Below are 70,198 nucleotides of genomic sequence, written 5' to 3' on the forward strand. Positions count from 1 at the left end.
GCCCCCTTTTCCCTGAGGTCTGGAGGGTGTCCAAAAATTGCTGATAATTATGTAAACAGTGCTGAAATGGCATGGGAACAGCACGAGGAAGACCCCTGAAAGCATCTCTAAAACCCAGGTCGCTGCTGGGAACAATGTTGTCAGAGTATTACGCCACTTTTACGGACTGGCATTAAAACATACATAACCACAATTAAAATGGATTTGACTTGAAAAAATGTAGAGAAACATTCTTTAATGACTTCTATGTATGGCAAAATAAATAAGAGGGGAAAAAATGCTCCTCCACATTTTGGGCTATGTTCATGTGCAGTGTTTTTGCTGCATTTTTCCACGTTTGAATTGCTTTCAATGGTGAAAAAAGCATTTACCAGGTAATGTAATTTTATAATTTTAATATCTTATCTGGCCATGTGGTGTGTGAGGCATGATCAGACACATTGAAAGTCATTTTTTTTAGCAGGGCCATGAGCCGGCCATCACTATTGTAGGGGGTCATCAGGCAGCCCTTACTATTAGAGGGCCAGCATGTGTCCTGTGGACAGATGAGACTAAGACAGAGATGCTACAGCGAAACTGTGAATGGACACATTAAATCATTTAATTTTGCCTGCTTTGATGAATTTCTGAGTAGAGAACACTGTAAAAAAACATGAATCGGTCAATGAGTGCGTGAGAAAAACAACAGTAAGGCATCCAATTTATAAGGCAATAATCCCTGATATATGCTATTCCTACTGCCACACCTCACCCTACACAAATAGCAGATAAGAGTGGTATTATTGTAGAATATAGAAGGAATTTTAATCAGCCCTGAATTTTTTTTTCTTGTACGTGGCAGCAAGAAACTGTGGAGTAACGCAAGTAACACTGCCAGTTTTGATGAATTTCTGAGTACAGATGACCGTAAAAACATGAATTGGTCAATGAGTGCATGAAAAAAAAAAACAGCAGCAAGGAGCCCTGACTAGGTGCCTGTCATATGCTATAACTACTGCCACACCTCACCTTACACAAATTGCAGATAAATGCGGTATTATTATGACAGAATAGAATCTATTTGAATTAGTCCTGAAAAAAGTGATTAGTTTCATGTAGCAGCATCAAGGACTGTTATTTCATCAGCCTTGCTGGGGTATATAGTGGAGCGTTTCGCATCTACTCAGCCTGATATGGAGGACACCAGGATCTTCTATAAATGTACAAACTCTCTTCTCCTGGCTGTGAAAACCTGTATTCAGTGTAAAAACTCCCCATGTGACGACCACCTGATAGCCCACAACAAGGAACTGGATCATATGCTAATGTAACCCATCTGCTCTTTCAAAACATTTTCCCTCAACTAGAAGGTGGATCCAAAGAAAAGTGTTTTTTTCCAATTACAAAGGAGTGAATCTCCTACACTGGTAAAGCATATGCACTAAGTACATGGGATAATATCAATAATTAACCCCCAGATATATGTGAATCAAGATTAAGTGCATGGGATGCCAAAAATTAGAAGGAGGCACCTATATACCCCTTTGTAGAGACGTAGTGGAGGGCCTCAGAAAACATTTTTTTCCATTATTAAGGATTGGGTATCCTAGACTGGTCATGCCCATGCACTAAGTGCATGGGCTGAAAAACACCCCGGGGGGTAAACATATATATATAAAAGCAGCACAACAAAGAATGTCAAGACGGCACTAGAATTATACAAATTCCCCAGCATGTAGCTGATGACGAACCTCTGGCATCGACGGGTCTCACAACAGCTATGGGTATGCGGTGCTCAGCATAGGAAAGAACAACGCTGTGTATCCAAGTGCAGATAGGAAAACAAAGATGCGGCACTCACCCAGTTTTGCTGTGTGGTATGTAGAATTTATTTCTGACAAGCTTTAGAATCCATCAGGACTGCAGGAACATAGTGAGGGTGCGGTATATGGAGTACGGACCCGTCGAAGCACCTGTGTTATGGAAATATTAGGGTTGGATAAATTTATCCCTCTGTGTGTGCTGCGGCCGCTCCCAATTAGACTGAGTATTTTGAGCGCTCATCAAGAATGGACTGTACACAACTGTGACAGAACAACATTCCATCAATACTGAAACTTTATTGTACATACATAGTTTTATATTTTCACATAGAAAGGAGTGGTTAGTGGTTGTCAGGGGTGGTTAGTTAATTACCATATTGTCTAGCTCCTCTGTCATTGGTTATCTAAACATATATGGAATATTGTGACTAATGCTCATATGACTGCTGATTAAGGAACTAAAATGTACCTCTGTATGTAGGACAAAGATGAGACATTTGATCAGCAGTTAATACATCTGACACTGTTGGTCTGCCGTTTCAGCAAGATTCAGCTATATTCTAGGCATTATTTCAGACATCTGACCCGAGTTCCTGTTTTTAAGATGGAAAAACCCCATACAATCTGTCTGGCTTATATCAGTTTGTCAGCCATTTTAAACCATTGATTATAATGTATATATTAGCTGTGAGCATATAAGTATATATTTGATTATAGAGGAGTATACATGCAAGTGAGATCTACATGATATATATATTTCTATCACAAGCCCCCCTTAGATATCACTTGCCCTAATCCTAGCCTCCTGTCCCAAAGCGCTGCAACTCTTTTGTGCTGTCGGCGAACTGACACAAGCCTAACGCCTGTGCCCCACTCCGTACAGACTTTTCGCATATGGGCGGTCAGGAGATCTGTCCCTAACGGGGGTTCGTTGCAATCAGTCTCTTAGTCAATAGCATGTGTAGTGAGCGATGTGTAGTCTTTATCAGGTAGGTCATCTTTTCGGTCAGGCCGCAACATCATTCTGGCTTGGGTGTCATCTTCTGGTAGGGGAGCTTTCTTGCGATGCGATGAGTGGATCCAAGCGGGTCTTCCCTCCAGTTTCGCAGAGTTTGGTGTCATCAGCAGCACTTGAACAGGACCATCAAATCTGGGATCGAGTGGTGTTCTCCTTACAAACTTTTTTCCACCAACTCCCAGTCTCCTGGCTTCTAGGAGTGCATACCGGACACTGAATCTGGATCTGGCAATGAAGAAAAAAACTCGAGAATGGATGTTAGCAAGTTTCTTGGTGAGTTCAATTACATAAGCAGACAAAGTATCATATTACATAGTCAGCTGCTGAGGGAAAAGATACCCCTAACCTGGGACTAGACACAAACAAAATTTCATATAGTAACAGCTTTGCTGGGCCTCTGGGAGTGTGTCTAACATTGAGTAGTGTGATTGGGAGTGTGTAGGCCTAAGTCTGACCCTACTGCTGACTAGATCTCTCGTGTGAGATTTGCTGTGAATGCGGGTCCCTGGCCACTCTCTATCACTTCTGGGACCCCATAGCTGCATATCTCGTCTCTGAGAGTAGCTTCTTTGCAGTAGTCTTTGCTGACTGATTCCTCACTGGGAAAGCTTCTGGCTGTCATCCTGAGAACATGTCCACGACCACAAGGGCATATTCGAATCCTTCACTTGGCGGAATTTGGATGTGGTCTATCTGGATCCTCTGGAAGGGGGTACAGTGGTCTGGCAAGACGATGTGTGGGAACTTTCTTCATTCTTCCAGGGTTGCATTTGCCACAGGTCAGACAGCTGTTTATGAACTTGGCTGTTAGGGTGGAGATTTCTGGAGCGAACCAGTAAGCACCAATCGGAACATTCATCTGTGTCTTTAATCTGTGTGTGGGCCCATGTGCCCACTGGACCACCATAGGGTACATGCTTCGGGGTAAACCGGGTTTGTAGTCCATTTAGTATACCCTTCCTTCTTCATGTGCTGCTCTTTTCTGCATCCAGCATTCCTTCTTGTCCTTTTGGGGCTTGCTCTTGCAGCTTTTTGAGCAGATCACAGGACGTCATTTGGTCAGGTTTCTTGTCTTCAGTCGTCATGTAGTAGCCGTCTGGCTCTACGACCTCTTCCACTTTTCCATATTGTCTTCCCTTGACTGCTTCTTTGGCTGCCATATCCGCCATGTTGTTGCCTTGTGCCTCTACTGTGCTTAGTTTTCCATGCGCTTTGACTTTTAGTACTGCCACCACTTTTGGAAGTTGAAGTGTGTTCAGCAGGTCCTTAATGGCTCCATGATGCTTCAGAGTTGTTCCACTTGCTGTGATGAAGTCCCTTGCAGCCCAGATGGGTCCGAAGTCATGTGCTATGCCATGCGAGTACCTTGAATCGGTATACATTTTCTCAGTCTTGTCTTCTGCCATCTGGTAGGCCTTCATCAGCGCTATCAGTTCTGCTTCCTGGGCTGACAGACTGGGCGGCAGACTTCTGGACCACAGGATCTCTTGATTGCTGGTCACTGCACATCTCGTGTGGAATCTTCCTTCATCATCTGCAAATCTGGAGCCATCCACATAGAGGATCAACTCTGGGTTGGTCAGTGGCTCTTCTGCCACCTTGGGTAGTCCTGCTGTTTCCTGTGGCATGATGCTGAAGCAATCATGGTCATCCGTCCGGAGCAAATTCAGATCCCTGCAGAAGGTGTCATGCAGATTTTGATCAGACTTTTTATCTGAGGGTCCATATCTGTATCCCCCCTTGGGAGTGGGAGTAGAGTGGACTGGTTGAGGACTGTGCATCTGGAGATGGTGACATTGTTGGGCAGGAGTAGAGAGCACTGGAGGCGAAGATGCCTGGCGGTGGAGAAATGTTTTAGCTGGGTTTGGTTGAGGATTGCTGAGATGTCATGCAGAGCCAGGATTTCCAATGGTTTTTCCACTGATGTCAGTAGTCCTGTCCAGGAGGGCGTGTGCTGCAACTGCTGCTCTCATGCGGGAGGAAGAGGATCCCCTTGCAACTGGATCCAGGCAAGCTGAAAAGTAGTCCGAAAGTCTCTGCTTTCCCCCCTGAAGCTGTGTCAGGACTCCAGTAGCAAGGTCTTCTCTTCTCATCAAGTAGAGACGGAATGGCTTCTCGTAGTCAGATAGGCCTAGTGCTAGCGCTGAGACTACAGAGCTTTTTAATTTCTTGAACGAACTGAAGGCCACATCTGTCTGGAGGAACGGGGTCACGCTGACGTATTCACACAGAGGCTGCATTAGGACGGAAGCATCAGGGATCCAGGCTCTGCAATACGAAACTAGACCAAGGAAGGCCTGTAGCACCTTTGGAGTTGTTGGAGGAACCATCTTCTCCACTGTGGTCTTCCGGTCATCTGTCAGGTGTTTCGCCTGGTGAGCAATACAGTGTCTCTGGAACGTAACTTGCTTCAGACACCACTGGACTTTGTTCTTTGAGATCTTGCAGTGCTGCTCCGCCAGGTAGAGTAGGAGATGCAAGGAATGGGCTTTACACGTGTCAAAGTCAACTGCACAAAGGAGTAGATTGTCCATATATTGTAGCAGGGTTACTTCTGCTTGTTCTGTGACCCAGTTGGTGAGGACTGTGGACATTGCTTTGGTGAACTGTGAAGGGCTGTTCTGGGCCCACTGTGGCATCACTGTCCATGCGTGGTGTCCCCCCTGGTGCATTAAGGCAAACAGGAACTGGTCTTCCGGATGAAGGGGAACACTGGAGAAAACATTAGCCAGGTTGTTCACTGTGAACACTTTTGCTGTGGCATGCACATTTGAGAGCAGAGTGTGCGGATTCGGCATAATTGCAGTTTCAAACACCGTGGTGTCATTCACAGCTCTCAGGTCATATACCATTCTGAACTTGGCTGGCTCTCCTTTTACAGTCTTTTTCTTGACGGGGAAAAGCGGGGTATTGCAAGGCGATGTGCGAGGAACAATGATTCCTATTTCCAGGTAGACCTTCAGTTGGTCAGAGGCAGCTTGACTCTAGGCCTGGCCTGGGCCTTACGAGGGTACGGGGTACATGGCTTGAGTGACACCCGTACTGGGGCAACTTGAGGTTTTCTCATGTGCTGGGGACCCTTAGACCATAGACTTTCTGGTACTACATCCAGTACCTCCTTGGGTAGGCCTCATCGGTTACTTAATGTTCTTGTAGGGCCGCCAGCATGACTCTTCTTGGGTCAGGGATGAAGAAAGTGTCACTGTCCCATCTTCGTGGAACACTGTGGTTGCCTTCAGCTTCTGCAGTAGGTTCGCTCCCAGCAGGTTGAGTGGCAGGTCCTTTACACCACAAACTGGGACAGGATAGAGTGTCCTGGCTGAGTGCACACGCTCAGTGGCTTTGTAAGCTGAGAATGTCTGACTTGACCATCAATGCCCATGCGAGACACAGAGGATTCTGATAGGCAGGTGGGATCAGTGAGTTCCACAAGTGTCATCACACTTCTGGCTGCATCACTTTGGATCTGACAACGCCATCCACTTTAAGGGTAATTTGAGGTATTGGTCCTGCAGATGAAGTTTTACATGTCAGGAGCATAGTGTCTTGCGGGCCTGGCTTGCTTGCCCCTGTCCTATGGACGGGGTACTTCACTGCTTTCTGCACTTCCTCCTTGACCTGTTTCTCTGGACCAACTCTTGGGTTGCATGGGTCCAGTCTCTTCGAGGGTGTGGGTGCTTCGCACTGGTTCTGGTAATGGACAAGCTTGCCACAGATGTAACACTTGGCACTTCTTCTGTCTTTGTAGGGTGGTTGCGCTTCCAGGTTAGTAGTCACCATGAAAGGGGCTGTCTTCTGCACCCCTGGTTGGGACTCAATCCCTTTGGCTACTGTGGACAACATGATGGGTACTGCAGCGGCAGCGGGGTCCGGCCTGCTGATTGAAGCTGCGGTGGTAAGACGGGGCCTGCAGGTGCATTCGTGGCGAGGCCCGGGGGTGCCATGAGACCGACGGCTGCATCCAACCCAAGGTCTTGGGGCATTACAGGGGCTGCGGCTGCATCTGCCGTCACTTCTTACCCCTGGTCTGACATAGCTTCTCCCCTTTGCTAACCTTATTGAGGTCGGTGTCTCCTCTCTGGAGTCTGCTCTTCCTGTGTGTTGATCGGCACTTTGCAGCGTCTTCACCTCTGGCTCCCCTTCTGGTGTTCTCAGCAGCACGGCACCCGTTTCCTTCTTCGTGCTCTTTGTGGTGCTATAATGGTGGCAGTTTTGGCAACAATTAGCAATAAACAGTCTCCTAGGCGCACATAAAACATTTTTTCTGGGTCAGTCCACTGCTATTGACCTGTTCCTAGGCCTAGCCACTATCAGTGGTTTCCTGATTGGCTGTCTCAGTCCATGCCCAAAGGCCTGTGTATCTGGTCATGAATGGTGAAGCCCAAGTCTTGGAATACTTGCATTACTCTGCCATGAAACTTCTTTACAGACTCTATCTTATCTTGGCTCATGTCATGGTTCACTCTCTGAGCTGTTCAATTAGCTGTGGCCCTGACTCCCAAGCGTGTATGTCTGATTCTGCTGGAAGTTTGAATTGTTCCTTCATGATTGGCCAGAGTGCATCACCTGCTTCTATTTTCATTCATGGCCCAGAGATCATTCCAGGTGGCTTCATATCAGGTGGCTTCATATGTTTACTGCTTCTGCCACTTTCTTCGGTAAAATGGCATGGGATGCATCCCTGGGTCTGGAAAATTGTCATCTGACTTGAAGTGCAGTGCACATAGTGTAATGGTGGTGCCTCTATCTGCCCTTGCATTCTTGGTGCCTGTGGGTTTCTTTTCTAGTACTGGACAGCATGTGATGTTCCCTCTTCATCTTCATCAGAGGAATAGTTGTGATAGCTTGTACTGGGGTCATACACTGACTGATTTTGGACTTAGAAGTTGCTGTGAGGATGTCTTCCCCCCCTTGCTGAAGCTGTGATGGATTAGGCTTATAGTTTCTATGTTGGTGTGAATGTAGGCAGCTCTGACCGGTGCTGAAGTTGTACATTATCAATACATGGTGATTTCAAAGTTCATGTAAAACCTTAAGGGTTACAATATTGTTGACTGTGAAATGAGGTAACGGAGGATCTGTCAGTGAGCTCGTTCTGATATCATTCCTCCCCCCTCTGCACCCAGGGCTGAGCTGTCTGCTACCTGATGTGTCTGGGGCTGCCCACTGTAGGGGGGGGCTTTCACCTTCTTTCCCCGATATCACAAATGGCAATGTCTGGTTTGTGCCAGGGACATAGAGGGAAACCTTGTGCTGTAAGCACCATATTGTTTGAATTGGGCGTTGGCCCAGCCGGCAAAGAAGAGGAAAAAAGAGGAAGAAGAAGGAGGAGGGGTTGATGAGTGAGACAAAGGAATAGTAGGAGGGGAGAGAGAATGTGGACAAGAGGGAGGAGAAGATGGGAGGTGTGGAAGGGAGGGAGAGGGAGGAGAAGAGAGGAGTGGAGAAGGAGGGGAGGAGAAGATGGAGGGTGTGGAGGAGAGAGATAGAGAGGGGAAGAGAGAGAGAAGAGAAAAAAATGTGGAGGAAGAGGAGAGGAAAGTAGAGAGAGAGAATGCGGAGAGAAAAGGCTGACAGAGGAAAAAAGAGGATAGAGGAGAACAACAAGAATAATAGAGAGGAGCAATTATGCCTTCTCCCTGTAGGGAGAAACGGGGCGCGCCACATACTGTGCAAAAATAACTACCTATACCATGGATTCTGCTAACAGCAGACTGCGCAGATTCTCCTGTCTCATACCCACAAAAATCACTTCCTGGTTTGCTCACATAACTTTCTGTACCACCTAAACGATGTAAGCTCTGCTGCTACTTCATACCATGTATTAGTATTCAGCAATCTAACATCAGCTAACTTCCCTTATTTTCCTTTCTACGTCATGCCATTCTGCAGCTTGAAATCTGCCATTCTAATGAATTTCACGTACTTTATACCTTCCAAAAATCTTCACATACTTAACACCTTCGTGTCCTGCCACTATCTAGGGGCTGTTTTCTCATCAGGAAGTAAAAAGACTTTCCTGTTGCTCGGCCACTTTATTCCCCATGGCAAAAGCAAAAAATGAAAAACACACAAAAATGAAAAAAACAGTACTAAAAAAAACTTCTAAAAATGAGTATATAAAACTAAGAAAAACCCAAAACGATAAGAAAAACCGTCAAAAACTTAGTTCACAACCAAAAACTCAAAACTTTGATACAAGAGGAAAAAAAACCTTTTTTTTTTCAAAAATAAATAAATAAATAAAAAATAAAAAGGTAAAGAGATTGAAGATTGAGGAAAACTTAATTAAAAATTTTAAAATGCCGCAAAAAGAAAAAGACCCTTTAAGAGAGTAAAAAAAATTAAAAATTAAAACGGCTTTTCTCGTCTCCTTTTTTCTTTTAGAATCTCTGCGCTCAAATACAGTCAGAGACACACTTCCTCTTTTATATGCCGTATGCTATTGCAATAATATCAAATGTCACTATAATCACATATCTGAAAACATGTATGTCACATCAAAAATGATAGATACAATTTAAATTTAACTTCTTCACAAAAAGCTACACATAGCCAGCATTGCAGCTGAAAACAGTCAGTAAAAAAAAAACCAGGTGTGACCGTGTGATTTACAATGCATCTCTGCTTCAGCTGAAAAAAGAGGAAGTTCATGAAAGAAGGAAAAAAAAAACAAAACTTTCTTTTCACTATTTCAGGCTTCTTAAAGAAGCAACAGTACATGACACAAACAAAAACAGATAGACAATCCGAGAGATGCCCTTTTAAATTCTGTGACACATGTAGGTTGCGCTGGGAACAGTCTACTGCCAATCGCACTGGCACGCATATGCCGGGTTCTACCACCCTCCGCTCCGGTCGTCCTGACTGGCCGCCGGCTACGGGAATCTGCAGTAGCCCTCTAAGTTATCACTACCCTGCCTGGAACATGGGACTACCTGTCCCGAGACCTCCTGTCTCTCCTATGCACGGGAATCCTGCAATAACTTATCGAGCGATTTGACCTCCTGCGGTCTGTTACCCAGCAACCAAAAGCAAAAGTCACTTTTCCTTCCTTCTCCCGGATCTTACACAAAACACAGAACACATACACGGCCCACAGCAGACACCTCCCAGGGTCTGGATTCGGCTCCGGACTTTTTACACTACCTGGGAATTGATGACCACACCTGACCGGCAAGAGGCATAGACCCGGACTGGGCACAGGGGACTTTCAGGTAAGATGATAACATTTTCTTACCTTACTTATGGAGCTGCGCAGTCTCCATCCACTGTGCCAAGGCCATGGCCAATACCTCCATGTCTCCGGTCAGAAGGATCCCGTGCGTTTTGTCCTTTTGCCCCGCCGTTGGGCGCCATTAATGTTATGGAAATATTAGGGTTGGATAAATTTATCCCTCTGTGTGTGCTGCGGCCGCTCCCAATTAGACTGAGTATTTTGAGCGCTCATCAAGAATGGACTGTACACAACTGTGACAGAACAACATTCCATCAATACTGAAACTTTATTGTACATACATAGTTTTATATTTTCACATAGAAAGGAGTGGTTAGTGGTTGTCAGGGGTGGTTAGTTAATTACCATATTGTCTATATTATTCTATATGGAATATTGTGACTAATGCTCATATGACTGCTGATTAAGGAACTAAAATGTACCTCTGTATGTAGGACAAAGATGAGACATTTGATCAGCAGTTAATACATCTGACACTGTTGGTCTGCCGTTTCAGCAAGATTCAGCTATATTCTAGGCATTATTTCAGACATCTGACCCGAGTTCCTGTTTTTAAGATGGAAAAACCCCATACAATCTGTCTGGCTTATATCAGTTTGTCAGCCATTTTAAACCATTGATTATAATGTATATATTAGCTGTGAGCATATAAGTATATATTTGATTATAGAGGAGTATACATGCAAGTGAGATCTACATGATATATATATTTCTATCACACCTGTAGTGCGAAACGGCCGTCGTCCGTACTCCATATACCGCACCCTCACTATGTTCCTGCAGTCCTGATGGATTTTAAAGCTTGTCAGAAATAAATTCTACATACCACACAGCAAAACTGGGTGAGTGCCGCATCTTTGTTTTCCTATCTGCACTTGGATATATATATAAAAGAATGTTCAGAGAAGGCCTCTAAAAATTGTTAAGGCGTCCATCATAAATACAATTAAAAATCTGATAGCAAAGGTAGCGTGATCACCCTGTAGATATGGTGGTGGAGGAGAAGGAGAGGATGAGACAAAAAAAAAAGACAAAATCATGAATCGTATACCCATGTTTCGGTGGGATGGGGTGCATGCGCACAATCCAGCCTTTGTTCATTTTGATGAGTCAGCAATTTCAGTTGATATGTGGATGAGCTTGCATCGGTTATAATACCCCCGACAGCACTAAAAACTTGCTCTCACAAAACACTGGTGGCAGGGAAGGCTAGGACCTAGAGAGACAGTTCATACCACGTGTCTAGCTTGGATACCCGATAATTGTAGGGCACAGAGGAATCACGGAGGATGCTGGTATGTCGGAAAGTTACTCCTTTGGCATCTTCCAAAACGTTTCCCTCATTGTCAGAGAGCCTGCGCATCAGTGCCTTGGCGATGAGAAGGTCTGAGAAAACTGTCCAATACCTTTGAGAGTGTTCACCTGCCTCTGCTGCATCTGGTGTGTGTCTCCCTAATTTTTACTCCTTGATTGTCCGAGGAACTGTGACCTCTGACACCAGCATTGTCAGATGGGAATTTTTTGTGGGTAGTACCATCTATAGTGCAGGCAACCAGCTCCTGTTCCTCCTCCTCCTCATTATCACCCAATCCGCTTTGAGAAAAAGAAATGAGGCTGGGTTGTTAATTAACAACACCTGACATAGCGGATATACATAAATAACTCAATTGCATTTGCAATAGCATTAAGCAAAATGAGCAGCTTCCAAGAAGCCTATGTCCTACATAAAAAGGAGCTCTATACTCACAAAATAAATCAAGTGAGATCACCTATTTTGAATTAAATCAGAATCTAACTTTTATTAGCCTCACACACATATATAGTACATAGAATTAGATTCAAAGTAGATTATTGGACGAATGTACAAAATGGGAAAAGGAGCAAGGAAAAAGATGAAATACACGGTAATTACTGGAGCATCAACACTGGAGGCAGGTCACGAGGTTGTTGCCTCAATTATAACATGGCTCAGGACCTGCCAGCCAAACCAAAACAGACATCAAAAAATCACAGACCGCCCCGCACTGTGTTATGCATTATGCACAGTGCGGGGCTGGGATTCCTGGGCATGCGCACTGTGCTTGTCAGACGCTCCCCCAGGTCCCCCGCCGTGTGCATTAGCCTTACAACATACAAACTCAGACACCAAGACAAACCACACACCAGCTTGCCGGAATATACAGGTATCCTTGCCGGCGTTTGGAACAGCTGCACAGAACAACTCTGGAAGGCGGGGGCCTGGGGGAGCGTCTGAGCAATTTCTGGAAAACTGGCTAAAGACCACCCTGGGGGACGGATTCTCCTCAATGTTCTCGGTGGAAAGAAGGGCCCATAGGGTTCCAAAGGGAACTCTTCCCTCTGGAACTCCACCTCAACCTTTTCTGGCACGCCTCCTTAATTGCAGAGATAGAGATGCTATTCTTCGTTTGGCGCAGCAGAAGGGCCCCATCAAATTCAACAATGCTATCATATCGATTTTTTCCGGACTTCTCTATGGAACTCCAAAAGCAGCGAGCACGATTTATGGAAGTCAAGAAATTACTCAGAGACAAGAATATCATCTATTCCATGCTCTATCCAGCCCGGCTCCGCATTGTCCATGAAGGATCCTCTTTATTCTTTACAGACCCAGCAGAGGTAGCCGAATGGCTGCGGTCTCACAGGGGGTCCAATGTGGAAGACTCCTAATTTGGGTTCTTTTTTAATATTAATAGAGCTCTTCGCATGGGTACGAAAGATGTCAACAATACCGGACACTGAATTCAGTGAGGGTATCCCCTTTTCTATTTGACTGTAGGAGTATGGAAACATGCTCCTCCATTGTTCAAGTTTTGTTGGGTTTGGTTTTATGCACTAGTTTTGACTGTTTGATGTATACGGTTACCGCCAATACTAATTTTTTGCTCTGTGAGATGTCTCTGAATCACGCCCGAATAACGTTGATATATATTACTTTTCCTTTTATATATAAATATGGGGTCTGAAATTATATGTATGACCTGGAACATATGGGGTATTAAAGCTCCTCGGAAGAAAATCGAGGTATTTTCACAAATCAAAAAACACAATTCTCATGTAGTGGCATTGGTGTAGACACACCTGACTAGAGATACGGTTCGATGTATACAAAAGCCGTGGGTACAGTGGTCTCTCCATGCATTTCATACTACCTACTCGAGAGGGTTGTATGTTGTGAATTCCGTTCTCGGGCTCCCTCCTTTGGTCATGAATGGTACTTTGTTGAGTTCTGTTCGTGGACTCCCTCTGGTGGCTTTGAGTGGTACTGCTGGTCCTTAGCTGGGCTCCCAGCTGCCTCGTTTTCTGCTATGCTGGCTGCCTATTTAACTCCACCTAGATCTTTACTTGTTGCCAGCTGTCAATTATTCAGTATTGGTTCAGATCTCTCTGGGACTTCTCTTGTGACCTGTCTCCTCCAGGAGAAGCTAAGTTCATGCTAGTTCATTTTTGCTCATTGCTTTTAGAAAATGTTTCTCGGGATATGATAAGTTCAGTCCAGCTTGCTTATATGCTATTTTCTTGCTAGCTGGAAGCTCTGGGGTGCAGAGTTGCACCCTCACACCGTGAGTCGGTGTGAGGATCTTTTTGTATTCTCTGCGTGGATATTTTTGTAGTATTTTATACTGACCGCACAGTTCCCTTGCTATCTTCTTACTATTCAGTATTAGTGGGCCTCCTTTGCTAAAACCTGTTTCATTCCTGTGTTTGTATTTTCCTCTTAACTCACCGTCAATATTTTTGGGGGGCTGCCTTTACTTTGGGGAAATTTCTCTGAGGCAAGTGAGGCTTTGTTTCTCTTTAGGGGTAGCTAGCTCTCAGGCTGTGAAGAGGCGTCTAGGAAGAGTTAGGTACGCTCCACGGCTGCCTATAGTGTGTGTGATAGGATCAGGGTTGTGGTCAGTAAAGTTCCCACTTCCCCAGAGCTTGTCCTATATTTCAGGTTTACCTATCAGGTCATTACAAGTGTTCCTAACCACCAGGTCCATAACAGTACAGCTGGCCATAAAGTGTTAATGCATCTCAAAAGAGGGATAAGAGAAGTTCTGAGCTCTTTTTTTTTCTTTGCAGTGTGTTTGCTTTCTCTCCTCCCCTTAATCTCTGGGTGGTTCAGGACTCAGCTGCAGATATGGACATTCAAAGTCTGTCCTCTAGTGTGGATTATCTCACTGCAAGGGTACAAAGCATTCAGGATTATGTAGTTCAGAATCCTATGTTAGAACCTAGAATACCAATTCCTGATTTGTTTTCTGGAGATAGATCTAAGTTTCTGAATTTCAAAAATAATTGTAAATTGTTTCTTGCTCTGAAACCCCGCTCCTCTGGTGACCCTACTCAGCAAGTTAAAATTATTATTTCTTTGTTACGTGGCGACCCTCAAGATTGGGCATTCTCCCTGGCGCCAGGAGATCCTGCATTGCTAAATGTAGATGCGTTTTTTCTGGTGCTTGGATTGCTTTATGAGGAGCCTAATTCTGTAGACCAGGCAGAAAAAATCTTGCTGGCTCTGTCTCAGGGTCAGGATGAAGCGGAGGTTTACTGCCAGAGGTTTAGAAAGTGGTCTGTGCTCACTCAATGGAATGAGTGTGCCCTGGCAGCGATTTTCAGAAAGGGTCTTTCTGAAGCTCTTAAGGATGTTATGGTGGGGTTCCCCATGCCTGCGGGTCTGAATGAATCAATGTCCTTGGCCATTCAGATTGATCGGCGTTTGCGGGAGCGCAAACCTGTGCACCATCTGGCGGTGTTCTCTGAGCAGAAGCCTGAGTCTATGCAATGTGATAGGATTCTGACCAGAATTGAACGGCAAAATCACAGACGTCAGAATGGGTTGTGTTTTTACTGTGGTGACTCCACTCATGCTATCTCTGATTGTCCTAAGCGCACTAAGAGGTTCGCTAAGTCTGTCACCATTGGTACTGTACAGCCTAAATTTATCTTGTCTGTTACTTTGATTTGCTCTCTGTCATCCTACTCTGTTATGGCTTTTGTGGATTCAGGCGCTGCCCTGAATTTGATGGATTTGGAATTTGCCGGGCGCTGTGTTTTTTTCTTGGAGCCTTTGCAGTTCCCTATTCCACTAAGCGGAATTGATGCTACACCATTGGCCAAGAATAAGCCTCAGTACTGGACTCAAGTGACCATGTGCATGACTCCTGCACATCAGGAGGATATTTGCTTTCTGGTGTTACATAATTTGCATGATGTTGTCGTGTTGGGTTTGCCATGGCTGCAGGTTCATAATCCAGTATTGGATTGGAAATCAATGTCTGTGTCTAGTTGGGGTTATCAAGGGGTACATGGTGATGTTCCTTTGGTGTCAATTGCTTCTTCTACTCCTTCTGAAGTTCCTGAATTTTTGTCGGATTACCAGGATGTATTTGATGAGCCCAAATCCAGTGCCCTACCTCCTCATAGGGATTGTGATTGTGCTATAAATTTGATTCCTGGTAGTAAGTTCCCTAAGGGTCGACTTTTCAATTGATCTGTGCCAGAACATGCCGCTATGCGGAGTTATGTAAAGGAGTCCTTGGAGAAAGGGCATATTCGCCCGTCCTCGTCACCGTTGGGAGCAGGGTTCTTTTTTGTGGCCAAGAAGGATGGTTCTCTGAGACCCTGTATAGATTACCGCCTTCTTAATAAAATCACGGTCAAATTTCAGTACCCTTTGCCTCTGCTGTCCGATCTGTTTGCTCGGATTAAGGGGGCTAGTTGGTTCACCAAGATAGATCTTCGAGGAGCGTATAATCTTGTGCGTATAAAACAGGGCAATGAATGGAAAACAGCATTTAATACGCCCGAAGGCCATTTTGAGTACTTGGTGATGCCATTTGGGCTTTCTAATGCCCCTTCTGTGTTTCAGTCCTTTATGCACGACATCTTCCGAGAGTATCTGGATAGATTCATGATTGTATACCTGGATGATATTTTGGTCTTTTCTGATGATTGGGAATCTCATGTGAAGCAGGTCAGGATGGTATTTCAGGTCCTGCGTGCTAATGCCTTGTTTGTGAAGGGCTCTAAATGTCTCTTCGGAGTCCAGAAGGTTTCCTTTTAGGGCTTTATTTTTTCCCCTTCTACTATCGAGATGGATCCAGTTAAAGTCCAGGCAATTTATGATTGGACTCAACCTACATCTGTGAAGAGTCTTCAGAAATTCCTGGGCTTTGCTAATTTTTACCGTCGCTTCATTACTAATTTTTCTACTGTGGTTAAGCCTTTGACTGATCTGACCAAAAAGGGTGCTGATGTGACGAATTGGTCTTCTGCGGCCTTTGAGGCCTTTTAGGAGCTGAAACGTCGGTTTTCTTTGGCTCCTGTCTTGCGTCAGCCGGATGTTTCTCTCCCTTTTCAGGTCGAGGTTGATGCTTCTGAGATTGGAGCAGGGGCTGTTTTGTCTCAGAGAAGCTCTGATGGCTCTGTGATGAAGCCATGTGCTTTCTTTTCTAGAAAGTTTTCGCTTGACGAGCGTAATTATGATGTTGGCAATCGGGAGTTGTTGGCAATGAAATGGGCATTTGAGGAGTGGCGACATTGGCTTAAGGAGCCAAACATCGTGTGGTGGTCTTGACGGATCACAAGAATTTGATTTATCTCGAGTCTGCCAAGCGGTTAAATCCTAGACAGGCTCGATGGTCGCTGTCTTTCCCCCTTTTCGATTTTGTGGTTTCGTACCTTCCGGGCTCTAAGAATGTGAAGGCTGATGCCCTTTCTAGGAGTTTTGTGCCTGACTCTCCGGGAGTTCCTGAACCGGCTGGTATCCTCAGAGAGGGGGTGATTCTGTCTGCCATCTCCCCTGAATTGCGGCGGGTGCTGCAGGAGTTTCAGGCTGATAGACCTGACCGTTGTCCACCGGAGAGACTGTTTGTCCCTGATAGATGGACCAGTAGAGTTATTTCCGAAGTTCATTGTTCAGTGTTGGCGGGTCATCCTGGGATTTTTGGTACCAGAGATTTGGTGGCTAGGTCCTTTTGGTGGCCTTCCTTGTCGCGGGATGTGCATTCTTTTGTGCAGTCCTGTGGGATTTGTGCTCGGGCCAAGCCTTGCTGTTCTCGTGCCAGTGGATTGCTTTTGTCTTTGCCTGACCCAAAGAGGCCCTGGACGCATATTTCCATGGATTTTATTTCAGATTTTCCGGTCTCTCAGAGGATGTCTGTCATCTGGGTGGTTTGTGATCGTTTTTCTAAGATGGTCCATTTGGTGCCCTTGCCTAAATTGCCTTCCTCCTCTGATTTGGTTCCGCTGTTTTTTCAGAATGTGGTTCGTTTGCATGGTATTCCGGAGAACATTGTGTCTGACAGAGTGTCCCAGTTTGTTTCCAGATTTTGGCGGTCCTTTTGTGCTAAGATGGGCATTGATTTGTCTTTTTCTTTGGCTTTCCATCCTGAGACAAATGCCCAAACCGAACGAACTAATCAGACCTTATAAACCTATCTGAGATGTTTTGTTTCTGCTGATCAGGATGATTGGGTGACTTTTTTGCCATTGGCTGAGTTCGCCCTCAATAATCGGGCTAGTTTGGCTACTTTGGTTTTGCCTTTTTTTTGTAATTCTGGTTTTCATCCTCGTTTTTCCTCAGGGCAGGTTGAGCTTTCTGACTGTCCTGGTGTGGATTCTGTGGTGGACAGGTTGCAGCAGATTTGGAACCACGTAGTGGACAATTTGACGTTGTCACAGGAGAAGGCTCAGCGCTTTGCTAACCGCTGTCGCTGTGTTGGTCCCCGACTTCGTGTGGGGGGTTTGGTTGTCTTCTCGTTATGTTCCTATGAAGGTTTCTTTTCCTAAGTTTAAGCCTCGTTTCATCGGTCCTTATAAGATTTCGGAAATCCTCAATCCTGTGTCATTTCGTTTGGACCTCCCAGCATCTTTTACCATCCATAATGTGCTCCATAGGTCATTGTTGCGGAGGTATGTGGTGCCTGTGGTTCCTTCTGTTGATCCTCCTGCTCCGGTGTTGGTCGAGGGAGAATTGGAGTATGTGGTGGAGAAGATCTTGGATTCTCGTATTTCGAGACGGAAGCTTCAGTACTTGGTTAAATGGAAGGGCTATGGTCAGGAGGATAATTCCTGGGTTGTTGCCTCTGATGTCCATGCTGCCGATTTGGTTCGTGCCTTTCATTTGGCTCGTCCTGATCGGCCTGGGGGCTCTGGTGAGGGTTCGGTGACCCCTCCTCAAGATGGGGGGGGGTACTGTTGTAAATTCCGTTTATCGGGCTCCCTCCTGTGGTCATGAATGGTACTTTGTTGAGTTCTGTTCGTGGACTCCCTCTGGTGGCTTTGAGTGGTACTGCTGGTCTTTAGCTGGGCTCCCAGCTGCCTCGTTTTCTGCTATGCTGGCTGCCTATTTAACTCCACCTAGATCTTTACTTGTTGCCAGCTGTCAATGTATTCAGTATTGGTTCAGATCTCTCTGGGACTTCTCTTGTGACCTGTCTCCTCCAGGAAAAGCTAAGTTCATGCTAGTTCATTTTTGCTCATTGCTTTTGGAAAATGTTTCTCGGTATATGATAAGTTCGGTCCAGCTTGCTTATATGCTATTTTCTTGCTAGCTGGAAGCTCTGGGGTGCAGAGGGTACGAAAGATGTCAATAATACCGGACACTGAATTCAGTGAGGGTATCCCCTTTTCTATTTAACTGTAAAAGTATGGAAACATGCTCCTCCATTGTTCAAGTTTTGTTGGGTTTGGTTTTATGCACTAGTTTTGACTGTTTGATGTATACGGTTACCGCCAATACAAATTTTTTGCTCTGTGAGATGTCTCTGAATCACGCCCGAATAACGTTGATATATATTACTTTTCCTTTTATATATAAATATGGGGTCTGAAATTATATGTATGACCTGGAACATACGGGGTATTAAAGCTCCTCGGAAGAAAATCAAGGTATTTTCACAGATCAAAAAACACAATCCTCATGTAGTGGCATTGGTGGAGACACACCTGACTAGAGATGCGGTTCGATGTATACAAAAGCCGTGGTACAGTGGTCTCTCCATGCATTTCATACTACCTACTCGAGAGGGTTGTATGTTGTGAATTCCGTTCTCGGGCTCCCTCCTGTGGTCATGAATGGTACTTTGTTGAGTTCTGCTCGTGGACTCCCCCTGGTGGCTTTGAGTGGTACTGCTGGTCTTTAGCTGGGCTCCCAGCTGCCTCGTTTTCTGCTATGCTGGCTGCCTATTTAACTCCACCTAGATCTTTACTTGTTGCCAGCTGTCAATTATTCAGTATTGGTTCAGATCTCTCTGGGACTTCTCTTGTGACCTGTCTCCTCCAGGAGAAGCTAAGTTCATGCTAGTTCATTTTTGCTCATTGCTTTTGGAAAATGTTTCTCGGTATATGATAAGTTCATTCCAGCTTGCTTATATGCTATTTTCTTGCTAGCTGGAAGCTCTGGGGTGCAGAGTTGCACCCTCACACCGTGAGTCGGTGTGAGGATCTTTTTGTATTCTCTGCGTGGATATTTTTGTAGTATTTTATACTGACCGCACAGTTCCCTTGCTATCTTCTTACTATTCATTATTAGTGGGCCTCTGTTGTGAATTTACCTTTTGGCTCCCTCTAGTGGCTACTAGTGATTTGACTCTGGGTATGTCTGTCATTCCTTGTATGCTCACCTGGGTCGTTAGGTCAGGGGTGTTGCTATATAAGCTCCCTGGACCTTCAGTTCAATGCCTGGCAACATTGATATCTGAGCTAATCTGTAGTGCTCTAGTCTACTGATCCTGGTTCCTGCTTGATTAAGCTAAGTCTGCTTTCTTGCTTTTTGCTATTGGTTTTTGTTTGCATTTTTGTCCAGCTTGTATATAATCTGTATCCTGAACTTGCTGGAAGCTCTAGGGTGGCTGGTGTTCTCCCCCCGGGCCGTTAGACGGTTCGGGGGTTCTTGAATCTCCAGCGTGGATTTTTGATAGGGTTTTTGTTGACCATATAAGTTATCTTACTACATTCTGCTATTAGTAAGTGGGCCTCTCTTTGCTAAACCTAGTTCATCTCTGTGTTTGTCATTTCCTCTTACCTCACCGTTATTATTTGTGGGGGGCTTGTATCCTCCTTTTGGGGTCCTTTCTCTGGAGGCAAGAGAGGTCTTTGTTTTCCTCTTCTAGGGGTAGTTAGCTCTCCGGCTGGCGCGAGACATCTAGCGACCAACGTAGGCATGTTCCCCGGCTACTTCTAGTGTTGGCGTTAGGAGTAGATATATGGTCAACCCAGTTACCACTGCCCTATGAGCTGGATTTTTGTACTTCGCAGACTCGCTGATATCTCTGAGACCCTCGCCATTGGGGTCATAACAGTTTGCCAGGCCAGTATTAAATGTTAAATGCATTGCAGAAGCGGGATTATAAGAAAGAAAGTTCTGAGTTTTTTTTTTTCTCTCTCTCATTTTTTTTTCTTTTCCCCTTTACCTCTGAGTGGCTTGTGATTGCTGCCTTGCTGGCTATGTCTCAGGGCCAGGACGAGGCTGAAGTGTATTGCCAAAAATTTCGGAAATGGTCCGTGCTGACCCAGTGGAACGAGTGTGCATTGGCTGCAAATTTTAGAAATGGCCTTTCTGAAGCCATTAAGAATGTGATGGTGGGTTTTCCCATTCCCACAGGTCTGAATGATTCCATGGCCCTGGCAATTCAAATTGACCGGCGGTTGCGGGAGCGCAAAACCGCAAATTCCCTCATGGTGTTATCTGAACAGGCACCTGATTTAATGCAATGTGATAGAATCCTGACTAGAAATGAGCGGAAAATTCATAGACGCCAGAATGGCTTGTGTTACTACTGTGGTGATTCTACACATGTTATCTCAGCATGCTCTAAGCGTCTTACTAAGGTTGTTAGTCCTGTCGCCATTGGTAATTTGCAACCTAAGTTTATTCTATCTGTAACTTTGATTTGCTCACTGTCATCGTATCCTGTCATGGCGTTTGTGGATTCAGGTGCTGCCCTGAGTCTTATGGACCTGTCATTTGCCAAGCGCTGCGGTTTTGTTCTTGAGCCATTAGAAAATCCTATCCCTCTTAGGGGTATTGATGCTACGCCATTGGCAGAAAATAAACCGCAGTTTTGGACGCAGGTTACCATGTGCATGACTCCTGAACATCGGGAGGTGATACGTTTTCTTGTTCTGCATAAGATGCATGATTTGGTTGTTTTGGGTTTGCCATGGTTACAGACCCATAATCCAGTCTTGGACTGGAAGGCAATGTCAGTGTCAAGTTGGGGCTGTCATGGAATTCATGGAGATTCCCTGCCCGTGTCTATTGCTACTTCTACGCCTTCGGAAGTTCCGGCGTATTTGTCTGACTATCAGGATGTCTTCAGCGAGTCTAGGTCAAGTGCATTGCCTCCTCATAGGGAATGTGACTGTGCAATAGACTTGATTCCAGGCAGTAAGTTTCCTAAGGGAAGACTGTTTAATCTGTCGGTACCTGAACATACCGCGATGCGTTCATATATCAAGGAGTCTCTGGAGAAGGGGCATATCCGTCCTTCTTCTTCCCCTCTTGGTGCGGGATTTTTTTTTGTGGCCAAAAAGGACGGATCTTTGAGGCCTTGTATTGACTATCGGCTTTTAAATAAGATCACTGTAAAATTTCAGTATCCTTTGCCGCTGTTGTCAGACTTGTTTGCCCGGATTAAAGGTGCCAAGTGGTTCACCAAGATAGACCTTCGTGGTGCGTACAACTTTGTGCGCATTAAGCAAGGAGATGAATGGAAAACCGCATTCAATACGCCCGAAGGTCATTTTGAGTACTTGGTGATGCCATTTGGGCTCTCTAATGCACCTTCAGTTTTTCAGTCCTTTATGCATGACATTTTCCGGAAGTATCTGGATAAATTTTTGATCGTTTATCTGGATGATATTCTGTTTTTTTCTGATGATTGGGACTCGCATGTGGAGCAGGTCAGGATGGTTTTCAAGATTTTGCGTGAAAATTCTTTGTTTGTTAAAGGCTCAAAGTGTCTCTTTGGTGTACAGAAGGTTCCCTTTTTAGGGTTCATTTTTTCCCCTTCTGCTGTGGAGATGGACCCAGTCAAGGTCCGAGCTATTCATGATTGGACTCAACCCTCGTCAGTTAAGAGTCTTCAGAAGTTCTTGGGTTTTGCTAACTTCTACCGTCGTTTTATTGCTAATTTTTCTAGCGTTGTTAAACCGTTGACGGATATGACCAAGAAAGGCTCTGATGTGGCTAACTGGGCTCCTGCTGCCGTGGAGGCTTTCCAGGAGTTGAAACGCCGGTTTACTTCGGCGCCTGTTTTGTGCCAGCCTGACATCTCACTTCCCTTTCAAGTTGAGGTGGATGCTTCGGAGATTGGGGCAGGGGCCGTTTTGTCGCAGAGAGGCCCTGGTTGCTCTACTATGAGACCTTGTGCCTTTTTCTCTAGGAAGTTTTCGCCGGCAGAGCGAAATTATGATGTGGGCAATCGGGAGTTGTTGGCCATGAAGTGGGCATTTGAGGAGTGGCGTCATTGGCTCGAGGGTGCTAAGCATCGTGTGGTGGTCTTGACTGATCACAAAAATCTGATGTACCTCGAGTCTGCTAAACGCCTGAATCCTAGACAGGCCCGCTGGTCATTGTTTTTCTCCCGTTTTGACTTTGTGGTCTCGTATTTACCAGGTTCTAAGAATGTGAAGGCCGATGCTCTGTCTAGGAGCTTTGTGCCTGATGCTCCTGGAGTCGCTGAACCTGTGGGTATTCTTAAGGAAGGAGTTATCTTGTCAGCTATTTCTCCAGATCTGCGACGTGTGTTGCAGAGATTTCAGGCTGGTAGGCCTAACTCTTGTCCACCTGACAGATTGTTTGTGCCTGCTAAATGGACCAGCAGAGTCATTTCCGAGGTTCATTCCTCAGTGTTGGCAGGGCACCCGGGAATTTTGGGCACCAGAGATCTGGTGGCCAGGTCCTTTTGGTGGCCTTCCTTGTCAAGGGATGTGCGGTCATTTGTGCAGTCCTGTGGTACTTGTGCTCGAGCTAAGCCTTGCTGTTCTCGTGCCAGTGGGTTGCTCTTGCCCTTGCCTGTCCCGAAGAGACCTTGGACACACATCTCTATGGATTTCATTTCGGATCTTCCGGTGTCTCAGGGCATGTCTGTCATCTGGGTGATATGTGATCGTTTCTCCAAGATGGTCCATCTGGTTCCTTTGCCTAAGCTGCCTTCCTCTTCTGATCTGGTTCCTGTGTTCTTCCAGAACGTGGTTCGTTTGCACGGCATTCCTGAGAATATTGTGTCGGACAGAGGATCCCAGTTTGTTTCCAGGTTCTGGCGATCCTTTTGTGGTAGGATGGGCATTGATTTGTCGTTTTCGTCCGCTTTTCATCCACAGACTAACGGACAAACGGAACGAACTAATCAGACTCTGGAGGCGTATTTGAGGTGTTTTGTCTCTTCTGATCAGGATGATTGGGTGACCTTCTTGCCGTTGGCTGAATTTGCCCTTAATAATCGGGCTAGTTCTGCCACCTTGGTTTCGCCATTTTTCTGCAACTCTGGTTTCCATCCTCGTTTTTCCTCGGGGCATGTGGAGCCTTCTGACTGTCCCGGGGTGGATTCTGTGGTGGATAGGTTGCAGCGGATCTGGAATCATGTGGTGGACAACTTGAAGTTGTCACAGGAGAAGGCTCAGCGTTTTGCCAACCGCCGCCGCGGTGTGGGTCCCCGACTTCGCGTTGGGGATTTGGTATGGCTGTCTTCTCGATTTGTTCCTATGAAGGTCTCCTCTCCCAAATTTAAGCCTCGATTCATTGGTCCTTACAAGATATTGGAGATCCTTAATCCTGTATCCTTTCGCCTGGATCTTCCGGTGTCGTTTGCCATTCACAACGTATTTCATAGGTCCTTGTTGCGGCGGTACGTTGTGCCTGTGGTTCCTTCTGCTGAGCCTCCGGCTCCGGTGTTGGTTGAGGGCGAGTTGGAGTACGTGGTGGAGAAGATCTTAGATTCTCGTCTCTCCAGGCGGAGGCTTCAGTACATGGTCAAGTGGAAGGGCTATGGTCAGGAGGATAATTCCTGGGTGGTCGCCTCTGATGTGCATGCGGCCGATTTAGTTCGTGCCTTTCACGCCGCTCATCCTGATCGCCCTGGTGGTCTTGGTGAGGGTTCGGTGACCCCTCACTAAGGGGGGGGGGTACTGTTGTGAATTTACCTTTTGGCTCCCTCTAGTGGCTACTAGTGATTTGACTCTGGGTATGTCTGTCATTCCTTGTATGCTCACCTGGGTCGTTAGGTCAGGGGTGTTGCTATATAAGCTCCCTGGACCTTCAGTTCAATGCCTGGCAACGTTGATATCTGAGCTAATCTGTAGTGCTCTAGTCTACTGATCCTGGTTCCTGCTTGATTAAGCTAAGTCTGCTTTCTTGCTTTTTGCTATTGGTTTTTGTTTGCATTTTTGTCCAGCTTGTATATAATCTGTATCCTGAACTTGCTGGAAGCTCTAGGGTGGCTGGTGTTCTCCCCCCGGGCCGTTAGACGGTTCGGGGGTTCTTGAATCTCCAGCGTGGATTTTTGATAGGGTTTTTGTTGACCATATAAGTTATCTTACTACATTCTGCTATTAGTAAGTGGGCCTCTCTTTGCTAAACCTAGTTCATCTCTGTGTTTGTCATTTCCTCTTACCTCACCGTTATTATTTGTGGGGGGCTTGTATCCTACTTTTGGGGTCCTTTCTCTGGAGGCAAGAGAGGTCTTTGTTTTCCTCTTCTAGGGGTAGTTAGCTCTCCGGCTGGCGCGAGACATCTAGCGACCAACGTAGGCATGTTCCCCGGCTACTTCTAGTGTTGGCGTTAGGAGTAGATATATGGTCAACCCAGTTACCACTGCCCTATGAGCTGGATTTTTGTACTTCGCAGACTCGCTGATATCTCTGAGACCCTCGCCATTGGGGTCATAACAGGCCTCCTTTGCTAAAACCTGTTTAATTCCTGTGTTTGTATTTTCCTCTTAACTCACCGTCAATATTTGTGGGGGGCTGCCTTTACTTTGGGGAAATTTCTCTGAGGCAAGTGAGGCTTTGTTTCTCTTTAGGGGTAGCTAGCTCTCAGGCTGTGAAGAGGCGTCTAGGAAGAGTTAGGTACGCTCCACGGCTGCCTATAGTGTGTGTGATAGGATCAGGGTTGCGGTCAGTAAAGTTCCCACTTCCCCAGAGCTTGTCCTATATTTCAGGTTTACCTATCAGGTCATTACAAGTGTTCCTAACCACCAGGTCCATAACAGTACAGCTGGCCATAAAGTGTTAATGCATCTCAAAAGAGGGATAAGAGAAGTTCTGAGCTCTTTTTTTTTTCTTTGCAGTGTGTTTGCTTTCTCTCCTCCCCTTAATCTCTGGGTGGTTCAGGACTCAACTGCAGATATGGACATTCAAAGTCTGTCCTCTAGTGTGGATTATCTCACTGCAAGGGTACAAAGCATTCAGGATTATGTAGTTCAGAATCCTATGTTAGAACCTAGAATACCAATTCCTGATTTGTTTTCTGGAGATAGATCTAAGTTTCTGAATTTCAAAAATAATTGTAAATTGTTTCTTGCTCTGAAACCCCGCTCCTCTGGTGACCCTACTCAGCAAGTTAAAATTATTATTTCTTTGTTACGTGGCGACCCTCAAGATTGGGCATTCTCCCTGGCGCCAGGAGATCCTGCATTGCTAAATGTAGATGCGTTTTTTCTGGTGCTTGGATTGCTTTATGAGGAGCCTAATTCTGTAGACCAGGCAGAAAAAATCTTGCTGGCTCTGTCTCAGGGTCAGGATGAAGCGGAGGTTTACTGCCAGAGGTTTAGAAAGTGGTCTGTGCTCACTCAATGGAATGAGTGTGCCCTGGCAGCGATTTTCAGAAAGGGTCTTTCTGAAGCCCTTAAGGATGTTATGGTGGGGTTCCCCACGCCTGCGGGTCTGAATGAATCAATGTCCTTGGCCATTCAGATTGATCGGCGTTTGCGGGAGCGCAAACCTGTGCACCATCTGGCGGTGTTCTCTGAGCAGAAGCCTGAGTCTATGCAATGTGATAGGATTCTGACCAGAATTGAACGGCAAAATCACAGACGTCAGAATGGGTTGTGTTTTTACTGTGGTGACTCCACTCATGCTATCTCTGATTGTCCTAAGCGCACTAAGAGGTTCGCTAAGTCTGTCACCATTGGTACTGTACAGCCTAAATTTATCTTGTCTGTTACTTTGATTTGCTCTCTGTCATCCTACTCTGTTATGGCTTTTGTGGATTCAGGCGCTGCCCTGAATTTGATGGATTTGGAATTTGCCAGGCGCTGTGTTTTTTTCTTGGAGCCTTTGCAGTTCCCTATTCCACTAAGCGGAATTGATGCTACACCATTGGCCAAGAATAAGCCTCAGTACTGGACTCAAGTGACCATGTGCATGACTCCTGCACATCAGGAGGATATTCGCTTTCTGGTGTTACATAATTTGCATGATGTTGTCGTGTTGGGTTTGCCATGGCTGCAGGTTCATAATCCAGTATTGGATTGGAAATCAATGTCTGTGTCTAGTTGGGGTTGTCAAGGGGTACATGGTGATGTTCCTTTGGTGTCAATTGCTTCTTCTACTCCTTCTGAAGCTCCTGAATTTTTGTCGGATTACCAGGATGTATTTGATGAGCCCAAATCCAGTGCCCTACCTCCTCATAGGGATTGTGATTGTGCTATAAATTTGATTCCTGGTAGTAAGTTCCCTAAGGGTCGACTTTTCAATTGATCTGTGCCAGAACATGCCGCTATGCGGAGTTATGTAAAGGAGTCCTTGGAGAAAGGGCATATTCACCCGTCCTCGTCACCGTTGGGAGCAGGGTTCTTTTTTGTGGCCAAGAAGGATGGTTCTCTGAGACCCTGTATAGATTACCGCCTTCTTAATAAAATCACGGTCAAATTTCAGTACCCTTTGCCTCTGCTGTCCGATCTGTTTGATCGGATTAAGGGGGCTAGTTGGTTCACCAAGATAGATCTTCGAGGAGCGTATAATCTTGTGCGTATAAAACAGGGCGATGAATGGAAAACAGCATTTAATACGCCCGAAGGCCATTTTGAGTACTTGGTGATGCCATTTGGGCTTTCTAATGCCCCTTCTGTGTTTCAGTCCTTTATGCACGACATCTTCCGAGAGTATCTGGATAGATTCATGATTGTATACCTGGATGATATTTTGGTCTTTTCTGATGATTGGGAATCTCATGTGAAGCAGGTCAGGATGGTATTTCAGGTCCTGCGTGCTAATGCCTTGTTTGTGAAGGGCTCTAAATGTCTCTTCGGAGTCCAGAAGGTTTCCTTTTTGGGCTTTATTTTTTCCCCTTCTACTATCGAGATGGATCCAGTTAAAGTCCAGGCCATTTATGATTGGACTCAACCTACATCTGTGAAGAGTCTTCAGAAATTCCTGGGCTTTGCTAATTTTTACCGTCGCTTCATTACTAATTTTTCTAGTGTGGTTAAGCCTTTGACTGATCTGACCAAAAAGGGTGCTGATGTGACAAATTGGTCTTCTGCGGCCTTTGAGGCCTTTCAGGAGCTGAAACGTCGGTTTTCTTCGGCTCCTGTCTTGCGTCAGCCGGATGTTTCTCTCCCTTTTCAGGTCGAGGTTGATGCTTCTGAGATTGGAGCAGGGGCTGTTTTGTCTCAGAGAAGCTCTGATGGCTCTGTGATGAAGCCATGTGCTTTCTTTTCTAGAAAGTTTTCGCCTGACGAGCGTAATTATGATGTTGGCAATCGGGAGTTGTTGGCAATGAAATGGGCATTTGAGGAGTGGCGACATTGGCTTGAGGGAGCCAAACATCGCGTGGTGGTCTTGACGGATCACAAGAATTTGATTTATCTCGAGTCTGCCAAGCGGTTAAATCCTAGACAGGCTCGATGGTCGCTGTCTTTCCCCCTTTTCGATTTTGTGGTTTCGTACCTTCCGGGCTCTAAGAATGTGAAGGCTGATGCCCTTTCTAGGAGTTTTGTGCCTGACTCTCCGGGAGTTCCTGAACCGGCTGGTATCCTCAGAGAGGGGGTGATTCTGTCTGCCATCTCCCTGAATTGAGGCGGGTGCTGCAGGAGTTTCAGGCCGATAGACCTGACCGTTGTCCACCGGAGAGACTGTTTGTCCCTGATAGATGGACCAGTAGAGTTATTTCCGAAGTTCATTGTTCAGTGTTGGCGGGTCATCCTGGGATTTTTGGTACCAGAGATTTGGTGGCTAGGTCCTTTTGGTGGCCTTCCTTGTCGCGGGATGTGCATTCTTTTGTGCAGTCCTGTGGGATTTGTGCTCGGGCCAAGCCTTGCTGTTCTCGTGCCAGTGGATTGCTTTTGTCTTTGCCTGTCCCAAAGAGGCCCTGGACGCATATTTCCATGGATTTTATTTCAGATTTTCCGGTCTCTCAGAGGATGTCTGTCATCTGGGTGGTTTGTGATCGTTTTTCTAAGATGGTCCATTTGGTGCCCTTGCCTAAATTGCCTTCCTCCTCTGATTTGGTTCCGCTGTTTTTTCAGAATGTGGTTCGTTTGCATGGTATTCCAGAGAACATTGTGTCTGACAGATGGTCCCAGTTTGTTTCCAGATTTTGGCGGTCCTTTTGTGCTAAGATGGGCATTGATTTGTATTTTTCTTCGGCTTTCCATCCTCAGACAAATGGCCAAACCGAACGAACTAATCAGACCTTATAAACCTATCTGAGATGTTTTGTTTCTGCTGATCAGGATGATTGGGTGACTTTTTTGCCATTGGCTGAGTTCGCCCTCAATAATCGGGTTAGTTCGGCTACTTTGGTTTCGCCTTTTTTTTGTAATTCTGGTTTTCATCCTCGTTTTTCCTCAGGGCAGGTTGAGCCTTCTGACTGTCCTGGTGAGGATTCTGTGGTGGACAGGTTGCAGCAGATTTGGAACCACGTAGTGGACAATTTGACGTTGTCACAGGAGAAGGCTCAGCGCTTTGCTAACCGCCGTCGCTGTGTTGGTCCCCGACTTCGTGTGGGGGGTTTGGTTGTCTTCTCGTTATGTTCCTATGAAGGTTTCTTCTCCTAAGTTTAAGCCTCGTTTCATCGGTCCTTATAAGATTTCGGAAATCCTCAATCCTGTGTCATTTCGTTTGGACCTCCCAGCATCTTTTACCATCCATAATGTGTTCCATAGGTCATTGTTGCGGAGGTATGTGGTGCCTGTGGTTCCTTCTGTTGATCCTCCTGCTCCGGTGTTGGTCGAGGGAGAATTGGAGTATGTGGTGGAGAAGATCTTGGATTCTCGTATTTCGAGACGGAAGCTTCAGTACTTGGTTAAATGGAAGGGTGTTGTGAAATTGGATTTTGGGCTCCCCCTGTGGCCACTGGTGGAATTGAACTGGTGTGCATCATCCCCTCTGTTCACCTGTTTCCATCAGGATGTGGGAGTCGCTATTTAGCCTTGCTCCTCTGTCACTTCCATGCCGGTCAACATTGTAATCAGAAGCCCTTCTGTGCATGTTCCTGCTGCTAGACAACTCCCAGCTAAGTTGGACTTTAGTCCTCGTTTGTTTTTGCATTTTGTTCCAGTTCACAGCTGTAGTTTCGTTTCTGTGTCTGGAAAGCTCTTGTGATCTGAAATTGCCACTCTGATGTTATGAGTTAATACTAGAGTCTTAAAGTAATTTCAGGATGGTGTTTTGAATAGGGTTTTCAGCTGACCATGAAAGTGCCCTTTCTGTCTTCCTGCTATCTAGTAAGCGGACCTCAATTTTGCTAAACCTATTTTCATACTAAGAAAAAGCAGAAGTCCAGCGTGGACTTCTGCTTTTTCTTCGTACTACTTGCAGCACTGCATGATCCGTGCGCTGGGACTGAGAGGAGGTGAGCTGATCTTCGTTGCTTTTTATTTTCATACTACGTTTGTCATTTTCATCTAAAATCACCGCCAATATATGTGGGGGCCTCTGTCTGCCTTTCGGGGAAATTTCTCTAGAGGTGAGCCAGGACTATATTTTCCTCTGCCAGGATTAGTTAGTCCTCCGGCCGGCGCTGGGCGTCTAGGGATAAAACGTAGGCAAACGCTACCCGGCTACTGTTAGTTGTGCGGCAGGTTTAGTTCATGGTCAGTTTAGTTTCCATCCTTCCAAGAGCTAGTTCTTATGTTTGCTGGGCTATGTTCTCTTGCCATTGAGAACCATAACAGAAGGGCTATGGTCAGGAGGATAATTCCTGGGTTGTTGCCTCTGATGTCCATGCTGCCGATTTGGTTCGTGCCTTTCATTTGGCTCGTCCTGATCGGCCTGGGGGCTCTGGTGAGGGTTCGGTGACCCTTCCTCAAGGGGGGGGGGTACTGTTGTAAATTCCGTTCTCGGGCTCCCTCCTGTGGTCATGAATGGTACTTTGTTGAGTTCTGTTCGTGGACTCCCTCTGGTGGCTTTGAGTGGTACTGCTGGTCTTTAGCTGGGCTCCCAGCTGCCTCGTTTTCTGCTATGCTGGCTGCCTATTTAACTCCACCTAGATCTTTACTTGTTGCCAGCTGTCAATGTATTCAGTATTGGTTCAGATCTCTCTGGGACTTCTCTTGTGACCTGTCTCCTCCAGGAGAAGCTAAGTTCATGCTAGTTCATTTTTGCTCATTGCTTTTGGAAAATGTTTCTCGGTATATGATAAGTTCGGTCCAGCTTGCTTATATGCTATTTTCTTGCTAGCTGGAAGCTCTGGGGTGCAGAGTTGCACCCTCACACTGTGAGTCGGTGTGAGGATCTTTTTGTATTCTCTGCGTGGATATTTTTGTAGTATTTTATACTGACCGCACAGTTCCCTTGCTATCTTCTTACTATTCAGTATTAGTGGGCCTCCTTTGCTAAAACCTGTTTCATTCCTGTGTTTGTATTTTCCTCTTAACTCACCGTCAATATTTGTGGGGGGCTGCCTTTACTTTGGGGAAATTTCTCTGAGGCAAGTGAGGCTTTGTTTCTCTTTAGGGGTAGCTAGCTCTCAGGCTGTGAAGAGGCGTCTAGGGAGAGTTAGGTACGCTCCTTGGCTGCCTATAGTGTGTGTGATAGGATCAGGGTTGCGGTCAGTAAAGTTCCCACTTCCCCAGAGCTTGTCCTATATTTCAGATTTACCTATCAGGTCATTACAAGTGATCCTAACCACCAGGTCCATAACAGTTGTATCTTTGTTGATACACAGAGGGGTTAGATGGGAGGCTAGAGAAGCACGGCAAGATCCTGAGGGCCGTTTTGTCTTTGTACATGCATTTCTTAATTCGTGTGAATATGTGATATTGTGTGTTTATAACCCTCCCCCCGCTAATATGTCAGTTCTCCGTATGGCATTGGGCTTCTCCTTAAAATATCCAGATGCTAGTGTTATTTGTACGGGTGACTTTAACCTAGTCATGGATCATTCCATGGACAGAGTGAGATTGGATAACACAGTATCCGGGGAGTCTTTGCCTCAGTCCCCTTCCCAGTTGGCACTGTTTATGGATGGCAGCGGTTGGTTGGACTTATGGAGAATGAGTCACCCGGAGGTTAAGGGGTATACTTGCCACTCATCTACTAAGCAATCTTTATCTCGTATAGACTATATATTAGGATCTACTGACCTGGCACTGCGGGTGGATAGTGTTGAACATGGCAACAGAGGGATTTCAGACCACAGTCCAGTAATTCTTAAACTTAAATGTGGGCAGTCCAATAACCATAGATCCTGGAAATTAAACCCTTTCTGGTTGAAATTAATAGACTCTAGTGATAGGACAATTGACCAGTTAAATTGTTTTATTTTAACATATCCGGAACCCCAGAATCTTGGTTTATTTTGGGATACCCTGAAGGCATATTTAAGGGGGTGCTTGTCCTCTACAATCTCCTACATTAAAAGGGTGACGGCGAGGGAGGATGATGAGATAGAGCAGCAATTAAAGGATTCAGAGGCCACATTTATAGCAAATCAGACCAGCAGTAACAGGGCGGAATGGCTTACTTCCCAGAGGTTGTATACCCAAAATACAGATGTTAAGTCGAAACTCAAATTATTTTTTACCCGTCAGTCCTATTTTGAGCTGGGGAATCAGGTCAGTACACTTCTGGCTTTCTTAGTACGCCAACACAACACCTCTAACACAATATTGCAAATCCGTGTGCCTGATGGCTCATTAGTATCCTCTACTGATTAAATACTTCAATGTTTTCACAATTATTATAACTCATTATATAAATCTAGTAGCGGTTTTGATATCGATGAATGTTTGGATTACTTATCAGATATAACGTTCCCCTCGCTGAGCCCATCCCAACAAGCCTTCATGGAGGCTGAGTTTACTTTGGAGGGAGTGGAACATGCTATAGCGGATATGGCTACTGGGAAGGCCCCGGGACCTGATGGGTTTCCCATTGAGCTATATAGAAAATACAGAGATAAGTTGGCACCGCTTCTACTGAAGGTACTCAGGGGAATATGGGAGGGAGAATCTGTCCCTGAAACGTTTTATGATGCCAACATTATTGTGCTCGGGGAAGGATCCTCTTGATTGTGGATCGTATCGACCTATATCTCTAGTGAACGTATGTAATGTATAAGAATTAGATCTGTCTCTTTAAGAAAGCGAGGGCGTTAGTTGAGTTTAGTTTCTGTTTCAGTTCTAGCCTGAAGAGGAAATGTTATGCTGCTGTTATGTTGTGTGCTGGAGGAAAAGAAGAGAAGAATAAAATACAGTTAAAGCTTACTCTCTCTTAAATTCCTTACACCGTGTGGACGCTACAACTGGCGACGAGGATGGGATTCAATCACCTGCTGCTGTGAGTACTGACCCCTGCTTTACTGCTTCACACGCCAGCGCCACTGAGAGACTCCATCATGGCTGAATACTTGCACATGTTCCCACAGTTTGATATGACTGATGTCACTAATCTCTCTCATAACTGGAGAAAATGGTTAAATCGATTTGAGAATTTCCTGGAAGCAATAGATATAAAAGAGGAGAACAGAAAGAGAGCTGTGTTCCTGCATTGTGCGGGCACAGGAGTCTATGACATATACAGCACATTACTGGCAGCGGAGACAGACACGTACAGCAACTGCTCCAAAGCTCTCACTGACTACTTCAACCCTAAACAAAACATCAGATATGAAAGATACAAGTTCAGGATTGCTAAGCAGCTTCCAGAAGAATCAATAGACATCTATGTCACCCGGCTAAAAGAACTTGCACATGGGTGTGCATTTACTGACGTAGATGATGAAATCTTAACTCAAGTAATTGTCACCTGCTTGTCTAATAACATATGGCGTAAAGCTCTGCAGCAGGATCTCTCTCTGCATGATTTACTCAAGATGGCCCGCGCTATAGAGATAGCAGATCATCAGGCAACTTCAATGGAGAATGGGGATAATTTACAGGTGCATAATCTCAAACAGAACAGTGCACAAGGCAAGCAAGCCCCGCAACAGAAGAAATGTTATAGATGTGGACTAGTGTTATAAACTTAGTGCTAAGTGCAGTGGAGATCAGTATCATGGGTCAGAAAAGAGGCCGAGAGACAACAGGTTAAGAGTAGTGTTGAGCATTCCGATGCTGCAAGTATCGGGTATCGGCCGATACTTGCTGTATCGGAATTCCGATACCGGGATTCCGATACTCTTGTGGTATCGGGTATCGGGTATCGCAACAACATTAATGTTAAAATGTGTAAAAGAGAGAATTAAAATAAAAAATATCGCTATACTCACCTCTCCGACGCAGCCTGGACCTCAGCGAAGGAACCGGCAGCGTTGTTTGTTTAAAATTCGCGCTTTTACTTGGTTACGTGAAGTCCCGGCTTGTGATTGGTCAGGGCGGCCATGTTGCCGGGACTCGGACCAATCACAGCAAGCCGTGACGAAAATACGTCACGGCTTGCTGTGATTGGTCCGCGTCCCGGCAACATGGCCGCCATTAACCAATCACAAGCCGTGACGTCACGGGAGGCTGGACACGCGCTCATTTCAAAATGAGCGCGTCCAGCCTCCCGGCTTGTGATTGGTTGCGCCGCGGTCAACCAATCACAAGCCGTGACGTCACGGGAGGCTGGACACGCGCCCATTTTAAAATGAGCGCGTCCAGCCTCCCGGCTTGTGATTGGTTGACCGCGGCGCAACCAATCACAAGCCGTGACGTCACGGGAGGCTGGACACGCGCCCATTTTAAAATGAGCGCGTCCAGCCTCCCGGCTTGTGATTGGTTGCGCCGCGGTCAACCAATCACAAGCCGTGACGTCACGGGAGGCTGGACACGCGCCCATTTTAAAATGAGCGCGTCCAGCCTCCCGGCTTGTGATTGGTTGACCGCGGCGCAACCAATCACAAGCCGTGACGTCACGGGAGGCTGGACACGCGCCCATTTTAAAATGAGCGCGTGTCCAGCCTCCCGTGACGTCACGGCTTGTGATTGGTCAGGGCGGCCATATTGCCGGGTCGCGGACCAATCACAGCAAGCCGTGACGTAATTTCGTCACGGCTTGCTGTGATTGGTCCGCGTCCCGGCAACATGGCCGACCTGACCAATCACAAGCCGGGAATTCACGTAACCAAGTAATAGCGCGAATTTTAAACAAACAACGCTGCCGGTTCCCTCGCTGAAGTCCCGGCTGCGTCGGAGAGGTGAGTATAGCGATATTTTTTATTTTAATTCTTTCTTTTACACATTTATATGGTTCCCAGGGCCTGAAGGAGAGTTTCCTCTCCTTCAGACCCTGGGAACCATCAGGGATACCGTCCGATACATGAGTCCCATTGACTTGTATTGGTTTCGGGTATCGGTATAGGATTGGATCCGATATTTTGCCGGTATCGGCCGATACTTTCCGATACCGATACTTTCAAGTATCGGACGGTATCGCTCAACACTAGTTAAGAGTTAAAGAATATTTATGATGGTATGCAGGTAAAAAGCTATGACACAGCAGGTTAGTAGCAGACAGAGCTGGATAAGCAGTAAGCACATGTACAGACCGTGGAAGTCCAGGTTTGTCAGGTCCAGAGACCTGGAGACCAGGCCAGGCCTCCTAACAGGGAACAGTCCAGCAGCAGAGACGAGTGCAGAGCAGATCCAGGGAAACAAGTCTTACGATGAAGAGACGTAGATCCAGAGACAGGTGGGGTATCCCAAGGTAACGAAGAAACCAGCAAGATAGCAGTTCTTCCAGCTTGATCACAAGTCCAGGAACAAGATACTCAAGCAATGAGTAATATACAGAGCTCCCTTATATACACCACAGACAGGAACAGGGAAAGTCTGACAGGAAACAAGATGGCCCCCGTGAGGCCAGTGACTCCATCTTAGGTAAGGGCAAAAGTAACTGAACTGAGGGCAACAGCAGACAGGAAGCGATGCACAGTCCAAATCCTTACATTACTCCCTTCTTAAAAGACGTCCTCTGGACGATCTTAAGTCTGGCTTATTGGGGTATCTGCTGTGAAACAGTCTGATCAGATGGGGAGCATGGATGTTTTCCAGAGGTTCCCAGGAATTTTCTTCAACCGAGTATCCCTGCCATTTCACCAGATACTGAAGACGTCTCCTATGAATCCGAGAATCCAAGATTTTCTCCACAATGAATTCCTCTTGCCCGTCAATGAGGACTGGATCAGGAGGAGCAGAGGTGCGTCCGGGAAAAGAATTAGGCACTGCTGGTTTAAGCAGGGAAACATGGAAAACAGGATGAATTTTTAAAGAGTTAGGCAACTTGAGTCGACAGGCTACAGGATTCACAATACCGCTGATCTTATATGGGCCAACATATTTTTGCCCCAGCTTGGAAGTCGGAATTCTGAGTTTTAAGTTTTTTGTTGAGAGCCAGACTATGTCTCCTACCTTGTATGTTGGTGCTGGCTTACGGAATCTGTCTGCTGCCTTCTTGAATCTTTCCTGTGCTGAAACTAAGGTGGTTTTTAGAACGTCCAAATTTTGCTGTAAAGATACAATGCGGTCAGCAACCGCAGGCACAGACATGTCTATGGGGAGTTGAGGGAGAATACTGGGATGATATCCCTTGTTAGCAAAGAACGGAGATAATTTGGTGGAAGCATTCTGAGAGTTGTTATACGTGAACTCGGCCAACGGAAGTAGACTCACCCAATCGTCTTGTAGATGACACACGTAGCAACGCAGATACTGCTCCAAGGTTTGATTGGTCCGCTCTGTTTGGCCGTTAGACTGTGGATGAATGGCAGATGATAATTTTACTTTGATGTCCAGAGCAGCACAGAAGCTTTGCCAGAACCGTGAGGTGAATTGAACTCCACGATCAGATATTACTTAATCCGGAGCTCCGTGTAAACGAAAAACATTTTGCACAACAAGATCCGCTGTTTGCTTAGCTGTTGGGACACCAGCACAGGGAATAAAATGAGCAGCTTTAGTCAACCGGTCAACTACTACAAGAATCGTGGTTTTTCCCTGTGACAAAGGCAACTCCACAATAAAATCCATTGAAATAGACCCCCAGGGACGAGATGGAATAGGCAGAGGTTGCAACAGTCCTGTAGGTGAAGAACGAGGGACTTTTGACCTGGCACATACCTCACATGATGACAGGTACCGAAGAACATCTTTCCGAAAAGTCGGCCACCAGAAAAAACGAGATAGAAATTCTTGAGTCTTCTGAACTCCTCTATGACCGGCAAACTTAGAGTCATGCATTAATTTCAACACTCCGTTTTACTGTTTCTGGGATATACAGACGCTGTCCTTGAAACCAAAGTCCATTCTTGAAAGTCAGATTTACCTGAGTGGGTGGTTGACTCAAAAGTGAATCCGCAGCATAAGCCTCCTTAATCTCAGTTAGAAGATCTTGATTATGCAAGACACTTACAAAGTTTTTCTCAGAAAGAATGGTCCTTGAAGACGAAGCCGAAGTTGCTTCATCTGAATGAATCCTAGATAGTGCATCAGCCTTCTTATTACGAGAGCCCGGCCTATAGGAAATGACAAAATCAAATTGATTAAGAAAAAGATTCCATCGAGCCTGTCTAGGTTTCAGACATCTTGCCGACCTCATGAATTCGAGATTCCGATGATCCGTGAGTATAACAATCTGTTGGGATGCTCCTTGTAACAGATGTCTCCATTCCTTAAATGCGGTTATGATGGCTAACAGTTCCTTGTTGCCAACGTCGTAATTCCTTTCTGCGGGTGACAATTTCTGCGAGAGAAAGGCACACGGATGCAAGAGATCTTTCTCACCTGTTCTTTGCGAGAGTATGGCCCCTACAGCACAGTCCGAGGCATCCACTTCCACTATGAAGGCTTTGTCTGGATCAGGGTGGACAAGAATGTGAGCTGTCGTAAATTTAGATTTCAACGTAGAAAATGCTGTTTGAGCTTGGGGAGACCAGACAAATGGCGTCTTCTTCTGGGTTAACTGAGTGATGGGTGCAACAATCGCTGAAAATTTTTTAACAAAGCGTCTGTAAAAATTGGCGAATCCGATGAATCGCTGTACTTCCTTCACTGACTTGGGAGTTGGCCACTCCTGAATGGCTTGTGTCTTGCTTGCGTCCATGCTGAGACCCTGGGGAGAAATAACATATCCCAAGAATTGAATCTCTGTTTTATGAAACTCACATTTCTCCAGTTTGATGTATAAATGATTCTGCCGTAGACGATCCAAAACCATTTTCACGTGTCGCTGATGGTCCTCGATATTGCTGGAAAAAATCAAAATGTCATCCAAATAAATCACAACAAAAATATTGAGTATATCCCTGAAAACATCATTCGCCAAGTGCTGGAATGTAGCCGGTGCGTTACGGAGACCGAAAGACATAACGAGGTACTCGAAATGTCCATAACGTGACCGAAAAGCCGTTTTCCACTCATCGCCAGGACGAATCCGTACTAGATTGTACGCTCCACGAAGATCCAATTTTGTGAAGATTTTGGCATGTCGCACTCTCTCAAGTAGTTCGGGAATTAGTGGGAGTGGATAAGAGTTCCTGATTGTAACTTTGTTGAGCTCCCGGTAGTCAATGCATGGTCGGAGTGAGCCATCTTTTTTTTTTTACAAAGAAGATTGGAGCACCTGCTGGGGAGGAAGATGGTCGTATAAACCCCTTAGCTAGGTTTTCATCTATGTACTCCTTGAGAGCTTTTAATTCTGGCACGTGTACAGACCGTGGAAGTCCAGGTTTGTCAGGTCCAGAGACCTGGAGACCAGGCCAGGCCTCCTAGCAGGGAACAGTCCAGCAGCAGAGATGAGTGCAGAGCAGATCCAGGGAAACAAGTCTTACGATGAAGAGACGTAGATCCGGAGACAGGTGGGGTATCCCAAGGTAACGAAGAAACCAGCAAGATAGCAGTTCTTCCAGCTTGATCACAAGTCCAGGAACAAGATACTCAAGCAATGAGTAATATACAGAGCTCCCTTATATACACCACAGACAGGAACAGGGAAAGTCTGACAGGAAACAAGATGGCTCCCGTGAGGCCAGTGACTCCATCTTAGGTAAGGGCAAAAGTAACTGAACTGAGGGCAACAGCAGACAGGAAGCGATGTACAGTCCAAATCCTTACAACTAGATTTCCCTCACCACATGAACAAATGTCCAGCTATAGGACAAACTTGCACTAAATGTGGAAAAGGGAACCATTTTGCAGTTGTCTGCAAATCAGCACCCAAAAAGTCTCCTCTGCCAATGACAAAGCCTGCAAATATAAAAATGGTAAATCAAGATATAGAAGAAATGTCTGTGGCTGAGAACTATGTGTTCACGACTTCTGTCACTGGCTCAGTGCAGTCTCCATGTATTACACTCACCATCTGCAACACGGATATCACCTTTACAATAGATACAGGAGCTTCGGTGGATATCATAGACAGCAATACTTATGAACAGTTAAAAACAAAGCCAGTCTTACAGCAAGTGCATACTAAAATCTTTCCATATGAATCTAAAACACCTCTAGTTACAATGGGACAATTTGATGCTGAACTTAGCTATAAAGAAAATAGGCAGAAAACCTATTTTCACACATTACAAGGATCGGGAGGCTGTCTTCTCAGCTATCACACTGCCTTGAAGCTAGGACTCATCCAGATTGTTCATACCATAACCGACCCTGCGGACCTGGATGTACAAGCCATGGTGAACAGTTTTCCCTCCCTATTTAGTGGATTGGGGAAATTAAAGGACTCTCAAGTGCATCTTCATGTGGATGACACTGTTCGTCCAGTAGCCCAGGCTCACAGGCGTATTCCATTTCACCTGAGAAAGAAGGTAGAGAAGGAACTCCAATTACTCATGGATGATGATGTCATTGAAACTGTTTCTGGTCCCACTCCGTGGGTCTCTCCACTTGTGGTAGTTCCAAAACCAAAGACTCCAGAGCAGGTGAGACTGTGTGTTGACATGCACCTGCCCAACACTGCTATTCAAAGGGAAAGACACATCTCACCCACAATTGATGACATTATTAATTTATTAAATGGAGCAACCGTTTTTTCAAAGCTCGACGTCAATAAGGGCTATCATCAATTAGAATTCAGTCCAGAATCCAGATGCTTAACAACATTTTCCGCCCATGTGGGTCTCAGAAGATACAAAAGATTGACGTTTGGGGTCTGCTCAGCAGCGGAAAGGAATTGTTGGCACAAAAAAGTTACTCAGAGAAAAAGTGTGGTTCCCAAATATGGATAAATTGGTGGAAGAGATTAGACATTGCTTCACTTGTCAATTAATTACTCCATCATCAACTCTAGAGCCATTACAAATGTCTCCGTTACCCACTGCTGTATGGGAGGAAGTGGCAGTCGACATATATGGACCATTACCAAATGGCCAATACATTCTAGTAACAATTGATGAATATTCTAGATACCCTGTCATTTCATTCATCTCTTCAACGTCTGCTAATAGTGTCATACCAGAACTGGACGACATACAGTGCCTACAAGTAGTATTCAACCCCCTGCAGATTTAGCAGGTTTACACATTTGGAATTAACTTGGCATTGTGACATTTGGACTGTAGATCAGCCTGGAAGTGTGAAATGCACTGCAGCAAAAAAGAATGTTATTTCTTTGTTTATTTATTTTTTTTAAATTGTGAAAAGTTTTTTCAGAGGATCATTTATTATTCAACCCCTCAACCCACCAGAATTCTGTTTGGTTCCCCTAAAGTATTAAGAAGTAGTTCAGGCACAAAGAACAATGAGCTTCACATGTTTGGATTAATTATCTCTTTTTCCAGCCTTTTCTGACTATTTAAGACCCTCCCCAAACTTGTGAACAGCACTCATACATGGTCAACATGGGAAAGACAAAGGAGCATTCCAAGGCCATCAGAGACAAGATCGTGGAGGGTCACAAGGCTGGCAAGGGGTACAAAACCCTTTCCAAGGAGTTGGGCCTACCTGTCTCCACTGTTGGGAGCATCATCCGGAAGTGGAAGGCTTATGGAACTACTGTTGGCCTTCCACGGCCTGGACAGCCTTTGAAAGTTTCCTCCCGTGCCGAGGCCAGGCTTATCCGAAGAGTCAAGGCTAACCCAAGGACAACAAGGAAGGAGCTCCGGGAAGATCTCATGGCAGTGGGGACATTGGTTTCAGTCAATACCATAAGTAACGTACTCCACCGCAATGGTCTCCGTTCCAGACGAGCCCGTAAGGTACCTTTACTTTCAAAGCGTCATGTCAAGGCTTGTCTACAGTTTTCTCATGATCACTTGGAGGACTCTGAGACTGACTGGTTCAAGGTTCTCTGGTCTGATGAGACCAAGATCGAGATCTTTGGTGCCAACCACACACGTGACGTTTGGAGACTGGATGGCACTGCATACGACCCCAAGAATACCATCCCTACAGTCAAGCATGGTGGTGGCAGCATCGTGCTGTGGGGCTGTTTCTCAGCCAAGGGGCCTGGCCATCTGGTCCGCATCCATGGGAAGATGGATAGCACGGCCTACCTGGAGATTTTGCCCAAGAACCTCCGCTCCTCCATCAAGGATCTTAAGATGGGTCGTCATTTCATCTTCCAACAAGACAACGACCCAAAGCACACAGCCAAGAAAACCAAGGCCTTGTTCAAGAGGCAAAAAATCAAGGTGTTGCAGTGGCCTAGTCAGTCTCCTGACCTTAACCCAATTGAAATCTTGTGGAAGGAGCTCAAGATTAAAGTCCACATGAGACACCCAAAGAACCTAGATAACTTGGAGAACATCTGCATGGAGGAGTGGGCCAAGATAACTCCAGAGACCTGTGCCGGCCTGATCAGGTCTTATAAAAGACGATTATTAGCTGTAATTGCAAACAAAGGTTATTCCACAAAATATTAAACCTAGGGGTTGAATAATAATTGACCCACACTTTTATGTTTAAAATTTATAAAAATTTAACTGAGCAACAAAACTTTTTGGTTTGTAAGATTTATGCATCTGTTAATAAATCCTGCTCTTGTTTGAAGTTTGAAGGCTCTAACTTATTTGCATCTTATTAAACCTTCTAAATCTGCAGAGGGTTGAATACTACTTGTAGGCATTGTATTCTCTGCATATGGCATTCCAAGAGTGGTCAAAACAGATGATGGACCTCCATTCAATGGACATGTGTTTGCACAGTTTTCTGAATACTTGGGGTTCAGCCACAGAAAAATCACACCTTGCTGGCCGCAAGCTAATGGAATCGTAGAATGTTTCATGCGCACCATGGGGAAACGAATCAAGGCAGCTAGCCTGGAGCACACCCCACTGAAACAGTCACTATACAAATTCCTGCGCAATTACCGCAACACGCCACATTCCACCACTAATGCTGCTCCATCTCATCTAATGTTCAGCAGAACTCTTCGTACACGGATCCCTGATGTGACCAGTCATCCCTTACCAAATGACTCTACAGTGCGATCAACAGATTTCTTTAGCAAGCAAGCCATGAAACATTATGCAGACAGAAGGCAGCCATGTGCCATCAAAAGAGGTGATATGGTTGTTGTGCGTCAAAAATCAACCAACAAAACCTCAGCTGTATATAGTCCTGCAAAATATAATGTTACTGAGAGAAAAGGCAGTATGGTCACGGCTGAACGAGATGGACACTCCATCACTCGAAATTCCTCACATTTTAAAATCATACCGCAGAACAATGGTAATGAACTCCCACCAGTGGAAGATTTGATACCCGACGGTGGAGAGGACCAACAAGAGGTGACTGATCCGTCAGCACTGGACACCCCCAATGAACCCAGACATTACCCTACACGGGAAAGAAGGGCTCCATGAGTTTAGTTTCAGTTTCAGTTCTAGCCTGAGGAGGAAATGTTATGCTGCTGTTATGTTGTGTGCTGGAGGAAAAGAAGAGAAGAATAAAATACAGTTAAAGCTTACTCTCTCTTAAATTCCTTACACCGTGTGGATGCTACAACTAGTATTTAAATATACTCGATGCAATGCTCCCACGCAATGAGTCAGGACTAGTGTTGAGCATTCCGATACCGCAAGTATCGGGTATCGGCCGATACTTGCGGGTATCGGAATTCCGATACCAAGATCCGATACTTTTGTGGTATCGGTATCGAAACAACATTAATGTGTAAAATAAAGAATTAAAATAAAAAAATAGGGATATACTCACCTCTCCGATGCAGCCTGCATCTTACCGAGGGAACCGGCAGCCTTCTTTGCTTAAAATGTGCGCGTTTCCTACCTTCGGTGACGTCACTGCTTGTGATTGGTTGCGTGCCGCCCATGTGACCGCGACCAATCACAGCAAGCCGTGACGTAATTTTCAGGTTCTGAATACCTAGAATTATGAATTAGGCATTCAGGACCTGAAAATTACGTCACGGCTTGCTGTGATTGGTCGCGTCGCGGTCACATGGGCGGCACGCAACCAATCACAAGCCGTGACGTAATTTTTAAATGCGCGCGTTTCCTGCCTCCCGTGACGTCACGGCTTGTGATTGGTTGCGTCGCCCATGTGACCGCGACGCGACCAATCACAAGCCGCAACGTAATTTTCAAATCCTGAATGCCTAGAATTAGACATTCAGGACCTGAAAATTACGTCACGGCTTGCTGTGATTGGTCGCGTCGCGGCCACATGGGCGGCATGCAACCAATCACAAGCCGTGACGTCACGGAAGGCAGGAAACGCGCGCATTTTAAGCAAAGAAGGCTCCCGGTTCCCTCGGTAAGGTGCTGGCTGCGTCGGAGAGGTGAGTATATCCCTATTTTTTTATTTTAATTCTTTCTTTTACACATTAATATGGATCCCAGGGCCTGAAGGAGAGTTTCCTCTCCTTCAGACCCTGGGAACCATCAGGGATACCGTCCGATACTTAAGTCCCATTGACTTGTATTGGTATCGGGTATCGGTATCGGATTAGATCCGATACTTTGTCGGTATCGGCCGATACTTTCCGATACCGATACTTTCAAGTATCGGACGGTATCGCTCAACACTAGTCAGGACTTGAAAAAAGAACAAACCCAAGTAGTGAACGCCATCTAGTGGTCCATAGATGTACAGTATATCATAGAAAAAATAGATATAGGTCCCGAATTTTTACCTTTAATATAAATACACCTATATGAAAAAGGTGTGAATTAGAAATAATTCCCCAATAGTCCCATATCAATCCACACAGCCAGTTTTTCTATAGAATTAAATATCAATCCATAGCTCAATTAAAAAGACATTAAAGTGCCAAGTGCAATATATTTATATACATTCAATAACAAAGATTTCCCTGTATGTACTGCTGTATATGGGATATTTTGCTCAACTACAATAGTGTGAATAAAAACTTTCCGACTCCTCATTTAGTTCGATGGGAGATCAAGCTTCAGGAGCCATACCGAAACGTTCATATGGATTCCAGTCAAAGATCGGAATAGATGGGGAGGGAGGAAACAAAAACAACAGAAGGTATCCACAAATGGGCAAAAAGGAGATTCTAACCTGTCCGGTTTGGAACCTGTCCAAACCGAAACTTGGCGTAACCCAAGTCCCCATCGCTGTACCAAGGCGCTGTAAATAGAGTTTACCCTGGAACTCAAAGATGTTGTGTGTAGTGTTGAGCGATACCGTCCGATACTTGAAAGTATTGGTATCGGAAAGTATCGGCCGATACCGGCAAAGTATCGGATCCAATCCGATACCGATACCCGATACCAATACAAGTCAATGGGACTCAAGTATCGGACGGTATCCCTGATGGTTCCCAGGGTCTGAAGGAGAGGAAACTCTCCTTCAGGCCCTGGGAACCATATTAATGTGTAAAATAAAGAATTAAAATAAAGCATATTGCTATACTCACCTCTCAGACGCAGCCTGGACTTTACCGCCGTAACCGGGAGCCTTCTTTGCTTAACCCCTTAATCCCATCTGACGTACTATACCGTCGAGGTGGGGTGGGCCTTAATTCCCGGTGACGGTATAGTACGTCATACGCGATCGGCCGCGCTCACGGGGGGAGCGCGGCCGATCGCGGCCGGGTGTCGGCTGCATATCGCAGCTGACATCCGGCACTATGTGCCAGGAGCGGTCACGGACCGCCCCCGGCACATTAACCCCCGGCACACCGCGATCAAACATGATCGCGGTGTACCGGCGGTACAGGGAAGCATCGCGCAGGGAGGGGGCTCCCTGCATGCTTCCCTGAGACGATCGGTACAAGGTGATGTACTCACCTCGTACCGAACATCTTCTCCCTGCAGGCCCCGGATCCAAAATGGCCGAGGGGCTGTATCCGGGTCCTGCAGGGAGCACTTCCGGGTCGGAGCAGGCTGCAGATGAAAGCTGCAGCCTGCTCCGATGAAAGTATGATCGCAGATCTGATAGAGTGCTGTGCACACTATCAGATCTGCGATCTGTGATGTCCCCCCCTGGGACAAAGTAAAAAAGTAAAAAAAAAAAATTTCCACATGTGTAAAAAAAAATAAAAAAAATTCCTAAATAAATAATACAAAAAAAAAATATTATTCCCATAAATACATTTCTTTATCTAAAAAAAACAAACAAAAACAATAAAAGTACACATATTTAGTATCGCCGCGTCCGTAACGACCCAACCTATAAAACTGGCCCACTAGTTAACCCCTTCAGTAAACACGGTAAGAAAAAAAAAAAAAAAACGAGGCAAAAAACAACGCTTTATTACCATACCGCCGAACAAAAAGTGGAATAACACGCGATCAAAAAGATGGATATAAATAACCATGTTACCGCTGAAAACGTCATCTTGTCCCGCAAAAAACGAGCCACCATACAGCATCATCAGCAAAAAAATAAAAAAGTTATAGTCCTCAGAATAAAGCGATGCCAAAATAATTATTTTTTCTATAAAATAGTTTTTATCGTATAAAAGCGTCAAAACATAAAAAAATGATATAAATGAGGTATCGCTGTAATCGTACTGACCCGACGAATAAAACTGCTTTATCAATTTTACCAAGCGCAGAACGGTATAAACGCCTCTCCCAAAAGAAATTCATGAATAGCTGGTTTTTGGTTATTCTGCCTCACAAAAATCGGAATAAAAAGTGATAAAAAATGGTCACGTGTCCGAAAATGTTACCAATAAAAACGTCAACTCGTCCCGCAAAAAACAAGACCTCACATGACTCTGTGGACCAAAATGTGGAAAAATTATAGGTCTCAAAATGTGGAGACGCAAAAACTTTTTTGCTATAAAAAGCGTCTTTTAGTCTGGTTTCACACTTGCGTTTTTATCTGCATGCGTTTTTTAAAAAAACCGCATGTGTGAAAAAATGCATGTAAACGCGGTAAAACGCATGCGTTTTTATAGAAAAACACAAGAAAACAAGAAAAAAACAAAAAACCCTAACCCTACCCCTAACCTGAAATACGTGGCACTGAAATACGTGGCACTGAAATATACGTTTATATACGTATATACGTATATAAGTGCCACGATATTTCAGTGGCCACGTATATAAGTGCCACGTATTTAAGTGCCACGTATTTAAGTGCCACGTATTTAAGTGCCACGTATTTAAGTGCCACATATTTAAGTGCCACGTATTTAAGTGCCACGTATTTCAGTGCCACGTATTTACGTGCCACGTATTTACGTGCCACGTATTTTTCAGTGCCTGAAATACGTGGCACTGAAATACGTGGCACTGAAATACGTGGCACTGAAATACGTGGCACTGAAATATCGTGGCACTGAAATATCGTGGCACTGAAGTATTTACGTGCCACGTATTTTTCAGTGCCTGAAATACGTGGCACTGAAATACGTGGCACTGAAATACGTGGCACTTAAATACGTGGCACTTAAATACGTGGCACTTAAATACGTGGCACTTAAATACGTGGCACTTATATACGTGGCACTTATATACGTGGCACTTATGACTCAGAAAATGTTCAGTAAACGGTTAGGGGTGAGGTTAGGGGTAGGGTTTCAGGTAGAATTGGGGAGTTTCCACTGTTCAGGCACATCAGGGGCTCTCCAAACGCGACATGGCGTCCAATCTCAATTCCAGCCAATTCTGCGTTGAAAAAGTAAAACAGTGCTCCTTCCCTTCCGAGCTCTCCCGTGCGTCCAAAAAGGGGTTTACCCCAACATATGGGGTATCAGCGTACTAGGGACAAATTGAACAACAACTTCTGGGGTCCAAGTTCTCTTGTTATCCTTGGGAAAATAAAAATTTGAGGGGCTAAAAATCATTTTTGTGGGAAAAAAAATATGTTTTATTTTCACGGCTCTGCGTTGTAAACTGTAGTGAAACACTTGGGGGTTCAAAGTTCTCACAACACATCTAGATAAGTTCCTTGGGAGGTCTAGTTTCCAATATGGGGTCACTTGTGGGGGGTTTGTACTATTTGGGTACATCAGGGGCTCTGCAAATGCAACGTGACGCCTGCAGACCAATCCATTTAAGTCTGCATTCCAAATGGCGCTCCTTCCCTTCCGAGCTCTGTAATGCGCCCAAACAGTGGTTCCCCCCCACATAGGGGGTATCAGCGTACTCAGGACAAATTGGACAACAACTTTTAGGGTCCAATTTATCCTGATACCCTTGTGAAAATACAAAACTGGGGGCTAAAAAATCATTTTTGTGAAAAAAAAAAATAATTTTTATTTTCACGGCTCTGCGTTATAAACTGTAGTGAAACACTTGGGGGTTCAAAGTTCTCACAACACATCTAGATAAGTTCCTTGGGGGGTCTAGTTTCCAATATGGGGTCACTTGTGGGGGGTTTGTACTGTTTGGGTACATCAGGGGCTCTGCAAATGCAACGTGACGCCTGCAGACCAATCCATTTAAGTCTGCATTCCAAATGGCGCTCCTTCCCTTCCGAGCTCTGTCATGCGCCCAAACAGTGGTTCCCCCCCACATAGGGGGTATCAGCGTACTCAGGACAAATTGGACAACAACTTTTAGGGTCCAATTTATCCTGATACCCTTGTGAAAATACAAAACTGGGGGCTAAATTTCATTTTTGTGAAGAAAAAAAAAATAAAATAATAATTTTCACGGCTCTGCGTTATAAACTGTAGTGAAACACTTGGGGGTTCAAAGTTCTCACAACACATCTAGATAAGTTCCTTGGGGGGTCTAGTTTCCAATATGGGGTCACTTGTGGGGGGTTTGTACTGTTTGGGTACATCAGGGGCTCTGCAAATGCAACGTGACGCCTGCAGACCAATCCATTTAAGTCTGCATTCCAAATGGCGCTCCTTCCCTTCCGAGCTCTGTCATGCGCCCAAACAGTGGTCCCCCCCCACAAATGGGGTATCAGCGTACTCCAGACAAATTGGACAACAACTTTTGGGGTCCAATTTATCCTGATACCCTTGTGAAAATACAAAACTGGGGGCTAAAAAATCATTTTTTTGAAAAAAAAAAATAATTTTTATTTTCACGGCTCTGCGTTATAAACTGTAGTGAAACACTTGGGGGTTCAAAGCTCTCAAAACACATCTAGATAAGTTCCTTAGGGGGTCTACTTTCCAAAATGGTGTCACTTGTGGGGGGGTTTAATGTTTAGGCACATCAGGGGCTCTCCAAACGCAACATGGCATCCCATCTTAATTCCAGTCAATTTTGCATTGAAAAGTAAAATAGCGCTTCTTCCCTTCTGAGCTCTGCTATGCGCCCAAACAATGGTTTACACCCACATATGGGGTATCGTCGTACTCAGGACAAATTGCACAACAACTTTTGTGGTCTAATTTCTTCTCTTACCCTTGGGGAAATAAAAAAATGGGGGTGAAAAGATCATTTTTGTGAAAAAATATGATTTTTTATTTTTACGGCTCTGCATTATAAACTTCTGTAAAGCACTTGTTGGGTCAAAGTGCTCACCACACATCTAGATAAGTTCCTTAGGGGGTCTACTTTCCAAAATGGTGTCACTTGTTAGGGGTTTCAATGTTTAGGCACATCAAGGGCTCTCTAAATGCAACATGGCGTCCCATCTCAATTCCAGTCAATTTTGCATTGAAAAGTCAAATGGCGCTCCTTCCCTTCCGAGCTCTGCCCTGCGCCCAAACAATGGTTTACACCCACATATGGGGTATCAGCGTACTCAGGACAAATTGCACAACAATTTTTGGGGTCCAATTTCTTCTCTCACCCTTGGGAAAATAAAAAATTGGGGTGAAAAGATCATTTTTGTGAAAAAATATGATTTTTTATTTTTACGGCTCTGCATTATAAACTTCTGTAAAGCACTTGTTGGGTCAAAGTGCTCACCACACATCTAGATAAGTTCCTTAGGGGGTCTACTTTCCAAAATGGTGTCACTTGTTAGGGGTTTCAATGTTTAGGCACATCAGGGGCTCTCCAAATGCAACATGGCGTCCCATCTCAATTCCAGTCAATTTTGCATTGAAAAGTCAAATGGCGCTCCTTTGCTTCCAAGCTCTGCCATGCGCCCAAACTGTGGTTTACCCCCACATATGGGGTATCAGCGTACTCAGGACAAATTGTACAACAACTTTTGGGGTCTATTTTCTCCTGTTACCCTTGGTAAAATAAAACAAATTGGAGCTGAAATAAATTTTGTGTGAAAAAAAGTTAAATGTTCATTTTTATTTAAACATTCCAAAAATTCCTGTGAAACACCTGAAGGGTTAATAAACTTCTTGAAAGTGGTTTTGAGTACCTTGAGGGGTGCAGTTTTTAGAATGGTGTCACACTTGGGTATTTTCTATCATATAGACCCGTCAAAATGACTTCAAATGAGATGTGGTCCCTAAAAAAAAATGGTGTTGTAAAAATGAGAAATTGCTGGTCAACTTTTAACCCTTATAACTCCGTCACAAAAAAAAATTTTGGTTCCAAAATTGTGCTGATGTAAAGTAGACATGTGGGAAATGTTATTTATTAAGTATTTTGTGTGACATATGTCTGTGATTTAAGGGCATAAAAATTCAAAGTTGGAAAATTGCGAAATTTTCAAAATTTTCGCCAAATATTCGTTTTTTTCACAAATAAACGCAAGTTATATCGAAGAAATTTTACCACTAACATGAAGTACAATATGTCACGAGAAAACAATGTCAGAATCGCCAAGATCCGTTGAAGCGTTCCAGAGTTATAACCTCATAAAGGGACAGTGGTCAGAATTGTAAAAATTGGCCTGGTCATTAACGTGCAAACCACCCTCGGGGCTTAAGGGGTTAAAATGCGCGCGTTTAATGGTTTCCGTGACATCACGGCTTCTGATTGGTCGCGTGCCGCCCATGTGACTGCGACGCGACCAATCACAACAAGCCGTGACGTAATTTTCAGGTCCTTTCAGGCATTCAGGATTTTAAAATTACGTCACGGCTTGTGATTGGTCGCGTCGCCCATGTGACCGCGACGCGACCAATCACAAGCCGTGACGTAATTTTAAAATCCTGAATGCCTGAAAGGACCTGAAAATTACGTCACGGCTTGTTGTGATTGGTCGCGTCGCGGTCACATGGGCGGCACGCGACCAATCAGAAGCCGTGACGTCACGGAAACCATTAAACGCGCGCATTTTAAGCAAAGAAGGCTCCCGGTTACGGCGGTAAAGTCCAGGGGCCTCCGGACAGGTGAGTATATCCCTATTTTTTATTTTAATTCTTTATTTTATACATTTATATGGATCCCAGGGCCTGAAGGAGAGTTTCCTCTCCTTCAGACCCTGGGAACCATACACTGGAAACTTCCGATTCCGATTCCCGATACCACGAAAGTATCGGATCTCGGTATCGGAATTCCGATACCGCTAAGTAGCGGCCGATACCCGATACTTGCGGTATCGGAGTGCTCAACACTAGTTGTGTGTGTTAATATGAATAAACTCTATTTACAGCGATGGGGACTTGGGGTGCGCCAAGTTTGTACATTTTTTTATGGGGCATTTCGAGACCTCATTGCTGGTGTATGCATCCGAATATAAAGAAAAACTATTACTATACCGTAGATATGTAGATGAGTTGATCATTTTCTGAGCTGGGACGGAGGATGAAGCCTGTAAATTAATAGATTCCCTTAATAGCAATAACTGGGGCATCTCCTTTACGCCATGTATCAGAAGAGACAAAATTGTGTTCCTGGACCTGGAATTGGGGGCGTAAAGAGGGTAAAATTATAACAAAAACACACTTCAAAAGCTGTGATAAGAATGACTACGTGCACATTATAATAATAATCTTTATTTTTATATAGCACTAACATATTTGCACACATTATCATCACTGTCCCCATTCGGGCTCACAATCTAAATTCCCCATCAGTATGTCTCTGGAATGTGGGAGGAAACCAGAGAACCCGGGGGAAACCCACGCAAACACAGGGAGAACATCCTTGCAGGTGTTGTACAAGGTGGGTTTAGAACCTAGAACTCCTGCAGTGCTAACCACTGAGCCACCGTGGCATTATAAGAAGTGGAAAACTAATGTACCATTCAGTCAGTTTTTAAGGATCCGAAAAAAAACTGTACAAACACCAAAGATGATATGACCCAATCAGAGCAATACTGAAGAAAAGGTTCAGGGATAAGAAATATCCAGAAAAATTAATCGAGGCAGCATGCAGAAAGAATTTGGACAAAGAACAGGAGGATTGGCTCCCAAGTAGGAAGGGAAAAGATAGTAATGCAAAGGAAAGTAGAGGGAAAGAAGGAACAATAAAAAATGAGGAGAATAAGAGAAATCTTTGTAAGTTTAATTTTATAACCACTTATAATAAAGGGAATATATTGATAAGAAGAATTTTAAACAAATATTGGTATATTTAAAAAAAAGATGTGATTCTTGGGAAAATGCTTCTGAGGGAACAACTTTTAGGAGAGGGGCGACAGTGAAAAATATTGCAGCTCGGAGTAAATTAAAAGAGGTTCCAAAAATAAAAAATATGATAGGAAACAATACCAATGTGAATGGAGGGACGGTAAATACAGGAGTATACAGATGCTCTTCAAACAAATGTAACTGTTGTAAGATCATTGACCATGGAGCGAGGAGTATTCAATCTAATACCACTGGGGAAACAAATAAGATTAAGCAGAGACTCACATGTAGAACGGATTTTGTTATCTATGTAGTGACTTGCAGCTGCGGGCTCCAATACGTGGGACGAACTTCCCAGGAATTGAGTGCCCAGATGAATAATCACAGCTATAATGCAAAGAACGGGCAGATTAAACATAGTCTGTCCCGTCATCTCCTGCTGAAGCACAAAAAATGCTTCTGCATCACGGTCACACCACTGGAACATATACCAAAAGGGGTTAATAATAGGAATAAATTATTAAACTGTAAGGAGTCCTATTGGATATACTGTTAGGTCCATATATATTTGGACAGAGACAACATTTTTCTAATTTTGGCTATAGACATTACCACAATGAATTTTAAACAAAACAATTCAGATGCAGTTGAAGTTCAGACTTTCAGCTTTCATTTGAGGGTATCCACATTAAAATTGGATGAAGGGTTTAGGAGTTTCAGCTCCTTAACATGTGCCTCCCTGTTTTTAAAGGGACCAAAAGTAATTGGACAGATTCAATAATTTTAAATAAAATGTTCATTTTTAGTACTTGACTACCTGAAGTCTTGAACTCATGGACATCGCCAGACGCTGTGTTTCCTCCTTTTTGATGCTCAGCAAGGCCTTCACTGCGGTGAAGTAAAATTCATTGTGGTAATGTCTATAACCAAAATTAGAAAAATGTTGTCTCTGTCCAAATATATATGGACCTAACTGTATAGGCTACAAAGCCTCTATCCAAATGGACTTAATGACGTCGTAGAAAATGTGTAAGGATTTGTCACAGATAAGACAGTAATTTGCACATGGGATAATATATATAATAACAAAAGTTTCATTTTCCTTTTTTAGTGACAATTATTTTTATTTTTGAGGGGATTTAACACATTTTTTTTGTTGTTGTTTTTTTAATTTTTTTGTTTGTTTGCTTTTAATGGGATGAATTGATTCATGTAGAGATGTTTAAACAGGGTTTTTCTGTCATTAAACGAGGGGTACCAACAATTTTGACCACCTGTGTATGTATCAAAAATCAAAGATAACCATGATGGAATTCACCAAAACAATAGAAGATGTAGACAAAACCTTTTGCTCATAATATTCTAAATTATATCATCTATTGTCAAGACATAAATCTCAGAAAGAAAAAAAAGCTGAACTGATTAGAAGAGTATTAAATTACATTAATTTGTCAAATATTTAGAATTGAGAGTCCTCAGTGGTTGATACCTTTTAATGGCTAACTGAAAAGATGGTAACAAATTGCAAGCTTTCGAGACTACATACGTCTCTTCATCAGGTAAAGACTAAAACAAATTCTGAAGAATCACATATTTATGCACAACATAGTATAGGAAAAAAAAAAAAAGGGTGAGGGGAAAAAAAAAACCATGGATAAGCCAGGTGACATGAAGCAGAATTACCATTACCATTACCAGAATTACTGAGGACTCTCAATTCTAAATATTTTTCTATCTACTGGCTAACACGGTACCAAGATATATTTCTTTCCTGTATCATTAATTTGTCAATAATTTTTAGACTCCCTTGAGAACCAATTACAATCAATAAAATAGAAATAACCATCAAATTAACCCCAAATGGCAAACATTAATGATGAGCGAACGTGCTGCAACAAGGCATTATCTGAGCATGCTCGGGTGCTAAGAGTGTTGTCGGCCTGCTTGAGAAATATGTCCGAGTCCCCGTGGCTGCAGTAAAAAAAAAAGTAAAAAAAAATGTGAAAAAAATAAAAAAAACATAAAAGTTTAAATCACCCCCCTTTCGCCCCAATCAAAATAAATCAATAAAAAAAAAATCAAACCTACACATAGTTGGTATCGCCGCGTTCAGAATCGCCTGACCTATCAATAAAAGAAAAGCATTAACCTGATCGCTAAACAGCGTAACGAGAAAAAAAATCGAAACGCCAGAATTACGTTTTTTTGGTCACCGCGATATTGCATTAAAATGCAATAACGTGCGATCAAAAGAACGTATCTGCACCGAAATGGTATAATTAAAAACGCCAGCTCGGCACGCAAAAAATAAGCCCTTAACTGACCCCAGATCACGAAAAATGGAGACGCTACGAGTATCGGAAAATGGCGCAATTTTTTTTTTTTTATTGCAAAGTTTGGAATTTTTTTGCACCACTTAGGTGAAATATAACCTAGTAATGTTAGGTGTCTATGAACTCGTACTGACCTGGAGAATCATAATGGCAGGTCAGTTTTAGAATTTACTGAACCTAGCAAAAAAGCCAAGCAAAAACCAAGTGTGGGACTGCACTTTTTTTGCAATTTCACTGCACTTGGAATTTTTTTCCCGTTTTCTAGTACACGACATGGTAAAACCAATGATGTTGTTCAAAAGTACAACTCGTTCCGCAAAAAATAAGCCCTCACATGGCCAAATTGACGGAAAAATAAAAAAGTTATGGCTCTGGGAAGGAGGGGAGCAAAAAACGAACACGGAAAAATGAAAAATCCCACGGTCATGAAGGGGTTAATAAGGAATCTTTATCAGCCCCCTTCAGCCTTAGTCCTGAAAAAAAAAAGAAAAGACCCATCTCATTACATAACAAAGATACAAACTATATGCCAAGGTCCAAGCTAAAGGTACCTTCACACGAAGCAACGCTGCAGCGATAGCGACAACGATGCCGATCGCTGCAGCGTCGCTGTTTGATCGCTGGGGAGCTGTCACACAGACCGCTCTCCAGCGACCAACGATGCCGAGGTCCCCGGGTAACCAGGGTAAACATCGGGTTGCTAAGCGCAGGGCCGCGCTTAGTAACCTGATGTTTACCCTGGTTACCAGCGTAAAAGTAAAAAAAAAAAAACAGTACATGCTCACCTGCGCGTCCCCCAGCGTCTGCTTCCTGACACTGACTGAGCGCCGGCCCTAACAGCACAGCGGTGACGTCACCGCTGTGCTTTCACTTTCACTTTAGGGCCGGCGCTCAGTCAGTGTCAGGAAGCAGACGCTGGGGGACGCGCAGGTGAGCATGTACTGTTTGTTTTTTTTACTTTTACGCTGGTAACTAGGGTAAACATCGGGTTACTAAGCGCGGCCCTGCGCTTAGTAACCCGATGTTTACCCTGGTTACCAGTGTAAAACATCGCTGGTATCGTTGCTTTTGCTTTCAAACACAACGATACACAGCGATCGGACGACCAAATAAAGTTCTGGACTTTATTCAGCGACCAGCGACATCACAGCAGGATCCTGATCGCTGCTGCGTGTCAAACGAAACGATATCGCTAGCCAGGACGCTGCAACGTCACGGATCGCTAGCAATATCGTTACAAAGTCGTTTCGTGTGAAGGTACCTTAACAGAATGCAAAAAAAGATTCTCCCTAATCTGATCAACCTTGAACAAGTACAACAATGTAATAACAATCTTAAATGGAATGTTTCATGCAAATTAAAAATGCGTGGAAACAGCCTCACAACAGATGGTAAAAAGAATTCAACTGAGTGGACTGGCCACCTGTAGAACATAAATTAACGGAATTCGACTTTAATGCACCTTTAAATGGAAAAAAAAAATCATACTTTCCAGCCCACAACATTCATTAAAAGCGCTCCTACAGAAAATTAAAACATGTGGACTCATATGGACATTTTTTCAAAATCAGAAATATTAAGCATATACTTAGACAAAAAGAACTGGGCAAACACAGCATAAATCTCCCCCCCTTTAAAAATAAGAAAAAAACAATATGCGCTAAACATACTTGTTTATTTATAAATGTGAAACTGAAACTAAAAAAGGCACAGATTATACCTGATTAATAAGTGAATATACGTAAATGATAACTATCAGGTAGTGAATGCCTACCCATTTACATGGTATGTGTGGAGAAAAAGGACACAGAATTTCAGGAAAAGTACATCTTGCCAACCATTAAGCATGGAGGTGGATCAATCATGCTTTGGGGTTGTCTTGCAGCCAATGACACAGGCAACATTTTACAGGTAGAGAGAAGAATGGATTCAATGAACAACATATTATTGATGCAAACATAATACCATCTGTAAAGAAGCTGAAGATGAAAAGAGGATGGCTTCTACAAATTGATAATGATCCTAAACACACATCAAAATCCACAATAGACGACCTCAAAAGGCGCAAACTGAAGGTTTTACAGTGGCCCTCACAGTCCCCTGATCGGAACATCATTGAAAATCTGTTGCTAGATCTCAAAATAGCAGAGTATGCAAGACGACCCAGGAATCTCACAGAACTGGAAGAATTTTCCAAGGAAGAATGGATGAAAATTACTCAAACAAGTACTGAAAGACTCTTGTCTGGTGACAAAAAAACATTTACAATCTGCGATACTTGCAAAAGGGGTGCTACTAGGTACTAAACATACAGGGTGCCCAAACTTTGGAATCAGCCCATTTTCCTTTTTGTAATTTTTAAAATCTGAAATATATTTTTTTTTGCCTAAAATACAAAGGAAATGTGTGATCTTTAACTTTAGGCCTTTTAGAGATAGTTTCATTTTCAACTTGCTTAACTGTTCGCCATAACAGTCATTTTGACCAGGGGTGCCCAAACTTTTACACACCACTGTAGTTTGCATGTCAAAAAAAAAATAAACCACTCTGGAATAAAACAAAATATTGTATAAATACTGCTCTAAAAATCAATATCAATTTCAAACCCAAACTAGTGCTACCTAATTTAGACCCCTCTTTCAAATATATGAACAAAAGTTTGATTAATCCACATTTCATCAACTCTAGAGATGAGCAAATTAGGCAAAATTGTAAATTCCTTATTGGCAACGATTTTCCAGGGAATTCTGATTTGTGGAGAAGTTATTATTAGAGAGACATTAAGTCTCTTTATGTGCTCTGGGGGTCTCTTCAGATCCCTGAGAATGCTAAATGCAATATGTAAAAATAAAAAAATCCTTATACTCATTTCACCAGCCCCTGTGCTCCTCACCGTCACTCATCCGGTATTCACCGCTTCTTCTGATCCACACCGCTCACGCTGATATACCCTGAAAAATAGAAGCCAACAGTTACATTCTGCTTATTCCGCATGAAAGCGAATTAGAAATCTGCATTTTGGCAATATCCACATTTTTACATGAATACTTTTGAACACAGTGGCTCCAGGAACGGGACAGAGGAGCGAACTTCTGACATCATCACTGTTAAGTCCTTCTCAGTCCCTGGCTTACTGGAGGTAAGCTTCCAGGTAAATGACACGCAAACAAAGTATTGTGTGATCATATACAGGGGAAGCTCAGGAGCGCGTCTGACTCTCTGGGCTTTACCCCTCCTTTATAAAGAAAAAGAGTTATGCATTTACAGACATGCGCACAAGCGCTCATTATTTCACATTCTCTTACAAAGCTTATCTATACTGTGAAATTTACAACCTCTAGTATGTAGGTAAAAGGCTATAATAACAGAAGGAATGCGTGCATAAAAAGGAAATGTCAACTTGTTCAAGTTTCTTGATATGAGCCAGATGTCTCAGGAGAAAGATACAATGGATTCTTTCAGTCTAATCTCTACAATTCCCCCCTTTGACATATTCCTTTTATTTATTACCATAGGGCCAAAGACAAAGCCTTTATTTTTGGTATTACACATGCACACACTTATATTATTAATAAGAGAATCAAATCTAGTATTAATTCTTCTATCGCAAATTATTTTCTTCTTTAGCAGTATACTAAAATATAAAAACAAAAATTAGTACGGTAATATTAATTAGAATCACTAGAGGATAACATAAGAATAAAGGAGAAAAAAAAAAAACTTTATACTCTTGCATCTATTACACAAAGTTTATCTGTGCATACTGAGATACCCTTGAGCACAATCTGGAATAGTACGTATATGACTACAATAATCATAACTATATGTATTATGCTCTGCATAATCCCAGCAACCCACCCACCGATTCCTCTGAACCAGTTGGCTGGGTTAAGAAAAGAAAAGGTATCTGACCACCAGCTATCCTTATTCTGGTCATTATCTTTGTCATACTGATCTCTGAGTCGTTGTACGTCCTTTAATTTAAATGTCATACTCATAGTACTATTCGGGTCTATATAATGACAGCAGGTGGGTCCGATGATTTGACACATACCTCCTTGTGAGGCAGTTAGGTAATCCAATACCGGGGTATGTTGGTTGACGACTATTATAAGCTGGTTCTGTACAGCTATACTAGTGTTTAGTATATCCAATATATCCCAAATTTGATCATCTAGATAGTCTGTGGCCCTAACCAGTTTATCCCACATTTGTGTAATCATAGGGTAAATAAAAATAGAACTGACAATTTTATTGGCTATACCCATTTGCACTATGTGTGGTCTCCCCGAGGGACGTGGTGAGTTATCTGCAGCTCTTTTATACAGTGTGTGCTTGGGCACGGCTTGCATATTCACTTGTTTATTTGAAATTATGAAAGTAGCCGGGGTTAGGCGTCCTAATGTACAAGTACCCTTTATACCTACGGGAAGCCATTTATATGCTCCTTCTCCGCATATCCAAAATGTACCCTCAGGCAGATCCCACAAAGCTGAGTGCTGCAATACCAATCTGTGAGCCAAATCCACAAATCTGGATACATTCTGAAGCATACACCAAGAGGGTTTTTGTCCCAAAGGGCTACAGTACCCGGCTGCGGGATTTCCACATACAGGCATTCCATTGACATACTCATCAGATTCATTACAAACCAGGTTCCCCGGTTTGCTTGTACAATCTCTTTCATTACCTTGAGGGAACAACTCAGAATGTTCCCAATTTCTATTGTGTATGTATCTTTCCAATACTACAGGTTTGAAAGCATCAGAGGAAGGGACGGTTGTACTGAAACTGAGCTGTAGATTTTCAGTGGGGACCTGTCCTAGATCAGTTAATCCAGTCTTATTCCTAGGTACCCATTTTCCTCCCCTGAATGCTAAATATTGTAGATGTGTATTACTCCCTGAGAGATTACCCTGCCACCAAGGAAATTCTACCCATCCCACAATTGGTATGGCGATTGTAGTATTCCACAGCCTAGCATTACCAGTTTGGTTGTTGGCCAGGTTGTCTGAACAATTAGGCCAAGCGAATATTTCTTCTGCTGATACGGGAACTGCTAGAAAAGGTATACTTGTGGCTGATACCGGTGAATGGGTACAGATCCAACAATCTGCCAGGGGTTGTGTATTATTTAACAAGTCATGCACTAATTTTCTATGATGTTGTACGAATCTATTGTTCAAAGGGGCTAGAGATTTCAGTCTATCCCATGCCTCCGTTGAGATTAACATTATTAACATCAATATCATGAGTTTTGTACTGCTTTTTTGCAGTGGCTTGCATGTATCCATGATGCCTTTCCTTCTAGCTTGACTGATGTAGGTGTTGTCAACAGAACTTGGAAGGGTCCGTCAAATCTTGGTTCAAGAGCCTTTCTGGTGTGTCTTTTTACATAGACTTGATCACCTGGTTCCAACTTGTGACTTCCTTCAATGTTGTCAGGATCTGGAAGGGAAGCAAAAACTTGTGCATGCACCTTAGTTAATTGTTTCTGAAGATTTTGCACATAAGAAGTCAATGATTCAATATTTAACACAAGTTGCTGTGGAAAATAACATCCTAAATTGGCAGTCCTACCAAACAAAATTTCATATGGAGACAGTTTAGTCTTACCCCTTGGGGTATTGCGTATTGAGTAAAGGGCCAGTGGAAGGCATTCTGTCCAAGGCTTTCCTGTTTCAGCCATGGCTTTCTGTATTTTTAATTTTAAAGTTCCATTCATGCGTTCCACCTTACCAGAACTTTGAGGATGGTATGGAGTGTGTAACTGACTTTCAACACCCAACATTTTCAGTACATTTTGAAATATTTCTCCAGTGAAATGAGTACCCCTATCTGACTCGATCACTTCAGGGAGACCGTAACGGGGTATCAGTTCGGCAACTAGCTTTACAGCAGTGTTTTTAGCTGAAGCCTTCCGAACTGGATAGGCCTCTGGCCACCCTGAGAACATGTCCACACACACCAACACATACTCATACCCATTACTTTTTGGCAGCTGGATAAAGTCTATTTGTAATCGCTGAAACGGATAGAGAGGTCGGACGTGGTGCTTCATAGGGGTCTTTGTCGTCTGTCCGGGATTATGTGCCAGGCATATAACGCATGCAGCACAATAGTCTCTTGCGTAGTTGCCAAAACCTGGAGCCAACCAGACTTGCTTTGCCAGTAGTGTCATTGCATTTGCAGACACATGAGTAGGGTGGTGTAGTCCACCAACTACAATCGGGTACCAGGCTCTAGGTAGACATATTAGTCCATCTTTCTTCCAAATTCCTGCTTGTTCTTCTGCCCCTTCCTTTTTCCACCTGTCCCTCTCCTCTTCTCCTGCATCTTCCTGTGCTTGTCTCAGTCTATCTTCAGTATTTTCTGTGGGGTTTACAGTATGAACCTGCTGTAAGGGTTTGACTGCTGCTGCCTTGGCTGCTTTATCAGCCCTATCATTTCCCCTAGATTCCCTAGTGTCGAGTCTCACATGTGCAGCTACCTTAATTACTGCTACTTCTTTTGTTTCTTGTGCAGCCTCTAAGATCTGTTTGATCAGAGAAGCATGTTTTACAGGTTGTCCTGACGCTGTCATATAACCTCTAGCTCTCCAGATTACTCCAAAATCAAACACAATACCATGTGCATACCTAGAATCAGTGTATATATTAGCTGTCTGATTCTCAGCTATTTTTAGCGCTTCAATCAATGCTGTTAGTTCTGCTTCTTGTGCAGACTGTTTCGGTGGAAGTGGTTCTGCTTTGAGAGTTTCAGATTCTGACACAACTGCATACCCTGTATGGAAGTTACCTGTGTCATCTGCAAACCTACTACCGTCTATAAACAGCTCTAAATCTGGATTTTGAAGTGGTGTTTCGGATACATTGGGTAAGCCTACCGTTTCTTGTAAAATGAGCTCTGTACAATCATGTGTGTCTGTAGGGAAAAAATTTGCGTGTGAATCAGTGTCCTTATTCCCCCCTTCAGACTCGAGAGGTAGCAGTGTAGCTAAATTGAGAGTCTGAAGCCTTGCAAATGTGATAGTAGAGGGGAGCAGCAAAGAACACTGTAGCCGCAAATGTCTGGCCATCGAAATGTGTTTTGGTTGGACCTGGTTTAATATCCCATAAACATCATGTGTAGTTTGAACTGTGAGTGGATGCTCTAGGACAATTTCTGATGCTTTGTCCAACAATAGTGAGACAGCAACAACTACACGTACACAGGTTGGCGCTGCTTTAGCTACTGGATCTAACCTTGCTGAAAGATATGCAATTGGTCTTTGTTTCCCTGCATGCTTCTGGGTAAGAACTCCTGTAGCATGGGAATCAACTTCTGCAGCCATAAGCTGAAATGGTTTTGTGTAGTCTGGTAGCCCTAACGCTGGAGCTGAAACAAGGGCATCTTTTAATTGTTGGAACGAAATCTGACCTTCTTTTGTCAACAAATAAGGTTCACTTTTTACACAGTCATACAGTGGTTGCATTAGTTGACTGGCATGTATAATCCATTGTCTACAATGAGACACTATTCCTAGAAATGCTCGTAGCTGTTTATGATTTCTAGGCTCATTCATCTGTCTTATTGCTTCAGTTCTTTGAGGTGTAAGATGCTTTTTACCTTGAGAAATGCAATGACCTAGAAAGACCACTTTGATCTGACAAACTTGTAGCTTTTGTCTATTCACTTTACACCCTTCTTTTTCTAGAAAACATAGTAAACTCACAGTGGACCTTTCTGCAGTTTCTAGATCTGGGCAGCAAAGTAGTAGGTCATCCACATACTGCAAAATTACTACCTGTGATTCAGGTTCAAACCTTTGAAGAACTGTTTGTAGGGCATTTGAATAAAGAGTAGGGGAGTGTATCATTCCCTGTGGAAGGCGTGTCCACGCCAACTGTTTGCCCTTAAATGTAAATGCAAACAAATGCCAACTATCTTGGTGTAAAGGAACCGAGAAAAATGCATTTGAAAGATCTATTACAGTAAACACTTGAGAACTGGCTGGTATCTGTGATAGTAACGTATGAGGATTGGGTACAACTGGGGTGATTGGATCTAGAACTTTGTTTATTTTTCTTAGATCATGTACCATACGATATTTGGGCATAGAACTCTTATCAAGAGTTCTCTTCTTGACTGGATACAGAGGAGTGTTAGCAGGTGATTGTATCTCTACCAAAACTCCTTTCTCTCTATATCCCTCTATCTGTTTTGGAATTGCTAATTCCTGCTGGGCACTCACAGGGTATTGTCTGAGCTGTGGGAGAACAGCTCCTGGTTGCACAGATAATTTTACAGGAGAAATATGCAATAATCCCACATCAGTGTCACCCTGTGCCCACAGTGTTTCTGGGATCATTGAGAGGTCTAGATCTGTGGTGTACTCTTTTTCTTCAGTATAATCCTCAAAAGCCTGAATTCTGACATATTGTTCTAATGATTCTGCATCATCAGGGATAGTCAGCATAACTGTGCCATCTTCCCTAAATTTGATGTTAGCTTCTAATTTCTTTAGTACATCAGTTCCTAACAGACATGTTGGGGCACCTCTGGCATACAAAAATCTGGATGCAAAACATTTAGGTCCTAATGAGACCTCTAGGGGCACAGTATATGGCAGTGTTCGAATTACCCCATCATAACCCTCAGCAAAAGTTGTTTGTTCTGAAATATCTTCCGGATTCGGAAGAAAATCTTGATTCAAAATTGAGGAAGTTGCACCTGTATCTATCAAAAATGGAATCTCTCTCCCCCCCACATTCACCTGTATCATAGGTCTTCTAGCTGGTAGGGAAGTTTGTAACACATCGAGTCAATCTGAATCTGGTATGGGACCATCTATGATGGTAGATTTCTGCTGGTTATCCGTTTGGGGAGGGTTATTTCTGGGAACAAATTTGCCTGACTTTATATCTGCCAACTTCTTCCTGCACTCTCTTTGGAAATGTCCTGGCTTTTTACAGTAGTGGCAAGGAAAATTGTGTCTCACTCTTCCTCCTGTATTAGCTTGTGCTATTCTAACAGGCTTACGATTCTCTCTCATATCCATGGCTATTCCTAAACATCGTTGTTTCACAATATTTGGTTGTTCAATTGTTCTTCAATCTGGAGTAGAGGATTTAAATTTTTCTCTGATTTTCGGATCTAGCCCCTCTATTAATTGTTTTGTAAAAAGTCTCCTTACTGAAGCATCAGTCAAATCCAATCCTTCATCCCTAAAGCTATTTTCTAGTTCTTGACTATATTCTTCAATACTTTGCCCAAATTTCTGCATAATCACACCCGTAGATCCCCTTTCCCTCTGTTTTCCTCTCATGAAAATTATTAATGCCTCTGTGAACTGGGTACCTGATGCTTCTGTCTGTAAGGCACCCCCTTCTGCCACTGGTCTATTGGGCTGTAGGTATGTCAATAATTCCTGAAAAAGTCCGGGGGACATTTTCATTCTACATAATTCTTCCCCGTCCGCCCAGACCCCAGCATGAGTCTGCATGATTTGTTGTATATACTGCGCAAATCGGATAGGATATTGAGTGGGATCAGGCGCATTATGCAGGAGGGACATACCCTCGGCTGGAGACCAAGGAAAATACTGTCGGGTCTGGTGATATCTGGTGTTCATTACTCCTCCTTCACCAGCTTCTCTAAAAGGTCTTGGTACTACCCTAACAGGGGCAAGTACAGCGCCATATCTAGGTGTACCACAGGCTAGGCAATCATTTCTCCAATCTGGATTTTGTTGTCCACAGTGTGAACATTCCCATCCTCCTACCCCACCAAGATTGGGATACAAGGCTGGAAATTGTTTTCCTCCTTCTGCTCTTCCAGATGGTACAAATGATTGGGCTTTTGGATCTAGGTAAGGTGGCGGGATTATGTCACAACTTTTTCCCTTCCCCATGATCCATTTGGAAGTGTCTGGATCATACTTCCAATTCTCCTCTTTAGCTGTTTTTGAGACCTCTATCATACAGTGTATGATTTCTTCCCACCCATTGTCTTTGATAATTCCACCTCGTTCTTTACTCAGTCTTTCCCATTCTGTACTGAACATAAGTGCTTCTGAAATTCCCAATTTTTCTCTTACCCTTCTAATCTGCCTTCTGACTGTCTTTCCACATCTTTCCTGTATGATATCTGCTGCTTCCACTTGTCCTAAGACAGTTTTGGTCTGTTTATTTCCCATTTTTCTTTTCAATATTAGCTATGACTACCCTAGGTGACGTTTGGACAATCACTTACTCTATGGTGATGTCTCGTTGCCTTCTCTCCTAGGGAGCTAAAATATTGAAGGGCTTGTCTGCTCCGTTTCTTCTAATATGCAGGACGTACTTAAGTGCTATTATGCACACAAACAGACCCAGCAACACCATACAGATCACAAAACTTTCTGCGTCAGTTAGCATACTTGTCCCAGGCTCATGGACCCGCGTCCTGGGCTCATTCTATCAAACCTTATCCAGAAATGAAGGAAGTTAAGCACTTAATTGGAGTCAAGCATGGGCGGAGGTCTCCCAGAAGGACGCAACCACATGACCCAGTTAGGCTGACTTCCGTGTATAAGGCTTATACCCCAACTATTTCGGCTTATTTTTCTACGCACTTTTGCTCTTCTTTCACAACATACCACAACCTTCACACTGTTCACACACTGCCAGGGACAGGACTCATAAGTCTATACAATATGGTAACCTGAGTTTTATAGGTATCTACTCACTACTAGACTAACCCAGCGTGACACGGCTCATAGAGATCTTTCGGATAATACAGGGCAGATAAAAGAGAACTAATAATGTCTCTTACCTGGCCAGGTTTTTCAGTTCATTTGCCGTCCATTATCCCAGATCTCCGTTGTCCGTATCTGCAGGTGAATCTCGAGCAAATACTCTCGTCTCAGGTCCCTGTTCGGTGCGCCAAAGAAATGTTAAGTCCTTCTCAGTCCCTGGCTTACTGGAGGTAAGCTTCCAGGTAAATGACACGCAAACAAAGTATTGTGTGATCATATACAGGGGAAGCTCAGGAGCGCGTCTGACTCTCTGGGCTTTACCCCTCCTTTATAAAGAAAAAGAGTTATGCATTTACAGACATGCGCACAAGCGCTCATTATTTCACATTCTCTTACAAAGCTTATCTATACTGTGAAATTTACAACCTCTAGTATGTAGGTAAAAGGCTATAATAACAGAAGGAATGCGTGCATAAAAAGGAAATGTCAACTTGTTCAAGTTTCTTGATATGAGCCAGATGTCTCAGGAGAAAGATACAATGGATTCTTTCAGTCTAATCTCTACATCACCCTGCTGCTGGCACCGCACAGGCAACAGAGATGTCGGGCCTCAGTAAGCGCTCCATGGAGGAGCCGAAGAGTAAATGTCATATTATTTTAGATGAGGGGATGGGGGAGGGAGACATTATGGGGCAATTTGTGACATTATAAGAAAATGGGAGACATTATGGGGGAATTAAGAGGATTGTTAAAGGGGGCATAGTATAGCGAGGGGCAGTAGGGTTGGTGGACTTCATGCAGAGAGGCAGACATGAAAAGAGGCAGTTTGAGAGAGATATGGAAAGGGGCAGTATGTGGGTAGACATTATGGAGAGGGGCTGTGTAGGGGGTATTATAGAGAGGGGCTGTGTAGGGGGTATTATAGAGAGGGGCAGTGTGAGGGATATTATGTGGGGTGACATTATGGAGCGAAGCAGTGTGTGGGGATATTATAGCGAGGGGCAATGTGGAGGCATATAATGGAGAAGGCCAGCGTGGGGGGTATTATATACAGAAAGCACAGTAAGAGGCAATTATTTGTTCGTGGACACAGCATGAGCAATATTTTTATTTTTGGAGCAGTATAATAATACTTTTATTTTTAAGGCTCAACACCTGAGTGAAGGAGGGGAATAAACCACCACCATAGAGTATAATCCTTAAAAAATTCAATTTTATTAAGTATCTCGCATAATGTGCATATAAACTAAATAAAAGACTGCTGTACACCAAAATGCAGGGGCAAAAGTTACCAATAGACTGCAAAAATACATAAAAATATTCAATCAACATGTATGTTGTTATAGAGGAAGTGCAAACGACCACATATATACAACCCCTGGCCAAAATTATGGAATCCCCGGCCTTGGAGGATGTTCATTCAGTTGTTTAATTTTGTAGAAAATAATGGTTACTTTTTTAGAACAAGCATAGGGTAAAAATCACTAGTATTTTGTTGCACCACCTCTGGCTTTTATAACAGCTTGCAGTCTCTGAGGCATGGACTTAATGAGTGTCACACAGGAATCTTCATCAATCTGGCTCCAACTTTCTCTGATTGCTGTGGCCAGATCAGCTTTGCAGGTTGGAGCCTTGTCATGGACCATTTTCTTCAACTTCCACCAAAGATTTTCAATTGGATTGAGATCCGGCCATGACATTGACATAATGTGGCTATTTTCAAGGAATGTTTGCACAGTTTTTGCTCTATGGCAGGATGCATTATCATCTTGAAAAATGATTTCATCATCCCCAAACATCCTTTCAATTGATGGGATAAGAAAAGTGTCCAAAATATCAACATAAACTTGTGCATTTATTGAAGATGTAATGACAGCCATCTCCCCAGTGCCTTTACCTGACATGCAGCCCCATATCATCAATGACTGTGGAAATTTGCATGTTCTCTTCAGGCAGCCATCGTTAAAAATCTCATTGGAACGACACCAAACAAAAGTTCCAGCATCATCACCTTGCCCAATGCAGATTCGCAATTCATCATTGAATATTACTTTCATCCAGTCATCCACAGTCCACGATTGCTTTTCATTAGCCCATTGTAATCTTGTTTTTTTCTGTTTAGGTGTTAATAATGGCTTTCATTTAGCTTTTCTGTATGTAAATCCCATTTCCTTTAGGCGGTTTCATACAGTTCGGTCACAGACGTTGACTCCAGTTTCCACCCATTCGTTCCTCATTTGTTTTGTTGTGCATTTCCTGTTTTGGAGACATATTGCTTTAACTTTCCGGTCTTGATGCTTTGATGTCTTCCATCGTCTACCAGTATGTTTGCCTTTAACAACCTTCCCATGTTGTTTGTATTTGGTCCAGATTTTAGAAACAGCTGACTGTGAACAACCAACATCTTTTGCAACATTACGTGATGATTTTCCCTCTTTTAAGAGTTTGATAATCCTCTCCTTTGTTTCAATTGACATCTCTCGTGTTGGAGCCATGATTCATGTCAGTCCACTTGGTGCAACAGCTCTCCAAGGTGTGATCACTCCTTTTTAGATGCAGACTAACAAGCAGATCTAATTTGATGCAGGTGTTATTTTTGGGTATGGAAAATTTAAAGGGTTATTCCATATTTTTTTTCCTCAGAATTGAGTGATTCCATAATTTTTCCCCTATGCTTAGTTAAAAAAGTAACCATTACTCACTACCACATTGTTCTTGATTTATTTTAGTGTTTCTTAAAGCCAGAAAGTTGCCATTTGAAATGACTTTACTTTTGTGCCATGTCTGTGATCTGCTTTTTTCTACAAAATTAAACAACTGAATGAACATCCTCCAAGGCCGGTGATTCCATAATTTTTGCCAGGGGTTGTATTAGCAGCAATGGCAGAAAAAAGTGCAGTGTGCAAATACAATAGTTGAAAGTGGCAATGGAATAGTAATGGCGGTGACAAACAAGTATCTAACCGCAGTGTGATCATAAGGCAGGAATAAGAATAAGAAAACAAGAATAAAGCACAAATAGATCAAATGCAAAATCCCAAACCAGCTGACTGAAGTGAGTAATCAATGTGGCAGTGGTAACATGGAAACCACATAGTATCGACAGCCAAAATAGAAAGTGCAATGTGCTAGCAGAATATGTCAAAGAGGCAATGCATTCATGTAGGTAAACAGATGGCAAGAGACAAGCCTATCCGCACTGCAGACGCAGCACCAGGGAAGACAACTCACTGTGATGAATGTGGTAACTGGAGTGTCCCTTCCGCCTCAACGCGCGTTTCGTTAGAACTTCTTCAGGAGGCCTCATTAGATTGTGAGTTGACTTCAGTGTTCTATTTGTTTGCTGCTTGGAAGATCCAGATCTAAAGAATTGTGTAAGTTCCTTGTCCTTAGGCCAGCGTCACACCTAACGTATAAAAATACAGTCCATTTTTTTTATGGCCGAGATACGCAGAAATGTTCCTGAACAGTGATCCGTATGCCATCTGTATGCAATGTGAGGATGCAATTTTTTTCTCAAAAAAGTATCCGTGTGACATCCGTATGGCATCTGTATGGCGAGATTTTCTTGCCGGCTTGCAAAATGGACATATAATGGATCCATGGGCTCAAATATTCGTGAAAACATATACACAGTCTATATATATAGATAAACATTGAAATGTAAATGCCCTCAGATATGGATTACTGCATGGGACTTGACTGTACGGCGGACAGCTATGGGATGTTGTTGCTTTTTTATTTTGGAATTTTTTATAGAAGAACGGATTGAGAGTGCAATAATGATATTAAACCTGTGTGTTTAATTATTTCATTAAAAGACTTTATTCTTAATGTGTGTGTGCTTTTTTAACCCCATATGCCAATGCTACAGGGCAGTGGGAAGAGAGTGGCCAAGTGCCAGAATAGGCGCATCTTACAGATGTGCCTTTTCTGGGGTGGCTGGGGGCAGATGTTTGTAGCCAGGGGGGGCAATAACCATGGTCCCTGTCTAGGCTATTAATATCCGCCCTCAGTCACTGGCTTTCCCTCTCTGGCAGAGAAAATTGTGCAGGAGCCCACGCAAGTTTTTTTCGTTAATTAATCCTTTAATTTAACACCTACAGCTCCAAAATTTTACACACACACACTACAAACATTATTAGGGAGGGGCATATAAAAATCTAACTGTTCTGCAATGGTTTACTGTATGTAAACCATGTCTCATATCCTGGCGTGTGTGTAACTGACATATATATATATATATATATATATATATATATACATATATAAAGGAACACTAAAATACCACATCCTAAATATCACTGAATAAAATATTCCAGTTGTAAATCTATATTTACTACATAGTGGAAAGTATTGAGAATAGTAAAGCTTAAAAATTATCAGTGTAAATCAAAATTAATATCTCACGGAGGCCTGGATTTGGAATGATACTCAAAATCAAAGTGTAAAATCAAATTACAGGCTAATCCAACTTCAGTGGTAATGACTCAAAACAAGGAAATGATGCTCAGCAGGGTGTGGGGCCTCCACATGCTTGTATTACCTCCATGCAATGACTGGGCATGCTCCTGATGAGGCGGCGGATGGTGTCCTGAGAGATGTCCTCCCAGACCTGGACTAAAGCATCCACCCAGGGCCGGCTCCAGGTTTTCATGGGCCCTTGGGCGACAGAACCTCAGTGGGCCCCCTTGTGGAGCAAATCATGTGGCGACAGTAAAACAGCAGGGACCACAGAGACCCAAATATTTTATTTAGAAAAAAACTATGTAAACTTTATAAAAACACTAGTGCAAAATAGAGAAAGTGCAATATATCAGGGAAACTTTTGATAAATTTGCTTCTCTGTAAGTTGTAAACTTCTAAACAAATTTAAACAATTTATGCCTTTTGCTAGATCTTTAACAGTAGTTACTTTTCTTAGGTGCTCCTTTAAACCTTTCTTCTTGATTTCTCTGAAGCAAAACGGTGTATAACGTCATTAAAATCTACACACTCAGCTTCTTCTGCCTCAATGGAAAGAACGGCCAAAGCATTTAACCTGTCCTGAGACATCTGGGACCTGAGGTAGTTCTTAATCAGCTTCAGTTTGCTGAAGCTCCTTTCAGCTGATGCCACTGAGACAGGAACAGTTAACAGCAATTGCAATGCTAAAACAAGATTAGGAAATGTCAAGTACAGTGAGTGAGACACTATATACTGCAAAGTCTCTTGTGGGCTTAGATGATCATCTGGCAACATCCTAGCCAGTGTTTTACATTCTTCCAGCATATCCTCCCCATCAACTGCTGGATCAGAAAAGTTTAAACAGTGTTGCTCCAGCACCGATCCATCAGAGGCTGATTTCTTGAGGTCCGTTAGAAATCCAAATTTGGTAGTGAATTGTTTCAAAAAATTAAATCTTGTATCTATTTCCTCAAGGACGGTGTTAAGCAGAGGCTTGAAGTAAGTTTCTTCAAATTCAGTCCTTGTGTCTAAAAATGACGATCCACTACTTGCTTGCTGGCATGCTGGCTCTTGACAATCTTTATCACTGCATTGTCGAGTTTTTTTTCTCATTCTGTGAGTTGGGTACACAATCGGGATATCGAGCTTTTCACAAATACCAGCAGCTTTACTTTCTGCTGTTTTGAATCCTGATTAGTGTTGAGCATTCCGATGCTGCAAGTATCGGGTATCGGCCGATACTTGCTGTATCGGAATTTCCGATACCGAGATCCGATATTTTTGTAATATCGGATATCGGTATCGAAACAACATTAATGTAAAAAGGTGTAAAAGAAAGAATTAAAATAAAAAATATTGCTATACTCACCTGTCCGACGCAGCCGGGACCTCGGCGATTGTAAGCGGCAGCGTTGTTTCTTTAAAATTCGCGCTTTTACATGCTTACGTGAATTCCCGGCTTCTGATTGGTCAGGGCGGCCATGTTGCCGG

General features: G+C 43.7%; 1 long non-coding RNA gene across 1 annotated transcript; it reads right to left on the reverse strand.

The window, feature by feature from the left end:
- Nucleotides 1–2,079: 2,079 nt before the first annotated feature.
- On the reverse strand, nucleotides 2,080–51,562 carry LOC143773321 (uncharacterized). The gene is made up of 3 exons (XR_013215143.1): nucleotides 51,497–51,562; nucleotides 50,399–50,539; nucleotides 2,080–3,045 (listed from the first exon to the last, which is right to left on the reverse strand). It is a non-coding gene; the product is annotated as an uncharacterized LOC143773321 (long non-coding RNA).
- Between the last annotated feature and the right edge of the window lie 18,636 nt (nucleotides 51,563–70,198).

This window comes from Ranitomeya variabilis, chromosome 5, assembly GCF_051348905.1.
Source record: "Ranitomeya variabilis isolate aRanVar5 chromosome 5, aRanVar5.hap1, whole genome shotgun sequence".
Taxonomy (NCBI): Eukaryota; Metazoa; Chordata; class Amphibia; order Anura; family Dendrobatidae; genus Ranitomeya; species Ranitomeya variabilis.